This window comes from Pinus tabuliformis, chromosome 4_1 (assembly GCF_031772625.1).
Source record: "Pinus tabuliformis cultivar Carrire ecotype Pingquan chromosome 4_1, CPIR1, whole genome shotgun sequence".
NCBI lineage: Eukaryota > Viridiplantae > Streptophyta > Pinopsida > Pinales > Pinaceae > Pinus > Pinus tabuliformis.
Genome location: NC_142303.1, coordinates 800,194,186 through 800,266,274, shown reverse-complemented (window position 1 = coordinate 800,266,274; position 72,089 = coordinate 800,194,186). Strand labels below are relative to the sequence as shown.

At 35.1% G+C, this 72,089-nt stretch overlaps 2 pseudogenes across 1 annotated transcript; both read right to left on the bottom strand.

Moving 5' to 3' along the window:
- Positions 1-9,947: 9,947 nt before the first annotated feature.
- Positions 9,948-11,101, bottom strand: LOC149178621 (luminal-binding protein 2-like; annotated as a pseudogene). The gene is made up of 4 exons (XR_016258440.1): positions 10,984-11,101; positions 10,724-10,878; positions 10,527-10,609; positions 9,948-10,439 (listed from the first exon to the last, which is right to left on the bottom strand). The product of XR_016258440.1 is annotated as a luminal-binding protein 2-like (transcript).
- A 31,517-nt stretch (positions 11,102-42,618) lies between these two features.
- LOC149178620 (uncharacterized) lies at positions 42,619-43,490 on the bottom strand (annotated as a pseudogene).
- Between the last annotated feature and the right edge of the window lie 28,599 nt (positions 43,491-72,089).

The following is a 72,089-nucleotide window of genomic DNA, read 5'->3' as shown; positions in this document are numbered from 1 at the left end:
TGGCTATTGTTGCATAGCTGAGGAGGAGGAGAAGCCATACCAATAACATTGATATTAGCACACTCCATACTATGAACGAATATTCAGTAACCTCCTTGATGTGTGGCAAAAAATAGAAGAAATAGGGAATGAAAGATAAGCTAGAGTGACCTAAGAAATGATGTATGGTGGAGAACTCAGGGAAAATGTAGATGAACACAGTGAGTCCTAGAGGAGTTAATTTTCCCCATGAATCTTCATAACTGGGATGGGCCATCCTTGGAAACATGTAGGTTATTATCGCAATTAACATTACCCTGCTCCAATGTATCATAAATAAGTTATTCCTAATTACCTCACCACTCAATGGCTATGGATTGTTCAAGATCTCTTTTAGTAAAGTTATGTGTGTTCACCATGTTCATAACTTGGATGGTTAGACCACTAAGGACGAGTGCATTGTCAGGATCCCAATGGGCTCTCTTCTTTCTTTCCTTCATTGTATCCATTCCGAGAAGGACAATGAATACTAACACACTACAACAAAGCCCAAATAACTCTGCAAGTTGCTCGAGAGTGAGAGGGATCTTGTCACACTCTCCTTGAACTTCCATGATTGAGGCGAACACAATAGATGATGAGATGAAGATAGAGGACAATAGATGGCTGCAATACATCAACGAGGCCCTATACTCCAAAACTTCAAAAGGTAAGTGATGCATGCATTTTTGCAATTACATCATTATTTAAGTCCAATACTTTAATTGATAGATCAACTTAATTGTAAATTTCAAATTATTTTATAAATACTATATTATATTATAATATCGAAAATTTAATATTTTATAACTACTAAATTGACACCATTAAATACATAAAATAGTAATTTTTTAAACAACAGTCGGACACTTCGAATTAAATTATTATTATGAAGAAGAAATATATATATATATATATATATATATATATAGATATATATATATATATATATATATATATATATATATATATATATATATATATATATATATATATATATATATATCTATATATATATATCTATATATATATATATATATATATACATTCAAAAAAATACTAACTTTTAATGTACAAAGTTAAACTATGGAAATTTTATCATTTTTTTAGGTCAACCCCAAACTAATTTGGGTTTGACCAAAAACTCAATGCAATATCCTATGCATATAGCAAGGCTAATGGTAATTTTATAAAAGTCAACTGCACACTTTTGTGATTAGCTTGATTTTTCAATTAAACCAAAGGGATTTGTGAACACATATTTCACTGGTGTTTAAGAGTGAAAGAGAAGGCATTTTTAGTTTTTGTGTATTGGGCATCACATTTCCATCGATTTTCTTATTAAAGTGAAGGATTTTTGAAGTGCCAAGGTGCATATGTTCACATTACTGCTCGATCTCTTAGACATTCCACTTGGGCATGAGAATGGCTTGGGTTCCTTTCGAGTATATTATGTGTGGTGCTAATATGGTCAAGGGCTTGTCACTAGCCATACCAACCAGGGTTCAAGTCATCGACAAAGGGCTTCTTGGTTGGTCTACAGTCAGCTCTCCTCTCATTTGCATTTTTGCTAGCAGCATGCCTCTCTCAGGCATAAGTATCAAGTGGTCTTATGCATAATTGGCCATATCAGTCCCAATCCTATATTAATAGTGCCTTGCTTTCCATAGCATTCATGAATGGCTCTATGGAATGACAAGAGTGTTATTGTATTTACTCAATTTTTATCAGAAATGCTAGGCCTGGGAGCCTACAGACCAGTAGCACAAATACAGTTTCTCTGTATTGTTTTTCTAATTTTTTTTTAAGGGTGGTTCACGAGCACTGAGTGGCTGCTACATCCATGGGAAAATCTTGGCAGATCAACCTGAAGGGATCTATCCACCGACCAAACTACAAAGGCCTAACCCCAAGGGCGTCGAGGAGATTTGACCCCATGACCTCCGGATAGGCAAGGTACTTAGCAACATGAACTCGACCAACTAAGCTATCGCTTGAAACTTGTACTGTTTTTCTAATAAAAATCTAACCCTTACACAAAAAAATTCAATTTTACCAATTTATAAATATTATACTTATATATAATTAACTTCTAATAAACTAATTTACATATAAAATTATAATATTTAAACTATATTCTTTTAATAAATTTTATATAAAATTATAATATTTAAACTATATTCTTTTAATAAATTATATATATATATATATATATATATATATATATATATATATATATATATATATATATATTAAACTTAAACTGTTATAATTTCAATCTTTAACCCAAAAAAATGTAATTTATATAAAATTTTTAATAATAAATTATTTGAGTTAAACAATTCAAATTAAATGAACATTTAAATATTTTATTTTTAAATTCCATTTTCTTTTATAAAATATTTTATAATTTTAATAAACTTATAGAATAAAAATTATTGTTGTTTTATTGGGGTGAAAGAATATGAAGAATTGGATTGGAACAACTTCACCACAATCCAAGCCATGAAGTTTTAGTTAATCCACTCATTCTAGGCATTATTGATACTTCCTCATCGGTCTCACTTAACTTATGGTTTTTCTACTTCAATTAGAATTTACCAATATTATAACATAATTTTTTGTATAATGAAATTTGGACTAATAAACTATTTTGTAGACAAAAAAAAAATTAAGCTTCGTAAATACAATTTCTAGCCTCAAAAATCATGGAAAATAAATTTTGATATAATTTCATAAAATAAACTTATTTAAACCAAAAAAGGTATTATTAAAAAAAATATTATTCTTTTAGAAGTATATTTAATTCCATCCCTATAATGTAAATTATTATTTCCTATTTTTTAAAATTTCTCATAAAATAATGATTTATAAACCAATATAAAACATGTTATTTAAAAAATTAATTTACTAATAAACCGTACATCAACCAACATAACATAAACATAAAAAATTATAAACATAAAAAATTATGATGTTAGAGAGACAAATTTGAAATGTTATAGTATATCTATATTTGTAGTCGATCGACATTCTAGCATGAAAATATTAATGATAACTAAATCAGCTTCATATCAAAAAATCAAGTTTTTAATTAAGTAAATTAATATTTGAAATGACTCTTTCCACGATAAATATCAATTACATAATTTTAAATACATATTTTAAATTTAACATTGAAATGGAAAGATGAAGAAATATATTTTATACTTTAATATAATGTGACGATAATATTTATTGAAAAACATAATTAATATATTTGACATTCGATTTTTTTTAAATCTTAATTTTAACAAAATTATTAGAATTTTTTTTCAAACTTATTATATTTTTTATGTTTCAATAATTTATAAAGGACAAGGTTGTAATAAATATTTTGAAATTGAGTTTTAATTTTGGGGGTATTGAAGGTATTTTAAGAAAAAGTAGTTTTTATTCTCAACCTTCTTAGTGTTAAAAAGATTACATATTCTTGCATCTCAATGTTTTGGAAATGTCTAACATTTAATTTCATTATGTAGCTTAAGGGAATTGGTTAGTATTTTAGCAATGTTGGTTTCATTCTTTGTGCTAGTAGAAATTGAAATATACTTTTGATCTTGTAGATTAGGGTTGATCGTGTCCTTATATTATCTTAACTTATTTTTATTTACTAATAATAATTTAATATTATCCCTACATGGTGACATCTTCCTATAATCCCCAAAAACTTAACCCATACATGGCGTCTCAATGTCATTCTCACGTTGAGCCATTGGTGGTTATGCTTAGAGTTGGAAGAAATTTTGGGGATGCTCTTGTCATCCTTGTTGTTTATATTGTTCTTATACATTAAGTACCTAACCATGGCCACCTACTAAATGGGGGATAGGTTCACTTTTGTAAGGAGGATAAGATAGGGTACATTGGTTTTAATATCATGTTTTTAACTTATAACATTCTTTTGGATTTTGTCCTTACTTATCCAAGATTCTCTAGAAATATTGCATCCCGAGAGTTCATATTTGTATAAGATAAAAGGAGTGACAAGAGTATCAAATAGAAATTTTTTCTTATCCCACCACTAAAGTTTTTCTAATTTACACTTTTTTCAAGTTCATATTAAAATTTTCATCCTTCATTTATCCTTTTTTAACACTATAGTTAAAATTGATTTTATGATTAATATAGATTTCAAGATATTTGTATGAGCACACTTCCTCCAAACTATTATTATCATATATATGAAAGTGTCATAAATGATCTGATGACATTTGATTAACATAACCTTTATTTTTTCTATGTCCATAGTTATACCTATACTAGAACAAAAGTCTTTGAGGATTCTTAAATCAATATTAAGGTCAAAGGAACAATATCATTAGTATAAAAAGGAAGGATGATGGCTATACCAACAAGAGTTGGCCCAATACAACTAGCTTCTTTTAACCAACATTCTATCTTATCAATGTAAATGCCAAAAAAATGGAGAACATGAGACAACCTTGTTTGACTAGTATATTACAATTAATTTCTTCCAACCATCTTTGAATGTTCTAAAACATGGTAATGATACTTCGATATAGCCTTACAAAAATAACTCTTAACACATAAGAAACTTTAAATATAAAATTACAAATTAAATTATAATTCCAACAAATTTTAGGGAAGCAAATTTTAGACCTTCAAATACTACGGCTTCATAGTCGACAATTGTAAGTGTGAGATGTCAAACATTATAGCAGATGAGACGACAAAGGATATTAGTTCTATTATAATGCACCCTTATGGAATGTTAATTAAAGTTGAAAGATAATACACAATTGAATGATATTTCTTAAAGTAAACGTGTCATATTTTCTTTTTCCAAAATAATGGCCTAGTGAGGTGGGTTAATTAGCTAATTATAATAATCTTGTAATTAAAAGAAATATCTTAATCATAATAATTTTATAATTTTAAAAAATATTTTTATTCCTAATTTTAAAAATAAGAAATAACTAAATTTTAAGTGTAAAAGTCATAATTAAATAAAGCTCCAAACTCTTCCTCATTAATAGACAAGAGACCCACTTATATACAATATTTTTTTACTATTAAAATTTACTAAAACATACCTATTCCAACTAACTCTTGATTTGAAGCTTTAAACTTTTTAAAAGAAAAACAGACACATTCATTCATTAAAATTGAAAATATTTATAATTGAAATTTTATTTATGATTTAGTCTATGAAAAATAATTACTAACCCCTTCTATCGAATTTGATCCCATATTACTTATATTATTACTTTTATATTTTCTTACTTATAATACTACATTTAATTTAATTTATTTCGTCAAAACATAAAATCGAAATGGTGGAATATCAAACTGCTGCAAAATATGTCATCTGAGCCTAACCAAAAAAATAGGAGTAATACAACCTCTGGTACCAATATTTTGAAATGGTTGTACAAACTTAACTTTGAATATGTGAGAGAAAGGCCGATATGATCGTTTAGCCTGTTCAACTAATAGTAGAAGAGACCATGAATTAAACTGAAACGAACCCGCTCAATACATTACGAACTAAACTGAATATGGTCCATATTATTACACCCACTGTTGGCACATTCACAGATCTATTTATTTGCCTTCCATACCTATTAACCTATTATTCAGACTTACCCTCAACCTCGGCCTTCTCTTTGGTGGGAGCTCCTTCAGCTTTTTCTTCAACGCCCACACCCTCGACGGATGGTTTACCAACAGTCTCTCGTTTTGTAGGTTCGGCTTGTTCGGGCATTTTGGTGGAATTGTTGAGTTTTGACACTTCGTCGAATTCCACCGGAGCCGATTCTGCTTCAAGCTCCGTGGCATGCGACATTACAGTTATTTCCTCTGCAGATTTCTCTACGATGGGGAAGCTTTCATCTACTTTTTTCTCAGCCACAGGAACCTCTTGTGTGGGACTGCAGGCATGAGCTTCTTCTTCAGTAGGCCCTTCAATCATGGGTTCAATCTCAATAACCTTCACAGCTTCCTCTAGGGGTTTCACTTGTTCTTCGCTTGCCATCAATTCAGTTGATGTGGTAACCTGCACAAAGAAACAATGCATCATGGTATGATCAAATACTTGGTAAGAGTTTGATCCATGCAATTTTAAGTGGAAGTTGGGATCCATGAATCTCGCTACGGATCAATCGATCTAAACTAAAAACTATGAAATCAAAATGGGTACGAGGCATAAAATTACAATGTCAACCTGCAGAGCCTCATTGATGTACCTCTACACGGGCCATATTCTACTAATTCGAAATGTTTACACAAGATGATAAATAAATTGAATCTTCTCATTCAAATGGAAATTCAATGGATGGTATCAGAAGTTTTATAGGTGGACTTGTTAATTGGCACCAGAAATCCTACAATATATTCTGCTACCGCACCATGGGAGGTGGAAACTCTCGGCCGATAGTTCTACCACCTATGGTGGATATCCATGGCGTTCTGTTGAAAATTAGAAGGAACTGGGCCTGAGCGAAATGAATGTTTGAATTCAAACCAACTGAAAATTCTACTCGATGCACGGGTAAATTTGAAATTCAAATAAGCGCGGTGATGCAATACAATTGAAATTCAAAATGTCTCGACAAGGAGAAACGTTAATGTTGTCAGCATGTGAGAATATATTGCCAACTTAAATACATTAATTAATTGAGTCAGAGAAATTAGAGGGCATTTTTCATTTCAATTTAAAAAATTTACACGGCACAGCCCACCCTCTCACATTTCATTTCGAGCGGGACTGTGAGTTTGAAATTTTGAGCGGGACTGCGAGTTTGAAAACTTGCGCACAAAGGTTTCGTTGAATGTGTATAGGTGGATAGTGCATTTTCATTAACTACATCCACTTGCATTAAGAGTACATCCAATTGATTAAGTTGGAGCGGAGGAGCCTGTCAGAGCGGGAGCGGTGGTGGAGCCTGCCGCAGTCGGAGCTATGGAAATCGCCGAAAAATAAATCATGATGTATGGGCATGTATGTTACTATGCATGCATGTTGGTGAATCACTAAGGCAATGACTGCCTTAGTGACTTGTTTTTAGGAGTTGCCCTCCAGAAGATGATGTTGCTGCCATCATGAAGAAGTAGTTAATGGTAATAAGAATACATTTCTGCTGAAAAAATCATCATTTTGGTTTGTTTTCTGGAGCCTTTTGTGACCAGATGCCGATTACACAAGTTCGTTGTTGCTCCTATCCAATCACTGCTATTTATGTTTGCTGTTATCTGAAGGCCACAGGTTATCTCTTCAGATTCCAGGTATTCTTAAAACTTGATCATCAAAAAAACAAAGAGGAAAAAGTTGAAGGTAGAGTTCGTTGTTGCTCTTGTCCTTGGATGCTATTCATGTTTACTGCTATCTGGAGGAACAGGTCATATCTTCAGATTCACGGTATTCTTAATACTTTATCATCAAGAAAACAAAGAGGAAAAAATGAAGGTATCGTATATGTTATTTTCATGCTGCTGATTGGAGGAAATCATTGCTGTTTGTATGGTCTATCACATGAATATGGATGGCTACTAGTTGATTGTAGCATTGGAAGATTGTTGGTACGATAAGAGAGTAAATTTATTAAACAGAAAGTGTTGTTTGGTTTGTTGGTCACACATTGAAATCTCTGGTTGACAGGGTGAAACAGTTCATTAAATGTTCCCTTAGTATAACCAACAAAAACTGGGTTTTGGTGTTTGAAGTCAGGACTAGATTCTCTATCCTTGCTTTCCTCCAAAGAGTTGAAACCGACACACAGGGTTGAGGGTTTATTAAAACTAATATGCATCTAGGAAGGAGCAGTTATGGCAGGACTTACACAAGGAAGAATGCTTTTTTACTATCATAAATTACATGGGAAGAATTATGCTGTTAGGGAATAAAGGATGAAGACAATTCATACATACCACAATTTAAGAGAGGCTTTGACGTTTGTCACCCTATCAATTGCAGACGACATATTCCCCATGTCCAAGATGTTGAGGATACCCTTTTAGATTGGGAAAAGCTTTTAATAGTACATGAAACTCTCAAATTATGACGCTTGTTAATTTAAGAAGAAGGTTCAATAACCAATCAGCTGACATGTTAGAGATCAGTAAATTGCAGGTTGACAGAGGATAGAAGAGAGCATTGACCCTAATTATTTTAAGTAGTTTGCCTTGTTCTTTCAAAGATTTTGCAACAACTTTGACAATTATAGTAACAACATTGTCTTTGTCCTTTGAAGAGCTTGAAGAGCTCTCGCTGCAAAATGAGCAACACAATAAACAATTTTGAGGAGGAAAATAACCAAGGAAAACGATAAGGATTTTGTTGCCAAACCAACAGAAAAGGAAAAAGAAAGCAGAAAATATTTCAGAACAATGTAAGAAGGAAAATTTCAGACCAAGAAATGACAGAAAACCTAATCAGAAACAAATAAAGCAGGAGAGAAAATTTTCATTCAAATTATAATAATATTTGATTTGTTTCTATTGTGGTGAGACAGGCTATTTGAAGAAGAATGTAGGAAAAACCTATATGATCTTTCATGTGAAAAGTTTAATAGACAAAATAATTCTGTCGATAATAATGCAGTTGATCGGAAAGAGTCAAAGGACACATGGTACGACTCAGGTGCCACACAACACATAACAAACATAAAAGAATGGTTCACTTATCTTTTATTGACACAAGTGTGACACAAGTGTAGAGAAGAGATTGTAACACACACTTGGAGATGGAAATACACATGAGGTCCATGAGTTGATTATGTTCCTATAAGAATACCCAATAGTGAGATACAAATTTTGTTCCTATTAGAATACCCAATAATGAGATACAAAACAATAGTAAAGTCTAGTTTGTACCTGGTTTAAAGAAGAGTTTTCTTCCTATTAGTCAATTTTCTGAGCAAGCTTTTAAAATTGAAATCAACTCCAACAAGTGTGTCATTAGAGATTAGAAAAACTACTCCAGGGTAGTTGCAATGGGTTTTGAAGAAGCAAGCTTATTCACATTTGCTGATACTGTAGTAAAACAGTGAGAAACAGATGCATTTGGGACAAGCTTTGGCATGAGAGGTATTGGCATTTAAATAATTTTTTATCTTGATTTGTTGAATTTTTATCTAGTATGGACATTTAATAGTTTTTATAGTCTGACTCTGCACTAAGTTAAAGAAGCAGATGGAGTTTGTACATCTTGTCTAGCCAGAAAGAGACAACAATAAAAATTGGAAAAGGAAGCAGTTTGGTAGGTAGATTCCAAAAAGTCAAAAACACAAATTGTTGCATTGAAACCACTACATTCTTTCCATAGATTCCAAAAAACTACTTTCCATAGATTCCAAAAAACTAAAAACACAAATTGTTGCATTCTTTTGAATGGAAATTCAAAAACATAAAATTAGACAATCAAATAGCCAAAATTGCAAAAAACTAAAAACACAGATTGTTGCATTATTTTGAGTAGAAATTCGGAAACATAAAATTAGACAATCAAATGGCCAAAATTGCAATAGCAAATTGAACAAAATATCATTATACCAAAAATGAGTATTCACATAAAGAAGAACTCAAAATAGTTCCTTTCTAGAGAAGAGCTCAAGTGAATTCCTTTCTGCCAAGTGCACCACAACACCAAGTACACCGCATCACTAATATGTGTGAAATTGTTGGCATTATCTTGATGCCAGATTGCTTATCCTTTAATGCCAGATTTCTCATCCTTTAATAGGTGATTTACTAGTTTGAATGTTTAACTATTACATTAGTCCTAACAGATAAAATAAATCAATAATATTTGTTTTCTACAGAAGCAATTTCATCTTACACTTTGCGCTTTTCGCAACCACAAATTTCATCCTACATGCTACAGTGTTTTATATTGCTCAAAACCAAAATCCAACAAGAAAAACATCCATTTAAAGTTCGTCATTGGAATCATCGTCATCAATGTCTCCTTCAGAGGATCCCCCTGATTGTTGATAAAAATTGATCACAAGAGGGTTGCAAACATACTCCACTTCCTTGAGCTTCTCCTCGTAATCTTCCTTCTCAGCTGACTAGTTCTCGTCCAGCCATTCGAGGGCCTCCTTCAATGCTACATCTATTTTCTCCTTATCATCGGAGTCGATTTTCTCAGTAAGCTTGTCCTTGTCGTTAATTGTGTTTTTCATGTTATAACACATGTTTCCAAACCGTTACAGGCATCAATATGTTCCTTGACCTTTTTTTCCTCCTCTGCGAACTCTTCGACGTCTCTCACCATTCTTTCAATTTCCTCTTGGCTCAGTCTTCCTTTGTCATTTGTGATGGTGATTTTCTCAGATTTTCCAGTGCCCTTGTCCTCTGCTTTAACATTCAAGATACCATTGGCATCCACTTCAAATGTAACTTCAATTTGAGGAACTCCCCTACCAACATATTACAGGTTTGATTCTCTGGTCCACCAGACTCGACTCACCAAAAACAGAAACATGAACAAAGGAATAGAAACAAACCTTGGAGCCAGAGGAATTCCAGAGAGCTCAAATCTCCCAAGTTCTCTACAATCTTTTGTTAAACTTCGTTCACCTTCGAAGACCTGCAAAGGAAAATGACTGAGTCAATCATCCTCCCTACGCCCGTGCTATTGTAAAAATTGAAATAAACCATCAAGCAATTTTTAGATGAACGATATAAAAGATTTTAGACCAACCTAAATTGACACGGTTGTTTGTTGGTCCTGATATGTTGTAAACACCTGAGACTTCTTTGTAGGAATAACAATGTTCCTTGGAATTAGCTTTGTCATCACTCCACCAACAGTCTCAATACCCAAGGTTAGAGGAGCCACATCTAGTAAAAGTATTTCTGCACATAAATAAGAGCAACAAGATTTCAAATCGCTGGATAAAAAACCAAAAATTCGTTCAGAACTGAACAATATAAAATGTAGAAACTGTGGACCTACTTTACCTTTAGTTTCTTCTCCACCTTCTCCACTAAGAATGCTACCTTGCACTGCTGCACCAAATGCAACGGCCTCATCAGGGTTTACACCCTTGTTTGGCTCTTTGCCATCAAAACCAACGAGAAAAAATCAGTTACAACACCTTACTTTCATTATTACTCTAACTAATTCATTGTTATTGCAGGTGGCGTCTAGAAAAACTCGGGCAGTGCATGGATACGTGTAGAAAAAAAAATGACATGTCTAAAGTTTAACCATACAACTATTTCACAAAGTGTGTGCCAAGTGTTAAAAGGAAAACAAAAGTGTAGACTATTGAACTGATTTAAAGAAAAGCTTATCGGCCTAATTATATAAGTTATGTTTTTTAATTTTCTAATAATTAAATTATGCGGCATTGGGAAAATCAAATAAATTTATTGAAATAAAATAATACTAAAATGATTTTATAAATATTATTTCAAAACTCTTCTATGTTTAAAACCATTCCATCATTTAAGTTTTTGAATAACACAACATCGTGGCACATTCAAATATATTTAATGTTAAATAAATGAATATTGAATTATAATGATATTAATTTTTTTATTAAAATTAAAATTACTTTAATTATTGTATTGAGAGGTGTATTTTACAATTTAGTATGGGGGAGATGTGGAATTTTTTTTGTGTTCAATTTTAGTATGTGATAAATGTGTATTTCTTTTTGTGCTTAATCTTAAGTTGGCACTCCTGATTTCTAAAATAGAAATAAAATATTCTCGAAATAAAAAAACAATATCAATTATAATAGAAAATAAAAAATGAATAAAATGATTTAGTTAATTTTAATTGAAAGCAATCCTACATGTTGATGTGGTAAAAATATTTTGTACACATTATCAACCATAAATAAATAAACAGATTTCAATATCTTCCTAAGATGACATCTAAATGATATGATGCATAATATTTGTTATTCAATATATAAATTAGTTCATTTTGTTGATTACTAAACATATTCAATATATCAAACATTGTTACATCATTATTATTTGTTACTATTTGTATTCCTAATCACGAAAATTTCAAATTATGAAATTCATCTCAAATATGCATAATAATGGTAATCTCAAATTGTGTCATTGTGATATTGTTTCCAACAATTGGAACCAACTTAGATCAATCTAACTCTAGATCTATCATGCTTTGAGAGGAATCAAATCCCACTAAGTCCAAACCTATTCTCACGTTCTACACTCAAAAAAAAGTTTACACCTTGAGGGATTTGATCATGTCAACCATGATAGATTCAGAGTTAGGTGGATCTAAGCTGATATAAAATTAATTTTCAAAAGTTATATATCAACCCCTAATTTATTAATGCAATAATGAATTAAAAAATATTTTATTAATAAATTTTAGGTCAGTGAAATAAATTCTCAAACTTTATAATCAATTCATATATATATAAAAAAATAATTTTGAATAATAATTTAAAATTTAAAAAATAATAATAAATTTAATGAAACATAATTAAACCTTAAACCTCATAATAAATAGAGTCATTATACATAGTGAACCGTTGAAAAGTTATTATAATAAGTCACTCCAATATCCAACCACTCAATTAAGTTACTAGTTATCGACCAATACTTCTCATTTTTAATCCAATCCTTGTCAGTGATAAATATAGAAAACCTAAAACATAAAACATCATGCTAACTTATTCTATAAGACAATCTAATAGGATTACAAAATGGAAGGTCTTATTGTTAATGATACATTAGATTGAATCTTCCTAGATAAAGCATTATAAAGCACTTACAAAATGGAAGATCTTATTGTTAATCATATATCAGATTGAATCTAACTAGATAAAACAATGTAAAAAACTACCAGGACATATTTGTTTTATTCGGCGGTGTTGATCGGGAAAAATGTCTTGATCAACATTTGGGGAAATCCACGAAGTCAATATTTGTAACTTAGACCTATATCTGTTTAAGTGGTTGTTCCAACTAGTATAGTGGGACTAGTTGTATTGTGCAACTTTGTAAGGGGCTACCTTGTGTCTTTTACTATATTGCCAACGTATTGTGGAAAAAACACAACCCCCTCATTCTTCACTTATTTTTTACTATGGGGACACTTTAATTTCATGGTTGGTCATATTACTATTTGATTTTGAGAATTTGGATTGCTTCAATGAGTTCAATATGTTTCTATTTTCCTACCATATTTTTTGTTGTCTCATTTTGACGTTTGGTCTATGGTGCCTAATTGAAGATTGAATATTTTTCACTGCCTTGGCATGTTAAAATATATAAATTGTACTTTTGTTTCATAAATTTATTTATCTGCAAAAATTTAAATTTCAATTGTAAATATTTTGTAAATAAATTATTTTTATTTTATATATAGCCCCCAAGATCAAGAATCATTCATAGGCTTTAAGCTTGTTGCAGGGAAAATCCAACACCCCCCATTATTTGAAATATTTATTTCAAATAATGGGGACCCTTTCCTTAAATTTTTGGCTAAACCACCTTTTATGATTTTCATTTGATTAAGTATCCTACAATTTTTCCATTTTTTCATTTTCATCAGATTTCTATTTTGATTATTTCATTGAATTCAAATTTTAGCAAGCTTTCCATCAATACTTGTTTCATCTCATTTGGTTATCAAGTTTACAAATGGAACTCCTTTGAAGTTTGATCATTTTGTCGTCTCGGTTAAAAAATGTACAAGGTGTATATTATTTTAATTTTTGTAAATAATTAATTTTCAATTGTAAATATTAATTTATATTTTGTAAATATTTTATTTATATTTTATACATAGCCCCCGAGACCAAGAAGTATTCATAGGATTTTAGCCTTAATCATTAATTAAACAATGTCACATGTATAATAAACCATCAATCGGAGCTTTTGGGCATCAAAACATTGTCATCGACAAAATCATTTTGGAAATATTCGATATCCAAAGTTCGATCCATATAAAGAGGCATATTAAATCATAGAAACCAAAATCTAATTCATATTACTAATGTGACCTTCGGCATATTCAAATAAATTGTTAAATGGTTTAAACCTTACATATACCAAAGTTCGATCAATAATATTAATGTGGCATAATAAAACAATAATCTAAAGTCTCGAACTCTTTTAACAAAGTGGTTGTGTTATTGTTTATAGGTGCCCCAACCAAGGCCTTAATATTTATTATAACTAGTGCCTTTATGTTATAACGTTAAACATATAAAGACTTGAGCGCATAAAGCTTTGGGCCCACTTCTCCAACACGTTGTCTTTCCACGTCACTACTTCATTCCCTATTACAAGGTCTCAACTTATATCGCAACTTATATATGGTACACATCTAAGATTTTCTGATATTAGGATTTCTCCGATAACCCAATCCTCCATTATCCGATATTCATCTCCACCTCTAGACCCGATATGAATATAAAATTGGTTTAATTGTAACATCGTCTCCATCATTTATCATAACTTTTGACGTGGTTACACTATAAAATCTCCGATATCATCTTATTTCTGATATGTTGATACAACATATCTCTCCGATCTTTGATCTATGATAGCGATATAACCCCTTTCTCTGATCTCATCATTTTCCTACTCAAAAGCTAGGCATTCTCAACACCTTAGCCACTCGGGCATTGCGAGTTTCCGATGAAAATCACATTAAAGATGAGAAAACCCACCTCCTAAAAGTTTTTAATAAGAATGGTTATAGTAGGTCTCAAGGTCTTAAGGTTTTTCAAAATGCTGAAAAAGGCCCTAAGAATAAAATTGACCCCAAGGATTGGTCTTTTGGTGTGCATCTTCCTTTTATTCAAGGGACCACGAATAGAATCGCTAGGATCTTGAGGAAGCATAGGATTCATTCTTCCTTTAGACCCCTTAACACTATCCGAAGTTTTCTTTGTTTTGTTAAAGACCCAATTAACCCCAGGGATGGAAAGGGTGTTTACATTATTCCCTGTTCTTGTGGAACTCCCTATATTGGTGAGACTGGTCAATCCATAAACCAAAGGATTTGTGAACATGCTACCGACATCAGGCATCGAAGGTCTCACTCCTCCGCTTTGGCAGAGCATGCTAAAAAAATAAATCATCACATCTAAAGGCTAAGGTTATTGTGAGGATTGACCATTTTCATCATCGTAAATTTAGAGAGGCCTTAGAAATTGAAAAGAGACATGTTAATTTAAATGGAGATGATGGCCGAAGTATCAGCAGAAACTGGATTCCTACGCTTTCTTCCTAAAAAAATTCTTATTTATTTATATATTTGTTTATTTATTTATTTATATATGTATGTGTGTGTGTGTGTGCTTTTGGCTCTCTTAAATTATTTTTATTTTTGGTGATATGAATAGGATTATTATTTAATTTTATATTTATTAATGAGGTTATACAGGGGGTTATTTAATATAATATTATATTCATTAATGAGGTTATATATATATATATATATATATAGTTGAAAATTGGCAACAAGAAATTGCTAAAAATAGAAGTGCTAAAAATAGCACTGCTAAAAATAGCAGTTTGGGCATCAGTGCTAGATTGGGCAACAGGGAATGAAAAATGGAAGTGATAAAAATAGAAGTTCTATTTTTAGCAGTGCAGTGTGGATTCCTATTTTAGTCAGTCCCTGGACTAGAAATAGGAAGTAAAATTCGAATTTGGTCTTACCAACAGTTTGAATATTAATTAATTAATTCAGTTTGAGTTAATTAGTTAAGGAAAATCAAACTTGAAGTCTTTGTGAAAACATGCAATAATTTCTCCATTGATTGGGGAATGTATCCTTGATTTGCTCCACTGATTGAGGAATTAAGGATGAATTCTATATTGAGAGGATCATTTGACTTAGTTTAACTTATTCAAGTCTAGTTAGATTAATTTAACAAGTTGTTAAATTAATGAGATTCAGTTTTTTGATGCTTGCATGCATGTGACAACTGGTATTTTTAGATAACTGAGTATTCACTCATGGATAACTGATGCATGGCAGTTCAGACAAAGACCCAGTTGAGATCAGATGAGGGACAGTGTACTATCAGTTGCTAGGATATTCCTAGTGAATATTCCTTGCATGAAGAATGAATATTATTCCTTCTAGTACTGCGTAGTTGGACCTGAGGTGACAGCAGGTATGATTTGGCCAATTCACACATGTTATGTAATTGGACCCCAATCAAAATTGCGCAAGGAAATAGGGGATTGGAGGACTTGTGGCCTATATATTGAGGCCTAGGTAGTCTATGATCTACATCATCAGAGCACAGAGAGAGCAGGATAGCTTTTGAGTTGATTCTTTTTGTATGTTGTCGAAGATTTCCACTTGCTTGATAATACAGAGATGGGGTTTTAGGCTAGTGCTTTTCTCGGATAAATTCTTCTGTGTTATGTGTGATTGATTCCTTCTTATCAATGATATGTGTTCATGCTTGATGTTGCTCATGGTTGATTAGCTTCCGTAAAGTTTATGGTAGATGTAGATATAGTATTATGCTTTAGTACATTGCATATATTAGTTTGATATGCAGGTGAAATTTCTACATGAGATCAGTGAGCTAGTTGATTTGTAGAGAAAATTTTACATGGTATCATAGCACAGGTGATCAAGGAAGAATAGTATATAAGAAGGAAGAAGTTTGTCGTTTCTAGATATAGATATCGAGTTCTTATCACATTTCAGATTTCATCAATGGCGTTCTATGGTTTGAGGCTTGAGTATGCACTGGATGGCAGCGCAAACTATATATCCTGGAAGGATCGCATGGAGGCAGTATTAGAGGATAACGGGGTGAAGGACTTCATTGATCAGGAAGTCCCCAAGCCCTCGGGATCTAATGCTTAAGAGTTGGCATAATGGAGGAAGTGTGTGGCTAGAGCTAGGAGAATCATTCTGGAGGGAGTTCAAGATCACTTGTCTCGAGCCTCCATGGGAAGGATACTCCATTTTCGATGTGGAAAACATTGAAAGATCTTTATCAGAATAGTAGTGATCAGAGGAAGCTGGCACTGAAGGACAAAATTCGAAAGATCAAGTGTGAAAAGGGCAACACGATCTCTATGTATTTGACCAAGCTCACCTCATGCAGGGATGAGCTTGCAAGTGTAGGGGTCGTGACATCTGATGATGATATGGTGAGTCTAGCACTCCTTGGCCTTCCTAAGAGCTCGCATAGATACTAGGACTCAGTTAACGGAAGGGAGAAACTACCAGATTGGGAATGACTATGGTCGGATTTGATGCAAGAGGAGATCAGACGAAGCACCAGAGATGGTTCTTCATCCATGGAGGATGAGGAGAACTGTGCCTTAGCAAGTAAGGCGAAGAAGGGGAAGGAGAAGGTTTCCCTTCCCGAATCCAGTTCTTCCCATGGTGGTAAGAAGGTTGACAAATTGAAAGTGCGATGCTTTTGTTGTCATGAGGTGGGCCATTTTGTTACAAATTGTCCATCGAGGAAATCTAAGAAGGGATCTTAAGGTGAGGCACTTGCTTCACAGTTCGAGTTGGATTTCACACTCTTCGCATGCATGGTTTCATCCATGGTGGGAAGTGGTTGGGTTCTTGACAGTGGAGCTTCTTTCCACATGACCGCCGACAAGAGTTTATTCAGTACTTTGGAGGAGAAAGATCTCTAGATACTCATAGCAATGAGTAATGATGAAAAGTATAGTGTCTCAGGTGAAGGCACGGTTATTTTTCAGAGGGAGCATGGAGCTCGCCTTACCCTGACCGATGTCAAGTATGTACCAGGACTGAAGAGAAACTTGGTGTTGATTGCGATGCTGGAAGACAGAGGCTATGATGTAGTCTTCAGTAAGAGAAAGGTTTTCCTTAGACACATCATCACTAGACATGTGAAGCAGATTGGTTCACAGGTCAAGAACCTGTATGCTTTTGAGGTTCAAGATGCATGCAAAGCCTTGAGCAACAAGGCAACTGATGGAGACTAGGTGGTTAAGAGGGAAAGTATATTACCTCTCAACATGCAGCGCTAGAAGAAGTCTCAGACGATTGTGGAGGAGCCATGATTGGTGCAGCAGCTTCAGGAGGTTGAGCAGCCACATGCAGAGACCTCCAATAGGGGGAAAATTCGAGCCAGGTGGGCAGAGGGATCACATGCAGCCATACCTCCACGTAGGAGGTGGGGCGATGTAGAGTGATCATCCCAAGGATGAGGGGCAGGATCCTTGAGGTACCCAACCTCTTGGATGAGACCTTGCTACGGGAGCCCCGATGTGGAGTAGCAGGAATTGACTGATTGGGTAGAGACAGATGCGGATGGAGTGGCAGAGAGAGCTACAGTGCAGGGAATCCCAGGACAACGCAGAGCATGCAGGCTACAGCAATGCGAGAGGCACAAGTGTGTTGCACAGTGCAGGGTAGCACAGAGAAGGGTGCAATGGTGCGAGATGCATGGAGATGTTGCAGTAGCGCAGAGGTCAGAGAGGGAGCACTTGTCAGCAGCAGGTAGAGCTTCAACATCAGAGTATGTTTCTAGCCCAATAGAGAGGTCAGTTGGGAGTTTTTTTGTTCTGAGAGTTGCTGGAGCAACCACACTTGGTAGATGTGTTGCATGCAGAACATTCCAGAGGTACATGATCGGGTTCGAGAGGAAGCCTTTCTTGTTGAGAGGGAGTATTGAAAATTGGCAACAAGAATTACTAAAAATAGAGTGCTAAAAATAGCAGTTTGGGCATCAGTGCTAGATTGGGCAACAGGGAATGAAAAATGGAAGTGCTAAAAATAGAAGTTCTATTTTTAGCAGTGTTGTGTGGATTCCTATTTTAGTTAGTCCCTGGACTAGAAATAGGAAGTAAATTTTGAATTTGGTCTTGCCAGCAGTTTGAATATTAATTAATTAATTCAGTTTGAGTTAACTAGTTAAGGAAAATCAAACTTGAAGTCTTTGTGAGAACATGCAATAATTTCTCCACTGATTGGGGAATGTGTCCTTAATTTGCTCCACTGATTGAGGAATTAAGGATGAGTTCTATATTGAGAGGATTAGTTGACTTAGTTTAACTTAGTCAAGTCCAGTTAGATTAATTTAACAAGTTTTTAAATTAATGAGATTCAATTTGTTGATGCTTGCATGCATGTGACAACTGGTATTTTCAGATAACTGATGCATGGTAGTTCAGACAGAGACCCAGTTGAGATCAGATGAGGGACAGTGTACTATCAGTTGCTAGGATATTCCTAGTGAATATTCCTTGCATGAGGAAGGAATATTATTCCTTCTAGTACTGCGTAGTTGGACCTGAGGTGACAGTAGGTATTATTTGGCCAATTCACACATGTTATGTAATTGTACCCCAATCAAAATTGCGCAAGGAAATAGGGGATTGGAGGACTTGTGACCTATATATTGAGGCCTAGGTAGTTTATGATCTACATCATCGGAGTACAGAGAGAGCAGGATAGCTTTTAAGCTGATTCTTTTTGTATGTTGTTGAGGATTTCCACTTGATTGATAATACAGAGATGGGGTTTTAGGCTGGTGCTTTTCCCGAATAAATTCTTTTGTGTTATGTGTGATTGATTCCTTCTTATCAGTTATATGTGTTCATGCTTGATGTTGCTCATGGTTGATTAGCTTCCGTAAATTTTATGGTAGATGTAGATCTAGTATTATGCTTTAGTACATTTCATATATCAGTTTGATCTGCAGGTGAAATTTCTACATGTTATAAGTGAGCTAGCTGATTTGTAGAGAAAATTCTACATATATATATTCAACTTATTTAACCTCTTTTTTTATAGTAATTTATTCTCCTTAATTAGTTTCTCTTAACCTTTTGGTAAAAACCCTTTCTATTTTTTACCCTATTCAGTATGTTTATATAATTTTATACTGTTGTTTGTTAATCCTCCTATTATCTAATTTATGACTCTTAAAATTATTTAATGATTTTTTAGAATATTATATTAATTAATTTAGTTATAAGGGGTTATTATTTTTTCTAAATTATAACTTTTTACATCATTATTTTATCCAATTATTTTTAAATTCTTTTCCCTTAACCTTTTTTGGTCAAAACTTTTTCTAATTCCTACCCTTAGTCAAACTAGTTGTTATCCCTAACAGCTAGTTAGCAGCTCTCTACATCTATTTATCTAAATTCCTGGATCTGATTCCTCATCTTGTCGTAAAGATGAACCACACTCGCTGGTTCGAAATGCGTCGATGAGAATATCTCTTATGTGATTTTTTCCAAAAGATGTTATTAAAATTATTATGGATCACAGAAGTCTTAGTTCAAAAATTTCAACCCTGCACGGGAGGGCCATTGTAATCAAGGTTAATATTTTCGAGAAGGCACGTTTGCAGGTATCAAAGATGAAATCAGATCTGGTGTTCCTCAAGAGATGTAGAGACTCTTCCGTTGTTCCTGCGTTCGCTAATATTAAGCATCACCTTAAGAATTCTAGGAACAATCGTATATTCTTAGCTGCTAGCATGGCCCTAATTCGTTCTGAGATTGCGCGGGTAAGAAAAAAACTTGATCTTGTCTCCAAGAAACTTCTAGCTCTTCATTTGGAGCTCTCCAATATTTTTTCTGCTACTCTTTGGGCAAGAATTGATGTGTGTTCAACATTAAAGGCACTGCGTCTGGAGGATATTTGGAAGAGGAAACGATCTTCTAATTTTCTCAAGATTACCAATTCCTCGAGTCTTTTTAGTCCTCCAATCCCCTCTTCCATCTGAGATGGAAACTCTCCGGTCTCTGCCGAAAAATTGAGTAGAGATCAGATCTCTACTCTGCAAGCGTGGGTTATAAACTTGTCGCCCCCATCAAAACTGAATTTGTCAGCTCAGGCGATCGTTGTTCCAGATTTTCTTGGTTCTTTTCCTGAAGGCTCATCAATCAGGGCTCCTATTTGGTCTTCTCCTTCTATTCTCCGTTGCTACTCGCCCTCGGCCAGATTAGCCTCATGCGATTTGGCGGGTTTTGCAAATTCGTTTTCAGCGTTCCTTCTCTCCCCATCAAGTTCGACCCCATCGTTTGTTTCAAATAGCTATTCATGCAGCATACCTAGGTCTTTCCATGGTCCGTCTTCCTCTCTGTCTATGATTTCTCAATCCTCCTCTTCTCACTAATGCGGTGGAATCATGTCCACTTCTTCATCACCCCCTCCTTGCTCGATTTCTCATTCATATTCCGTTCCACTAACTTCCGCAATGGTTAAAGATGGGCCCTCCTCTCTGAGCGAATCTATGAATTCCCCTGCTTCTTTCCCCTACGTCATTCATGTCCAGCATCCACCTTTCACAAAAGATCCTCCTTACTCTAATCCGCTTCTCCCTTCTATCCAACATCCTCTGGTTTTGACTAGTCTGCCTTCCATTATCACCCATCCCTCCCCCAACCTGCGCCCTTCTCCCTCGGCCTCTCCTATTCCTTCCTCGGCCGATCCCAATCTTCCCTCGCCTCCTTCGAGTGTCAGTTGTTGGTTGACCTGGAGATCCCAGATATTGGGGTTTTGAATGGTCCAATGCCCCTTCAACCTTCTTCATTTGTTAATTCCTTTAACTTCTACCTTAATAATAAATCTAATAATAATAATAGTTATAAAAATATTAATAATAACAATGTAATTAATAATAGTAATAAATATAATAGTAATAACAACTTATTTAATAATAACAATAATATTAATGATTTTGATAATTATAGTAATAATAATAATAATAATAATGAATTTGAACTTATTAATAACCATAATAAACACCGTTATTAACTTGGAACCTAATAATAATTATCTTTCTTCTTTAGATAATAGTACTGGCATTAAAAAGACTTCTTATTCTAGCAATAAGGTTGTTAATCTTTCCAGTTTCTCTTTTGATTCCCATGTTTTTAATCTTTTAGAAAAAGGTCTAAACTTTGCTATGGCTCCTAGAAAAATTCCTGTGAATGATATTATTTGTGACATTGAATTCGGGATTCGAGATTTACCCGATTCCATTAAAGATATTATCAGGCAGGATTGTGCGATAATCCTTAGAAAGGTTAAACCCCCTAGGAGAAACCTGAGCAAGCCGGAGTTTGAAGCTCTCAAATCTTTGAACAATAACAGGGACATCTGACAAAGGGGGTGCAACTATCATTCTTAACAAGGAGGATTACTGGAAGAAGATGTTAGATCACCTTTGTAATAGTGGAAGCTACAGAAAGCTTGCGAAGAACCCCCTAAAAAATATTTCTAAGGCTGTTGCTCTAGCCATAAAATCGAGTAGTTCTGTTAGCTCCCTTAGCAAGAAGCTTATTGAAGGCAACCCTCTTACCCCCAAGATCTATGGTCTCCCCAAGATCCATAAGGAAGGGGTCCCTCTTCGCCCCATTGTCAATACTATTGGTGGGCCCACTTATCTTTTAGTGAAATTTCTTGCTAATAAGCTCAAACCCCTCGTTGGACGGACAAAATCTTTTGTTAAAGATTCATCTTCATTCGTTAACGAGTTAAAGGATTTTAGATTTGACCCTGAGGATCAACTAGTGAGTTTCGATGTGGTCTCCTTATTCACTAATATTCCCATTAATGAGGCCATTGATGTTATCTATCACATCACTGATCCTGATACTGCTTTTTTAGTTAAGATTTGTCTCACCTCTACTTTCTTTAGTTTCGAGGGTGAATTCTACGAGTAGACCTGTGGAGTGGCTATGGGTTCTCCCCTTTCCCCTGTTGTGGCCAATCTCTTCATGGAGCATTTTGAATCCAAAGCCTTGTCTTCGGCCCTTTACCAACCCAAACTTTGGAAAAGGTTTGTGGATGACACTTGTGTCATCTGGTCTCATGGTAAAGAGAAGTTGGAGTTGTTTTACCATCATCTTAATAGTCAATCAAACCATATAAAGTTCACCATGGAATTCAAAGTTGATGGTAGCCTGCCTTTTCTTGATGTTCTTATCTCAAAGAAGGATGATGGTTCTTTTTCCCATCAGGTTTTTCGAAAGAAAACACAGAGCAATATCTCCATGCTAGTTCACATCATTTTCTTGCTCAAAAGCTAGGCGTTCTCAACACCTTAGCCACTCGGGCGTTGCGAGTTTATGATGAAAATCACCTTGAAGATGAGAAATCCCACCTCCTAAAAGTTTTTAATAAGAATGGTTATAGTAGGTCTCAAGGTCTTAAGGCTTTTCAAAATGCTGAAAAAGGCCCTAAGAGTAAAATTGACCCCAAGGATTGGTCTTCTGGTGTGTGTCTTCCTTTTATTCAAGGGACCACGGATAGAATCGCTAGGATCTTGAGGAAGCATAGGATTCATTCTTCCTTTAGACCCCTTAACACTATTCGAAGTTCTCTTCGTTCTGTTAAAGACCCGATTAACCCCAGGGATGGAAAGGGTGTTTACATTATTCCTTGTTCTTGTGGAACTCCTTATATTGGTGAGACCGGTTGATCCATAAACCAAAGGATTTGTGAACATGCTATCGACATCAGGCATCGAAGGTCTCGCTCCTCCGCTTTGGCAGAGCATGCAGAAAAAACAAATCATCACATCTGCATTGAAGAGGCTAAGGTTATTGCGAGGATTGACCATTTTCATCATCGTAAATTCAGGGAGGCCTTAGAAATTGAAAAGAGGCCTGTTAATTTAAATAGAGATGATGGCTGGAGTATCAGCAGAAACTGGATTCCTGTGCTTTCTTCCTAAAAATTTTCTTATTTATTTATAGATTAAGTAATTTAGTTATATATATATATATATATATATATATTTTTGGCTCTCTTAAATTATTTTTTTTTGGTGATATGAATAGGATTAATCGTTAATATTAATTTAATTTTATATTCATTAATGAGGTTATATAGGGGGTTATTTAATATAATATTATATTCATTAATGGGGTTATATAGGGAGTTAATCATTATATATATATATATATATATATATATATATATATATATGTATATATATATATATATATATATATATATATGTATATATATATGTATATATATATATATATATATATCTATATATATGTATATATGTATATATATATGTATATGTATATGTATATGTATATGTATATGTATATATATATGTATATATATATGTATATATATATATATATATATATATATATATATATATATATATTCAACTTATTTAACCTCTTTCTTTATAGTAATTTGTTCTCCTTAATTAGTTTCCCTTAACCTTTTGGTAAAAACCCTTTCTATTTTTTACCCTATTCAATATGATTATATTATATAATTTTATAATGTTGTTTGTTAATCCTCCTATTATCTAATTTATGACTATCTAAGATTATTTAATTGTTATATGAATAAAATTAAAATATTAATGCTTTTTAGAATATCATTTATTAATAGTATCTAATTTATGGCTCTTAAAATTATTTATTGATTTTTTAGAATATTATATTAATTAATTTAGTTATTGTTGAAAATAGCAACAAGAAATGACAAAAATAGAATCCAGAAATTCCAATTTTAATTTGTCCTTGAATTAAAATTGTGAATTAAAATCGAATTTAGTGTCATGAGCTGCTCAGAAATAATTAATTAATTCATTATGGATTAATTAGTTGGAGAAATTCAAGTTAGAAGTCTTTCTGAAGTCATACAACAGTTATCACTTAATTAAGGAGATAAGATTGAGTTATATTTGAGTTGTAATTAGTTAGCTCAGTTTACTGAGTTAAGTCCAGTGAAATTAGTTCCAAACTGTTTGGGGAACTAATTGTGAGTTATCAGTCAGTTGATGCATGCATGCACTCAACTAGTGACAAAGAACTGAAGATTCCTTCATCATAAACTCATGAATGTCTATTATGAGAAAGACCCAGTTGCGCTAAATGTCAAGGAAAGTGTAATATTAGTTTCATGTTTTCTCCTATAAAGGAAACTCATGCATGCAGTTAAGGTAAGGTTCCTTGAGGATTGCACAGTTGTGATAGTGTGTGAGAGCAGTGTTCCATTGGGTGAAGGAGATCATCCCAGAGGAACTACACAAGCAAATAGGAGCTTGGAGGGCAGAGGAGAAGGCTTATGAGAAGCTTTGATTGCCTGTGAGCATCTAGGAGGATTGTACTGAGAGATGGCTAGCTGTGAGAGCTAAGGATTTATATAATTCTTATGTATTTCCACCTTGCATGATAATACATATAGTGGGGTTTTTATTTGAGGCTTTCCCCTGAGTATTTTTTGTGTTTCATGTGCATTGATTCTTCTTCTTATGGTTATATGTGTTCAGCTCGATCTTGCTCAATCTTCAAGCTTCCACAAATTGATAGTAGAAGTAGATTATAGTATTTTGCTTTAGTTATATTACATTATTGGGTTAATCTACAATTAGATTTTCTACATGATCTTGGTGCGAGATTTGTAGAGAATTTGCAGAATTTCTACATGGTATCAAAGCCTAGTTTATTGGAGCTGTGAACAATATATTGAGAAGAGAATTCGAAGTTTGAAGTTTCGGGTTGCAGGTGCAAATCGAATTCTTATCATACTTCCAAGTTGGCCAATGGTGTTCTATGGCTTGAGACTCGAGTATTCCTTGGAAGGAAACTCGAATTACATACCATGGAAAGATTGCATGGAGGCTGTATTAGAAGACAACGGCTTGAAGGAATTCATTGATCAAGAAATCCCAAAGCCAGGCTCAACTAATGCACAAGAGTTGGCTGAGTGGAAGAAGTGTGTGGTGAAGGTGAGACGGATCATCCTTGAGGGAGTTCAAGACCATATTGTCTTGAGTCTCCATGGGAAGGATACTCCATTTTAAATGTGGAATACATTGAAGGACCTTTACCAGAACAGTAGCGATTAGAGGAAATTGGCACTCAAGGATAAGCTTCAAAGAATCAAGATGGAGAACAGTGATACTATTTCCACATATTTGAACAAGCTCACCACTTGCAGAGATGAGCTTAGCAGTGTGGGAATAACTATTGCTGATGATGATATGTTGAGCCTCGCTCTCCTTGGCCTTCCAAAGAGCTAGAATAACTACCAGGACTCTATGAATGGAATGGAGAAACTTCCTGATTGGGAATGACTGTGGTCAGATCTCATGCAGGAGGAGATCAAGAGGAGCATACGAGATGGTTCTTCATCTAAGGATGATGATGGAGAAAATCTGGCCTTAGCAAGTAAGGCAAGGAAAGGGAAGGGGAAGACTTCCCATTCCAAATCAAATTCTTCTCATGGAGGGAAGAAGGGTGGCAAGTCTAAAGTGAGATGCTTTAATTGTCACGAGATGGGACATTATGCAACTAATTGCCCATCGAAGAAGCCCAAGAAGGGATCCTCGGAAGGATCAGAAGGTGAGGCATTAGCCTCTCAGTTTGAAATGGACTTTACCCTCATCGCATGCATGGTGTCATCGATGATGGGTTGTGGTTGGTATCTTGACAGTGGAGCCTCATTCCACATGACCAGTGACAAAATTTTATTCAATACCTTGGAGGAGAAAGACCTCAAGATGCGCATAGATATGGGTGATGACGAAAGGTATGGTGTTTCAGGAGTGCGCATGGTTGCTTTTCAGAGGGAGCATGGAGCTCCTATCACCTTAACATATGTGAAGTATGTGCCTGGACTGAAGAAGAACTTGGTATCGACTGCGATGTTGGAGGATAAAGGCTATGATGTTATCTTCAGTAAAGGAAAGGTGTTCCTTAGACACATCACCACGAGACAAGTGAAACAGATCGGTTCATGAGTTAAGAACCTGTATGCTCTTAAGGTTCAAGATGCATGCAAAGCCTTGAGGAGCAAGGCAAATGTTAGGGACTTGGTGGTTGAGAGGGAGAGTAAATTACCTCTCAACATGTAGTCCCAGAAGAAGTCTTAGACAATTGTGGAGGAGCCACAATTAGACAAGTGGGAAGAGGGATCACATGTAGCCATACCTCCAGGTGTGAGGTGGGGCGATGTGAAGTGATAGTCCCAAGAAGGCTAAAATTGGGCAGGGTCCATTGAGAGGTTCTATCTCATGGATTGTACCTTGCTATGGGAGCCCAAAGTACATAGTAGTGGGAGGAATCAATGGGATTGATGCCGTCAGAGATCAAAGTGACAAAGGCTAGAGCAGTCAGATACTGAAAAACACAGAGAAGGATTGACAATAGTGCAGAAAGGCAGAGTCAGCCGAAGCACAAAGTTTTCAGTTGACAAAGGAAATAGCAGTCAGAGACTTTGTTGACAGATGCATCGTATTGATTCAGGTTGGATGTTTTTTTTTTTTTGGAGTTGCTGGAGCAACAACACTTGGGGAGAAGTGTTGCATGCATAACATTCCAAAGGTTCACGATTGGGATCGATTTGTATTCCTTTCTTGTTGAGAGGGAGTGTTGAAAATAGCAACAAGAAATGATAAAAACAGAATCCAGAAATTCCAATTTTAATTTGTCCTTGAATTAAAATCAAATTTAGTCTCACCAACTACTTGTAAATAATTAATTAATTCATTATGGATTAATTAGTTGGATAAATTCAAGTTATAATTCTTTCTAAAGTCATGCAAAAGTTATCCCTTAAATTAAGGAGATCATCCCTTAATTAAGGAGATAAGATTGAGTTATATTTGAGTTGTAATTAGTTAGCTCAGTTTACTGAGTTAATTCTAGTTAAATTAGTTCCAAACTATTTGAGGAACTAATTGTGAGTTATCAGTCAGTTGCTGCATGCATGCACTCAACTAGTGTACTCCAGATAACTGAAGAGTCTCTCATCAAAAGCTCATGCATGTCTATTTTGAGAAAGACCCAATTGAGCTAAATGTCAAGGACAGTGTACTATCAGTTGCATGTTTTATCCTATAAAGGAAACTCATGCATGTAGTCAAGGTAAGGTTCCTTGAGGATTGTGCAGTTCTGAAAGTGTGTTAGAGCAGTGTTGGAGAGAAGTTTTCCATTGGGTGAAGAAGATCATCCTAGAGGAACTACGCAAGGAAATAAGAGCTTGGATGGCAGAGGAGAAGGCTTGTGAGAAGCTTTGATTGCGTGTGAGCATCCATGAGGATTGTATTGAGAGCTGGCTAGCTGTGAGAGCTAAGGCTTTGTATAATTCTTATGTATTTTCACCTTGTATGATAATAAAAATAGTGGGGTTTTTAGCTGAGGCTTTCTCCTAAGTATTTTTTGTGTTTCATGTGCATTGATTCTTCTTCTTATGGTTATATGTGTTCAGCTCGATCTTGCTCAATCTTTAAGATTCTGCAAATTGATAGTAGAAGTAGATTGTAGCATTTTGCTTTGGTTATATTGCATTATCTGGTTAATCTACAGTCAGATTTTCTACATGATCTTAGTGCGAGATTTGTAGAGAATTTGAAGAATTTCTACATGGTATCAGAGCCAATTGATCTATAGAGAAATTTCTACAGTTATAAACAGTTATTATTTTTTCTAAATTATAACTTTTTACATCATTATTTTATCCAATTATTTTTAATTTCTTTTCCCTACCTTTTTTGGTCAAAATCTTTTCTAATTCCTACTCTTAGTCAAACTGGATGTTATCCCTAATGGCTAGTTAGCAACTCTCTACATCTATTTATCTAAATGCCTGGATTTGATTCCTCATCTTGTCCTGAAGATGAACCACACTAGCTGGTTCAAAACGCGTCGACGATAATATCTCTTATGTGATCTTTTCCGAAAGATGTTATTATAATCTCTTCATCGTCGATATTCCAATGTGCCTCTACCTCTAACTTCTGATATCTGTCAGGCTCTGACATCCGGACTTGATATGCGTATTAACGATGGTTAAATCAGAATATCCCATCCTCCTGTATATCAAAACTTTTAAATGGTAAAATGCGTAAAACTCCCGATAATCCATTCACCTCCAATATTTGGACCCGATACAATTTTTAAAAAACAATTAAATGTGCAATCACATCCACTCCATATCAGAGCCTCCCAATATCGGTGTTTTTTGTTGGGGCATATTATAAAAATTCTTGATGTGCTTACCTCCGATTCCACTCAAATGCTGCCATGTGTCACTATTTGGTATGGCTGTAATGTTTAAATATGAAAAAGATCATTTAACTTATTTTAATTCGGTCTCACGACTCATGTTTTTTATTTTATAGTTTGTTTATACTTTGGCTTGTTTTTCTCCCCAATTTCGACTAATTTTGGCCCTGTATTGGCAGAGAAGCTTTGAGGATGAAATATACTAACAGATCCAATAACTTATCTCTAAAAGAACTCCTCCAGGTGGAAAAGCGGATCTAAAATGGGTAGGAAATTACTATCATTGTTGAAGCAATTGAATGTGGTCTTATCCGAGCATGAGAAAAATTGGGCATCTCCTCAAGTACTAGCCATTCATATTCAGCCAAAATGTGATCTAAAGGAATAATTCAACTCTATTTTACCTTTATTTACTTCATCTGTTGAGAAAATCAAGGGAGATTGTTATTATTCCCAGCATGTACAAATACCATCTCTTGCCTTTGTAATAGGGATTCAAACCATGGAAAAAGGCCTTCTTTACTCTACAATTCAGGATTCTAAAAGCACTATTGTAATAGGGATTTAGGGTTGTAGAGGGGAGGAGATTTTAATCTCATATATGAGGAATAGAGATATTTATCGTTTACATATCTAAATTGTGTATGCTGAGAAGAGCTTACACTATTGAAACTCTTGTTTCTTTAACAAAGTTTATGAGTTGTAGAGGAATCTTGAAGATCAAAGCAAGGGAATTGGAATTAATAAATTGATATTCAAGATACTATTGTTTTAATACTAGTTTCATGTTATTATAGTAGAGACTTGTGATTTTTAGTCATATTTGTGCACTATTGTCTATGTGAGTGATTTATTTCAATTATTGTTGTTTATCTCTGCTCTTATGTGTTGAACTTTGATTTCTGAGTAACTATTTACTCAGAGATCAACCTTTTAATTCTGCCTTAACAAACAGTAATAGTGTGTGCACAATTTCCTTGTATTATTGTTTAATCATTTGAGTCGTTGGATTATTAATCATCATCATTTTTGTGAACTACTTCCTAAATGTTGTTGATTAATAATTCTAGTGAAAGGATCTCTGAACAGGATATGTTTGGTAATCATAATATCAACTGATTAAACTACTTTGTTAACTTGATATTCAATATAAGCCAGAAATATTTAAATATCAATCCATTTAGTTATCTTGCTCTCAGTTGGGTTAGATCTACAACTTCCTAATTGAGATAGCTTTAGGTTTTCTATACTTTTGCTTGTATTATAGTGTTAGTTTATATTTAGATTAATTAATACATTCCTAGAAGTCCTCTTCCTAAAGAGGCAAAATTTATTTGTGGCTTGTCTGAGCTCCAGATTAGCTTAAGGATCACTTCCTTGCCTGATCAGCAAGAGGGTTGATCTTACGTCTCTTGTCTATTGGTAGATGAAAGTCATACTTTAAGCTAGTGGAGATGGAGAGAAGGTAACTGGACCTATTTAACCAATCAGAACCACCATTTCAATGAAAAAGGAGTTTCTCGAAGTTCTTATTGGGTGGTCTCCCTTATATTGTTGTAGGCATATATTTTCAAGCCTTCAACAAAATAATAATATACCATTTTGTAGTTTTAATCTTGAGGATAATAATGATTTTAAATTCAAAATCACTTGTAAAAAGGAAATCTTTGTAAACAAACTTCCTCTATGTTGTAACATAATTTGTAACATAGCTATATATTACAAATTATCTTTCTCTCATTCTTTTCAATTATTTCTTTGCTCAATTCTATTTTTGATTTCGTGCACATACTATGCTGGCATCTTGAGCAACAAAGTTCCACACTCTCATCAAATGCATTAATTGGTACATGCAATAATCAATTTCAAAATTCCAATCATCTATAATTTCTTCTTAGGTTGAGGTTTTATCTTATGATTAAACAATTTATTTCATATTTCCAAATGCATTCTACACAAATGATAACACTCGAGAGTACATCTATACATTTTGACCAACCATGCATTCCTTTCAAAAATCTTCCTCATTGTTATCCACTCGATTTTTTTGGAAAGAAGATTTTTGATTTTTTTTTTTCCTTTACAACAACCTTTCATTTGCAAAGATTAAACATTTAATATTGGTTTGATGTTTCCTCTTTCTTTGAATTCTTTTCAAACATTTGAATCACATACTTATCTTGATGATCATATCAACAAATGTTTGGAATAATTTCAGGGAAGGGATTGTGCAAATAAGTTGCTTCTTGTACATACATTAGCATTAGATGCACATAATATATTCAGTTTTAGTGGCAGAAGTGTCTTCAGACACGCAATTTTATTAATAAAAAAAAACAATTACATTTGGAATTTTGCAAGGGTTTACACCCGAACAACCAAACACTCTTGCAATGAGCAATTTATAAGCTCAATGTCCTAACTACCTCTAATTATGGATCACTTATGCAATAACAAGTGTCCACTTACAATAAAAGCTATTCAAACAATCTTACTAAGAATTCTCCTAAAATAGAGCCTAAGATATGGCACATTTGTAGAGATCTATCTTTTAAAACAATATACTAATTCTAAATGTCTCCATTAAATAATTAAATATTCTAGATTAATATCTTAAATTAATAATTATTTTATTCTAACTTAATAACCTATGATAATATTTATTTTTGGATCATCTAACATTCCCCCCTATGATCCAAAGATACATTACAACAGATACCAAGTTCATCCCTGAACTTAGTAAATTTTATTCTGCCAAGCGGTTTCGTAATGTCGGAGATCTGATCTTCTGAAGGACAATAAATTGGCTTGAGGACATTTTTGGCAATGAGAGATCTGATATGATGATACTTGGTGTCCACATGCTTTGTCTTTGAATGAAAAACTGGGTTCTTGGCAAGTTTGATGGCTGACTGGCTGTCAATGAATAATGATGTAGCTTCTACTTGAGAAATGCCCAAGTCCTGCAAAATTCTACGCAACCAAACAATTTCACATGCTGAAATGTACTCTGCTTTTGCTAAAGAAGTGGCCACTATATCTTGTTTCTTACAACTCCAAGACACTGCTACTGACCCCATGTTCATTAAATAACCTGATGTTTATGCTCAATCATTAATACTTCCAGCAAAGTCAGCATATGAAAATCCAACAAGTACGAAGTTTTTAGTCTTTGTGTAAAGAAGACCAAAATCTTTTGTTCCTTGGATATACCGAAGAACTCTTTTGGCTGCATTCCAGTGGCTGTCTCGTGGTTCCTGAATAAAACGTGAAATAATATTGACTGCATAAGATAGATCAGGGCAAGTGTTTGTTAAATAAATCAAGCTGCCAATCATTTGTCTGTAAGTAGTGCTGTCCACCTTTCCCCCCCTTCAAATTTTGAAAGTTTCAAGTTTTTCTCCATGGGGGTAAGAACAAGCTTGCAATCCTACATACCAAATCGTTGAAGAACCTCTGTCGCGTACTTACTCTGAGAAATGAAAATATGATGTGGACATTGGAAGACTTCAACTCCAAGATAGTAGTGAAGTAATCCCAAATCTGTCATCTTAAAACCTGCATGTAACTCCTTTTTCACCTGGGCAATATGATCATCATTGTCTCCAGTAATGATCAAATCATCTACATACATAACAAGAATCACCAGATATTTTCCCTGTTGTCACACATACAAAGTATCATCAGATTCACTATGTTGAAACCAACTTTCCTTAGGCATTCATCCATTTTTGCATACCAAGCTCAGGGAGCTTGTTTTAACCCATATAAAGCATTGATCAATTTGCAGACTTTATGTTCTTGCCCTTCAATTTCAAAACTTGGTGGTTGTGTCATATACGCTTATTCCTGTAAATCCCCGTTGAGAAAAGCACTTTTCACATCCATTTGATGAACTTTCCATCCTTTCTAAGCGACCAATGCAAGTGTTAATCAGATGGTGTTCCATTTAGCTGTAGGAGAAAAAATTTCCTCATAATTAATGCCTTCCTGCTACGCAAAACCTTTAGTGACAAGTCTTGATTTATACTTTTCAAGTTCGCCCTTTTGGTTGTACTTAATTCTGTAAACCCATTTTCATCCTATGGGTTTAACATTTTGAGGACAATCAACAAGTTTCCAAATGTTGTTATCAATTACTGCTCGATATTCTTCAATCATAGCCTCTTTCTATTCTTTATGTTTTACTATTTCATTGCATGTGGATGTTCAGTAAAATCATGTGCTATTAGTGCAAATTTCCTTCACTTCTGTGTGACTTCCTTGTTCCTATTTTATTCTGCTCATCAAACCTTACATCTTTCAAAAGTTGAACTACCCATTTTGGTAGTTGATGCTCACTTGTTTGAGATTTTGAAAATTCACCATCATTGTAAAGTGGATTAATATAAACTAAGATTCGTCAATCAGTTGAAGACTCTGGAGGTGGAGAATAAATGTCTGAAGAACTGTTGTTGCTTGAAGATGTGGATGAACTGCCAGAAGATCCTGATGGTGTTGTTGAAGTAGATGGACTGGAGGAATCATCTTCAGATGAAGGAAAATCAAGTTCATACCAATTTGGTGAATTTGGTTGACTTTGCATATTTCCTTTTCTTTGACTGCCTTTAATTTATAACTTTTGAAGAAGACTTTCGATTTCTTTAGCACTCTTACTCTTTGTTTCATAAAAAATTACATCCCTACTCACAATAAATTTTCCATTGGTCAAAATATGGTACCCTTTCTTCTCATCAAAATAGCCAATCATTGTGCATTTCAAACTTCTTGAGTCAAGCTTAGTTCGTTTTTCTTTCGAAACTAAGGCATAGCATATTGGTCCAAAAACTTGAAGATGTTTAACTCGAGGTTTGAAACCAAAACAAGCTTTATAAGGTGTGATTCCGTCTAAAGAAGCAATTAGAGATCTGTTTCTTTAGTAGACAGTTGTATGAATTGCTTCTTCCCAATATGTTGGACTTAACCTTTTAAAAGCTAATATAGATCTTGCCATTCCTAACAAGGTGTGATTCATTCTTTCTACTACTCAGTTTTGTTGTGGAGTGTAAACATTTGTAAGATGTATTCTTATGCCATTATCACTGCAATAAGTTTTGAATTCATTTGAAGTGAATTCTCCCCCATTATCTGTCCTGAGAGTACCTATCTTTTCTTTGACTTCATTTTCAACAAGTTGGCGAAAAATTTTAAACTTTTCAAATGCTTCTGACTTTTTCTTTAAGAAATAAACCCAAGTCATTCTACTGAAATCTTCAATGAATAGTAAGAAATATTTGCAACCACCAAATGAAGTTTGTAGTGGTCCACAAACATCACTGTGAACTAGTTGCAGCAGCCTGTTTGTGCGCCATGAACTTGTTGGAAAGCTTTCTCGACTTTGTTTTTCATAAATGCAAACTTCACATTTTGCATTTTCCTTTTTGAAAGTGGGAAGTCCTTTAACCATCCCTTGTTTCTATAATTGAGAAAGACTATCAAAATTTAAATGTCCATATCTTACATGCCATAATATTATTGGTGAAATTCATGTAGTCACTACCCCTGCAAAATCAGAATGCCTTGGAATAAATGTCCCTTTCATCCTTAAAAATTTTCCATCTTCATAGCCTGTCATCATAGTTTTCAAGCTCTGTTTGAATGAATTAATCTTAACTAGGCCATCTTCCATAATTACCTGATGTCCTTCTTGTTGAATCGTGACTAAAGATAATAATTTTTTCTTAAAGGTTGGTACATACCATACATTTGAAATAATTTTTTCTCCAATGCCAGGGAGAAAAAATTTAACTGTTGCTTTTCCATAAGGAGTATGTTTTGTATCATCTACAAGAAAAATGGAATTAAGTTGGCAACCTTGAAAATTCCAAAAAAAATCACGTCAACAAGTCATGTGCTGAGTTTCCCCTGAATCCAAGCTCCAAGCATCTTCATAATCACTTCTAAGATGGGATGAAAGTTGTAATGTCGACGAAGAAGTAAAAACATATTATGAGTTATCATCATCTTGATCATTTGCAAATTGTGCTGAGTGCTCATGAAACTTGGGAATTTTATTAAGAGAAGTTCGACAATCTTCAGCGTAATGTCCAACTTTGTTACATCTTCGACACACAATTTGACTTAAGTCTCTTCCTCTTCCTGGAGATTGTCCTCTACCTCTACTTTCACTTATGTTTTGAGGTTGTCCTCTACCTTGATTATTATTTCCTCTTCCTTGAAAATAGCCTCTTCCTTGATTGTTTCCTCTGCCTTGAAAATTACTCCTTCCTGAACTGTTGCCACTATTAAATTTGTTTCCTCTACTTTGGCTTCTACCTCTACTTTGTACATTATGTGCTGCTTGATTTTGATTGAAATTCCCTTTGCCTATGTTTCCAGAACTATCAGTTGATGATTTACTAGTGCTGGGCTTTGTGAAAAAGAAATCTTGACCAACTTTCTTTTTCTTCCCAAAGGTTTTATCATGTTGGGTCAACATTTCGCAGAGCTCATCAAACTTTAGTTTCTCTAACTTACCAGTTAATTGTAGAGTCTCCAAAAAATGTGTGTAGGAAGAAGGAAGTCCAATTAAAATTGTGACCATAAAACTATCATCTACTGCTTGAAAACTAGCATTAATGAATTCCTGTTTAATATTCTTAAGCCTGGAGATATGTTCAAGAACATCACCTCCCTCAGTCAATTTTTGTTGCAACAATTTTAATTGTAGATCAACTTTCTTTGATTCAGGCTGAGTATCAAAGAATTATTTAAAAGTTCTCAAAGCAAACCATGCATCTATAGCATTTGCTAGATGGACATACATTTCATCATTGATAGAAGATTTAATGAGAGCTAATGCTTTGGCATTCTTAACTTCCCATTTTGCTAGTGCAACTGCATCTGTGGGTTTATTTGGCTTAATATCACCGTCACATATACCATGCCACAGTTCATTATAAATGAGAGTGCTTTCGATGAGGCATTGCCATGTTTTGTAAGATTTTGTGCCTTCAAGTTTTTCGGAATCAGAAAACAAATTAATCAGCTTTGACATTGTAGTTTTGAAGCTTCACACAAAGAATCTAGCTAAAAAAATCAAGATGGACAACACAACATGCAACACACTACGCAAAAACGATCTATCGCAGCTTGGCCTTGACCATCGTATAGTCATTGGAGGAGAAAAATGACTAAGCTTTGCACTTGGCTCTAGTCAATTTCTCAAAAATTTACAAGGTAACTTTCGAAATTTGACTTTTATAATGCTCTTGCAAATCCTGGTAAAAAAATTGTTACACCCCCTCAAAGTAAAAAAGAAAAATTACTTTGGGTTACAATCTCTTTCTTATCTCTCCAAAATAAAAAAAAATACAAATAGAATCTCCTTATTACTCCAAAAATTACAAATGACCTCATTACTCCACAAATATTACAAAATCCTTATTACTCCGATAATAATAAAATGTTACATAAAAATATATACATTATCTCTCCAAATTATAAATTAAAAATCCTTCTCTCCAGCAAAGACTTCAACTTTAAACTTCCAAATAAAGAACTCTTTAAGATGCTGAATTTTTTTTTTTGTTTCAGGTTGTCCTCTACGCTGGCTGCTAGCTAGCTCAAGCTGGCTTCTTGTTGGCTTCATGCTGGCTTCTTTTGTTGGTTTCACGCTGGCTTCTTCTACTGGTTTCACGTTGGCTTTGCTGGCTTCTTTTGCTGGTTTCACACTGACACTGGGCCAATAGATGCTTGGAATGAATTTTTGTTGGAGATGCTCACGCTGGCTGGCTGATGCTAGAATACATATCGCGACCAGTACAGCAATAAGAACCAACAAAAAACTACACGTGATTGATCTCTCGGGATGTAGGTGCACCAGGCACAGGCACTCTATCCATCACCAGAATTCAAACTCATCCTATCAGGTTAGAAAACCAAATCCAAACCGCGCTAATTCATTTATAATGACAAAAAAGATCAAAGAAATGTTGTATGCAATGCTTTGGTATACCGATTGTTGTAGTTTTTTTTACCATTTGAATGATGTTTTCAATCTCAATTAGTATCTAATATGGGTGAGTTGTAATTAATACACTAATGGCATTGACAGATCAAATAGGATCAACAAGGACTCGAGCAAGCGCAGAGGACTTAGTGAATCTACGTATGCCAGCAAATGATGATGCAAGGAAGCGGGGTATTGGTTCCGGTCAAGCTCCCATCCAAACCCCTACCTCCGGCTCAAGCTGTGAGATCTCAAATCTTTACATTCCAGATAAGATCTACATGTTTTAGGCTCAGATTGCCACCAATATAAGGGTGTGAGAGAGTCGAGAAATGGAGTGGGCTGAGGAGGTAGAGGCAGCCGAGGAGGAGACGCAATGAAGATGTGAGCTATAGCAATCGTGGCCTTGGTAGCTACAATGGTGACCGTTTTAATCGAAATGGTTATAATAATGATAATGACAGCAATGAATATTTGGGTGGTGGTTCTGGTGGAGCCCTAAGCGTTGGACAGGCCATGGGCCGCCTCAGTTCCTCAGCGTGTTGGAGCAGAGCAATAACAAAAATTCCAGAAACAGAGGCAATTTTTTTTCGATAATAATAAAAAATGATTTTCAGATTTTAAAAATCTAAAATCAATGATAAAATTTGTTTTCTTTTTTTAAACAAAAATTGGAGAATTTCCATACCAATCATTTGTTGGTCAATTGAATGGAGTTTTCCAGGACTTTGTTGAGCTGGAATATCCTCCTCACATCCACTGCAGCATTACTAGAGCTTTGATACCACAATAATGGCAGAAGTTTCCTCAGACACGTAATTTTATTAATAAAAAAAAAAATCACATTTTGAATTTTGCAAGAGTTTACACCCAAACAACCAAACACTCTTGCAATGAGCTATTTATAAGCTCAATGTCCTAACTACCTCTAATTATGGATCACATATGCAATAACAAGTGTCCACTTACAATAAAAGCTATTCAAACAATCTTACTAACAATTCTCCTAAAATAGAGCTTAAGATACGACACATTTGTAGAGTCATATCTTTTACAACAATATACTAATTCTAAATGTCTCCATTAAATAATTAAATATTCTAGATTAATAATTTTTAATTTAATATCTTAAATAAATAATTTTTTTTTTCTAACTTAATAACCTATGATAATATTTATTTTTGGATCATCTAACATAAATGGTTACATTGGAAGCGCGATTTTACTTAGTCTTAGTCTACATTTTAGATTAGGATTAGGTGTAGTTTAGCAGTTAGTTTAAATTAAATAAGAAGATGGTTTTGAACTTTGATAAATACATGGGAGAATATGAAGATTCATCAGGTAAAGCTATGATCAAATTCTCCCAGGTACACATTTACATGTTCATTTCCATATGTTCTTAGTTTTATAGAATTTATTTTGTCTTTTAATCATTGTTTCTTTCTTATATTTTGTTGTTCTTCTGGCAAGTATTGGCTTGAGTTAGAAGATTGAATTTACCAATAAAGTAGTTGTGACAAATCTTAATGCTAAAAGGAGCAATTTTTAAAACTCATTCAAGGAGATTTCCTTTACTTATGAGTTTTTCTTATCATCCTTCTTATTCTCTTTCGAGATATGTTTATTCAAAGTTACATGTTTTAAAGCGAGATTTGATAATGGCAATAACATTCCTGTTAAATTTTCGTATGCAAACTTTAATCACAACTCTCCTTTTAGTTAGACAATCCATTTAAATAAAAGTCTTGAATAACAAACTCACCAAGCGAGACAACATTTCATATGCTTGACATAATGCAAAGAACATAACAAGATCTTTATTGCTTATATCAAGATATTACTTTTATATTGTTTCACTCGAGTTTTGCTTATTTCATGATTTTGCTTGTAGTAGGTTGGCTTCTATTTTAATTTTCTTTTATTTAGATTTATTTTCTCTTGTCTCTTGGTTGGATTTGTTTCCACAATATTTCTTAGACCCTTTTGCAATCCCCTTGTGTGTATATTTTACCTTTGTTTGGGATTAATCCTGGTGATATTACCAATCTTTAAGTTGGAGGCCCTTTTCCACCCACCTTTGGTTAATACTTGGGAAACTTTTACTCTTATCTAATGGAATCCATTAGTAAAAGGAAGATAATTAAACTATTATTTTTCAGGCTCGTATTGAATTTCTAATATCATTATCTTCTATTAGTATTTGAATGCTCTCTTACCTTAATACACATAAGAAAAATACTTTACAATAAGTCATATCATAAAAAATATACGAAGGTTACAAAAGTAACACACTAGTTTAGTATTCTATAACTCTTCCAAGCCATCCCCATGTCTTAAGGAGAGCAATTGTCTCCCCATCTATTAGCACAAAATATCAGAGTATAAATTAAAAGTTGTGTGAAAAACCTGAAAGATAGGGGGTCTCCGCAATGGTCAGCCTACCATGATCATGGGCTTTGATTGTTATGAAATTACTGTATCTAGTCACCAAGCTAAGATAATGGCTCATAGCACTTCTCTGTAAGACAAGAGGTCTCATCAGGAGTCAACTTGTTCATGACTATAAACACTTGTGAATGGCATTGGTAAAACTGGTCACCAAGTCACGATAATGGTTTCGGATTTATTAATGAAATATGTCTTTTCTAAAATACTAAATAATAGATGGGATACCGACATTCCTTAGGGTTAAAAAGGTAACCTTGTCGAGGCTATGAACACTTGATCACAATAGTGTCTCTACCTATGATAATGAGAGTTCACCTTTCTTACCAAACACAATGCTAAACTTTTGTCCTTTAGTTTATGTTGTCATTAATTAATGGTTATTGTAAACATGATCTTCAAAATGTTCAAAATGAATAAAATTTGTTTTAAGGGATTTCATAGAGTCTGAATCTTTGCATTTTGATTTTATTCAACCTTGCTCCTTTTCCTTTGAGGATTTCATTAATAATAAACCAGAGATAACTGGTTCTTCCCAGTGTGTCATCATTGTTGTGGTAAAAAAAGAACCCCCCCATTATTCACTTAATTATCACTATGGGGGCCCTTTAATTGAATAGTTTGCCATATTACTATTTGATTTTGAGAGTTTGGATTGCTTCAATGAGTTCAATATGTTCCTATCTTCTTATCATAACTTTGTTATCTCATTTGGTTGTTTGGTTTGCAAATGGTGCTTAAACAAAGATTGAACTTTTTCACTGCCTTGTTCTACTAAATGTATAAAATGTATATTACTTTTGATTTATAAACTTATTCGTTTCTAAATAATAATTTTTATTTGTAAACACTAGTTTTTTTTATTTGTTTTTAATCAATTTAATTAATGATGAAAATAGCCCCCGAGACCAATATCTATTGTAAAGGGGCTATAGGCCATAACCCTTTATCATAAATCAATGGAGATATTTTATTAAAAATATATATCATATATCATAGTTTCTAGATTTTGGATATTAGAGGAATTCCTTTCAAAATCCTCGATATCATAAGTCTTGGGCCCATTCAACAATGGTTGTAGTTTATTGGAGGGAGGACCCACATTCCACGTCATTGTTTCCGCTCCCACATATAGGAGATTTCCTTTCGAGACACATTTAAAAAACTCCGATAACACCATTCTTCGATACTCTGATATGGTGTTCCCATTGATATTTTGATACGCCAATCCCACCGATATGTTGATACAACATATCCCTATGATCTCTGATACAACAGTCTCTCAGATCTCTAATCTCCGATAGTGATATAACCTCCGACCTCCAACATCCAATAATCATATCCCTTCGATCTATGATTGCCGGTATCCCAATGCACCTCTGATCTCTGACCTCTAATATGTCATTTCTTTTTGATCTTCAATATATATTCGCCCTTCGATATGTGGATCCGATATGGCCTATAAACAGAGTTCAAATATGATATCGTGTCAGCTTCATATCGCAGCCTCCCAATATCGACCTTTTTTTTTGTTTATGCACAATAAAATGTTTCAATATCTATTCCTCTGAGACCCTCTGTTGTTGCCGCATTTCACTCTCCTATGTGGCCATTGTTACAATAATTAAAAGTTTCTATATCTGATGGTTTTGTGGGAATTAGTTTTTGTTTGGTTTCCTATTATGTTTTTCTCCTATTTTAATATTATCTCTATTACTTGTGATACAGGGAAGAGCCCAATGTTGATTAGGAAGGATATATGCGATCAATCAGCTTTTGAAAACCATTGTTTCAATCAACTTCTAAAAACCATTCACCTTCCCTTCACCTATCTTGGCAACACTTTCGTTTCTAGGCTTTAAGCTAGATTTTTTTTCATCCTTTAGACTGGTAGAGCTCAAGATTGCTTTTGGCCTCTAGAAGCAGGCTCTCCAATCAATATCATGAATGAGAGAAACCTACTTAGATGCCCTTTGACCAACATGTAAAGCAAAGTAACAGAGAATAATCAATGTAGGAATTGAAGCCATCCTTCTCCAAAGAACACAATTTGGACCAAGAGTGGAGGAAAAAATGACTCAATGATGGCCTTGGAATGCTCCATATCTAGATAACTTCCCATGTAGGAAAAAATTCCGAGTGCAATGGCTGCCTCTCCAGCCATAGATAAGTCTCTATGATCTAGATGTTTCACAAGGGGATGGATTTAATCAATTTAATTAATTATGAAAATAGCCCCTAAGACCAAGATCTATTGTAAAATGGCTATAGGCCATAGCCCTTTATCATAAATCAATGGAGATATTTTATTAACAAAATATATGATATATCATAGTTTCTGGATTTACGATATCGGAGGAATCCCTTTCAAAATCCTCAATATCATAAGTCGTGGGCCCACTCAACAGTGGTTGTATTTTATTGGAGGGAGGACCCACATTCCACATCATTGCTTCCACTCCCACATATTGGAGATTTCCTTTCGAGACACATTTTAAAAACTCTGATAACACCATTCTCCAATACTCTGATATGGTGTTCCCGTCGATATTCTGATATGTGAATCCTGCGTGTATGTCGATACAACATATCCCCTCCGATCTCCAATCTCCGATCACCGATACAACATTCTCTCTAATCTTCGATGTCCGATAGTGATATAACCTCTGATGTTCGACTTCCGATAATCATATCCCTCCGATGTTTGATCGCTAATATCCCAATGCACCTCCGATATGTCATTTCATTCCGATCTCCTATATATGTTTCCCCTTCGATATGCGGATATGATATGGTCTATAAACGGAATTTAAATATGATATCGCATCCGCTCCATATCGTAACCTCCCAATATCGATGTTTTTTTGTTTGTGCGCATTATAAAAAGTTCTGACATCCATTCCTCTGATACGCTCTATTGTTGCCACTTTTCACCCTCCTATGAGGCCATTGTTATAGTAATTAAAAGTCGCTATATCTGATGGTTTTATGGGCATTAGTTTTTGTTTCGTTTCTGATTATGTTTTTCTCCTATTTTAATATGATATATGATACATGTGATAGAGGGAAGAGTCCAATGTCGATTAGGAAGGATCTATGTGATCAATCAACTTAAATCAACTTCTGAAAACCATTCACCTTCCCTTCCCCTGTCTTGACAACAATTTCATTTTTAGCCTTTAAGCTAAAATCTATTTTGTTCCTCTGGACTAGTAGAGTTCGAGATGGCTTTTGGCCTCTAGAAGCAGGCTCTCCAAATCAATATTTTGGACGAGGGATACCTCCTTAGATGCTCTTTCACCAACATGTAAAGTGAAGTAACAAAGAAGAATCAATGTAGGAACCTGAGCCATCCTTCTCCAAGGCACACAATTTAGACCAAGAGTGGAGGAAAAGATGTCAACTCAATGATGGCCTTGGAATGCTCTATATGTAGATAGTTTTCCCCGTAGGAAAAATTTCCGAGTGCAGTGGTTACCTCTCTACTCATAGATAAGTCCCTATGATCTAGATGTTTCACAAGGGAATGGATGAGCCTGGTTTCTCTAGCAGGAAAGGTCTGAGCAAGGCATCCAATCGATTTTATGTAGGGAATCAAAAGTCGAGATTCAAAATCATCTTCTTGTATAATTATGAGAAGTTGATCAACCAATGCCTCAGCAGTAGGAGAGTTGGTCTTAAATGTAGATCTTCTGAAATTAGGATACTCCTTTGGTATAGCTATAATCGCCATCAATACCATGGATGAATTACACTGCACTTCAACCTTATCATCTGTGCACCTCAATAAAACACATTGTTGAATCCTCTGGTGCAAGTAGGGTAAACTCTAACCACCATCGCCCAGGTACATCTCCACTCTTTGTTTATAAATTACAAGTTAAAAAGAAGTCTCAATGACCCTCTTGTCTTGCTCTGTAGGAAAAAAACGGTGCCTCTGTAGGACAATGGGATGTAGGCAGGAGGCACATGAACAAACCCATTACGCAGTGAAAGAGCATGCTCTGTCGTACGCAGTGAAAGAACTAGGTACACAACTTACACAACTACCTGTGTCTTTCATTATCGTAGTGCAACTATGAAAAGCATATTCTTCTAAGCCGACGAATCTGCGACAATGTCATGAAGATGAATCTCATAATTACCTATAAAAATTAATATGCCAAATTCGTCTTCCCTATTTTACAAAATTATAATTTTTATGTCATTCTTGAAATGCTGAAAACCCTTTGCTTTAACGACTATAGAGTGGGAAAAATTATAATTATATAACTTAAATTTATATTAAAAATATAAAATTATGGAAAATATGTTATTATATATTTAAAAATATATATTTATAATAACAATAATTGTATACTTTAGTGATATCATTTTTAAATTATCACTAAATTTCAAGTTGACTTTGACTCTGAATTTTAAGGTTGGCATGATAAGGCAAGCGAAGATCTCTCGCATAGTTAAACTTTTCATTAAAACAATAATATAGCGAAAGAAGAAATATATTGTTATTATTATATTTACATAATTAGAAAAATTTAGAAAAAAATTGATGATTTAGTGGTTAATTGGGTAGTGGAATAATTATTAATAACTGTTATTTCTTAATGTAGATTAACTGATCATTATTATACCAGAAAACCATACTAAATGGAGATGAAAGAAAATTTCCACATCAACCAAATAAAGAGGACAAATTCAAAGAGGAATAAATAAATAAATAAAAACACAGGGGGTCAAAAATATTTAATAAAATCTGTTTAGTCATGAAAGCGATCATTTTCAGCTAATGTCAAAAACAGACAACTAGTGCGATTTGTTGAGGTGTGAAGTAAATGAAGGGTCCAGAGACTGTTGGAAGATGCTGAAAGATAAAAAGGATGAAACAAAACTATATTTATATTAATGAAACAGATTTTTTCATATAAAAAGTAACATTACAATTCATATATTGTATGGTAAAACATTGAAAATGTTATCAGCATTCATTGAAAAGCCCAGAAATATTCCTTTCCACATTCTCATTTTCCCAAAATAATTTTTGCCACCACTCAGTCTCTGCAATAATTTGCTGTAACATGGAGAGTTTCTCCATTCCTCTGGGCAATCTTCTCAATAATGGACACCTCCTTATCTTCAAGGATTGGGATTGAAGTTTAGGCATTGTTTTGTCATCCCACACATCATGGAGTCCCACAATATTCTCTAGCTTCTCACACAATTGCAGCTCCAGTCTCTCTAACATGGGAAGGCCACCACTCCCAACCTGTGACTCCCTAAGCTCACGGCACCGCCATATTGAAATGTACCTCAGATTCGGTAACTTCTCTAATACCAATCTTCTCAACAGTGGACAATCATTTATCAAAACTTGAAGTTTGGGCATTACTCCGTCATTGATTACACCAGAGGGCCCCACTATAGTCTGAAACTTGTACAGCTCGCGAAGGCTCAAGTCCTCTAACAGCGGAAGACCACCAGTCTCAATTTCTAGTGCTTCAAATTCTCGGCAATCGGATATGTCTAACTTCTTTAATCTACGTAATTTCTTTATTCCCAATCTCTTCAACGATCTACAATATCTTATCTCTATATCTTCGAGCTCTGGCATTGTTTCTTCACTTGACACAACAGACATCCGAAGATTCAATCTTTTCAACATTGGAAAGCCTCCGCCCAGAATTCCATTCCAAATTTTGCACGCAGGAAGCTCCCTACGTTGGGGACACACTGACAAATATATAGTTCTCAGATTTTGAAACTGAGAAATGCAACTGGGTAAACTTACCCCCTCATAACTGTGCAGGGAAAAATGTTCCAACTTCTTCACATTCTCCATGTTGAAGGGAAAAATATCTTCCGCTACATCCGTAACTGCATCGTGGACGCACCTTACATCCAACCTCGTTAGGTCCGTCCATGTAGTCATTGTACGCACCTTACATCCAACCTCGTTAGGTCCGTCCATGTAGTCATTGTACTATCTTTAATTTCTGGTTTTACTCTTACTCTTGCCCTCAGCTCCATCAGATTCAAGAAATTTGCAAAATCCCCCACATTTATAGCACATCTCTTGCTCGATGGCAAGAACAGCTTGTTCAATGAATTGAGGTGACACAAACCATCTGGAATACCCATTAAACTATTACATTCTTCTAACTTTAGATGCTTTAGATCTCTGAGCTTTACGATGTTGTCCTCATCATATATATTTTACATCATTTTATTTATTTATTGATCACTTGACCTCTTGAGATAATGGCACTTCAAAATCTGGAACACTCGAAATATGTGCAAAAATATATTTTACATCATTTTCCACAGAAGAAAAATAATTGAAGTGTCATCAGTCTTCATTGTTTAAATTTAATAATCTAATGTCATGAATGAAATTTTGATTGTCTGCCCTGCTTCAGACAAACGTCACATGAACGTTTGTCAAAAATAAGCACGAGAGTGATTCATAAGATTTAAGTGTTGCCACAGTGGGAGGGATTTCACGACGATTAAACGCGTTTTTCCTGAATGGGACAAGGATACCAATATTGTAGTGCTGTGTACTTTTTCAAAAAAGTTAATCCCGTAATCTAAACCAGCTGTAATTGCGCTTAGAAAATAATAGAAATTTTGGTATGAATTTTAAAGAAACTTTAAAAAATCTTAGTTGTAGTTAAATTTTAAGTTTTTGATGGTACGAAAGTTTTTGACAGTACCCAATTCTTTTTGTAGCATAAAAACAATTTAAACATTCTTATAATTATTTTTTTTCAAAAAAATATCACCAAATTCCAGCTTCCACCCAGAAATTCACCTGCCCTTCAAAATTGATTTTATCATCTGCCATTGACTGCTATTAAATTATTGTTCTGCTGACAATTTGATTGTTAGTTTACTATTGTTGTGTTTTTAGCCTTTAATTACTGTAGTATTTAATTATATTGTTGTGTTTTTAACCTGTAATTACTGCAGTATTAAATAATTGAGTGTATGTTCAGATAGCACGTTTTGCGTTGCCCTGGCCATCAGGTTATGTAAGCGTCAAGCATCGGTCCATTGTCGATTTCTTGAACCTGGGCTTTAGGTTTGGAATTTGGCAGGTATGGGATAGTCGTAGATTTCTTGAACCTGGAGCTTAGTTGGGTTTTGGCAGGTATAGGAGTCTCGTGGCGTGAAGTGAAACAAATTGAATGGGACCTCAAATTTCTAGAGTAGATAATCTCACAAATTTCACTGGAAAGCAAAAACAATTTTAAAAAATCAAAAGGTTGGTTTTTGAATATTTTTATGATAGATATGAGATTCAACTTCATAAAAAATTTTCAAGAATTTTTAGACACTCAAAATCATGAAGTTTGACAACTGTAATCTATATTTTCAAAAATCTCTATCCGATTTTATCATAATCTTACCAGAATTTCTATTATTTTCTAAACTAATTTATAAGTTCTTTAAACTACGCTAAAACTCACCGCTTAGGTTTGGATTTGGCCAGGAGTAAACCTCCCAACATAATGGATTGTGTTGGAAAGGCAGAAAAGACAAAGCATGAATTATTCACACATAAAACATGAGCTGCTCCTCTTCTATTGATCACACAAAACATGAGACTTTATTGATCACACAAAACATGATACTTACAATGGTGAAGGGTATTTAACCTTTTCCAACTAGCGACTTGCCTAAAATATTTTAACATGCACACACACTTAACTTAGTTAACTCACACTCTAAATATGAACTGCTCTTCATCCATCACTAGACTTGACTCAACGTTCAACACTCAACACTCAGTTAACTGACTCTTTAATTTTATCTAACTCCACATGCGTGAGTAATTACAATTTCTAACACTCCCCCTTAATTACGACCGTATAACTCAACATGACTTAACTATCACACAAACATGTCTTCTGGTCTATGTCTCAGCTAGGCTTACAATGACTCAAAACTTTTACAATTTTGCATTTTCTTTTTCTCTTCTTCCAGATTTTGTATCCTCGAAATTGCTTCATTCTTTGTTGAACTTTCTTGAAGTAGGCTTTATTGACTTGTTGTCGCTGCAATTTTTCTTTGACTTGTCTTGAGCTTCTTCTGAAAATCAATTGGATCATGTCTTCTACAACTTCCTCTTCAAATATTTGTTCAACCACAGGCTGCTGCCAAAACATTGCATCTTCAAATTGTCTTCTTTGCTTTGCTTCTTGTGCTTTATATTCATGACTTTGACTCACTTCAATTTGTTCTATTGGTTTCTGAATCCATTCTTCAATGAGCTTCAAATTTGCATCAAATTTATTAACAACCTTGCTTTCAACTTCTTTGCCCATGCTATTCTGAACACCTGCATATTCAAAGACAATGTTAAAAACATGTTTATTATGATCTTCAGTGAGAGCTTCCTGTTCTACATTTGCCTTCTTTTCAACTGCATGGAGATTGTCTTCCACTGTTATGTTGTTAGTGGATATTCTCATAAAAAACTCTTCAATCACTTTATCTTGTTCTTGATCATCAACTCCTGCTAGATGACACACTACTTCATGAGCAGTTCCAACTGCTTCATATCTTGCTGCTACATTGGCAACTTCAACCTTCAATGTTTCATCAAACATTGCGCTTACCATATTGTCACAATCAATCCCCATTTCAAAAAAGAAACCACACATATCATTAACATAATGTTCATCCACACTATGGTGGGATATTTGAGCATGCATGTGCTCATTATCAATTTCAACTTCACCAAATCCATCAGCTGCGGCTGGATTCACCAATTTACATATCACTTTATAGTCATCATACACATGTGTCTCATCACAGTGGGATTCACAATCATTTGCATCATCCACCTTACAGTGGAGTCCTTAAGCATTTATTTGCTCTTGCTCTATTTCACACACAAAAGCTTCAACTTCTCTCTTTGCAATCTTTGTCGTGTCTTCTTCATCCATATGCATGCTTGCATAATGGGTTTCAATTTTATGGGTTCTCCAAGCACACAAAGGCTTCAACTTCTCTCTCTGCAATATTTGTCGTGTCTTCTTCATCCATATGCATGCTTGCATAATGGGTTTCAATTTTATGGGTTCTCCAAGCTCTGTTTTCTTCTCAAAGTCTTGCTCATCTACTCTCATATCTGCGGCTTTTGCTTGTGACATAATCTGTTGTTGCATGTCACTCTCCTTTGTGCCAAACTCTGCTTCCAAGATCTTCCATGCTTCCAAGGAAGTTATAGCTTTTGCTACCTTGCACAAACACTTCTCATCCAATGCATATTTTATAAAATTCAATCCTAAAACATCACATACTGCATCATATGGGTTATTAGATTCATACTCAATTAACTCTTTAGCTCTAAGAAAAGTTAACATCTTGATAACTCAATGATCAAAATATTCACCTGTAAACATAAGAGGTGGTAGCAGATCAAAGCTACACCAATCACCCTCGATTTCTTCTTTGTCTTCTGCTAGACTTTTCAGTTCCTCGGCTATGGCCTGAACCTCTCTAACCATGGCAACAATCTCTGCCTCTTCTTTTTTATTCATTTTCTTAGTCTTCTTCAGTTGCACTTCCTGACCCATGATTGTTGTCATTCCTTTTCCTATAGTTACTTTGCTGATTGCATGAGGTTGTCTTCCATATCACCCCTAAAAAAATATATAATTTTCAATGTGCGTCCCCTAGAGAACAATCTTCACCAAAAAAATTGTCATACTTGACAACAAAAACAAAATATTTTATAAAAAGATAAACTTTGCAAAGCCCTAAACTCTCTTGCCAATAAAATCTTTTTCCTTATACCATGAAACTTTGTTTTTTCTTTTTAATAAAAAAAACTGAATTTTTTTTAACCAAAATCCACTTTATAATATTCAACCATAAAACAAGCCTTCGACCCTTAAAAAAAAACCCTCTTTTCAAATCTCCTTCATAAAAAAAGGTACTTCACTAGCTCATAAAAAAAACTTATATCATTACCTTTTCTTTAAACCTTGCATTAAATCCCTTTTAGAATAAAGCACTTTCAATATCTCCATTTAAAAAGGACTTTCGAATGAATAAACCACTTTGAACTTGCTTACCAAAGAAAAAAATTCCCTTTTAGAATAAAGCACTTTCAATATTTCCACTTAAAAAGGACTTTCGAATGAATAAATCACTTTGAACTTGCTTACCAAAGAAAAAAATTATCTCGTGCTCTCCAAAAAGGTTTAAGGTCTTTACTTCTAATGGGTTGCACGTTAATTCCTTGCCAACGTGGCTTATCAGCCGACAGCGTAACTCAGACTTTGACTTTTCAATAGACGGATCTCTAACTCGAGGAAGCGTGATAGTTCTTCACCACAGCGACGACGAGAACTGGTCCTGGTGTATGACCTTACAGCAGACAAACTTTCGAGTAACTTTCGGCTCACACGCGAAGCCCTTGTGCAAGCGGCTGTTGCAGGCTCTTTTATTCCCGAAATCTTCTCGCTATAACACCTTAAAAAGATTGACTCTCTTCGCACAGTGTGACTGTGAACTTTGAAGACCGCCGCTGCACACTCTTTCTCTACTATTTCCAATTTAATTATTCAAACTTCGCTCTGATATCAATTTGTTGTTGAAAAAGTGTAAGGAAGAGGGTGGCGTAGAGAGAGGTAGGGCGGTTTTCGAATTAATTTGGTGTACGGCCTGGTGTGAATGAACAGCTGATAATATAGAAAGTTAATAATAAAATACAAATTTCAAAAAATAATTTTTAAAAGATTATTGATAATAATATTATATTTTATTATATTAAATTAGATTATTAAATTAAAATATAATTATGTTTAGAATAGTATTTCTATATTTTAATTTAATTATTGATATCATTAAATAGATGGTAAGGATTTAATGAAATATTTGAGAATATTTTTAATAATTATAAATTAAAAATTTTAATTTATGTTAAAATAGTTATGTTATTTTTGTTATTTTAATTGAAATGATTAATTTTTTAAAAATAGTATATTAATATAAATTATAATTTTTTAGATATTTCGTATTAGTAAACCATTATATTAATCCATAATATTATAACAATATATTTATATATTAAAAATCTCCATAATTAAAAATTATATTGATTCTTTTTAACATTAATAATAATAACAATTTACTCACAATCATACTAATTAAAAAAAACACTCTCTCCAAGAACAAAAATTGTACATTCAATGGTTGAAGAGTGGGGAACGAAACATTTCCTTGTTATAAACAAAGATAGTTTGTTGTTTTACACGAAGTCGAGGAAAGTAACGAAGAGGGTGACCTAGAGAGAGGTAATTGGTGGTTTTCAAATTAATTTGATGTTCCACTTGTTGTGGTTTTTTGAGCGAAGCAATTGGTGGTTTTCGAACTACTTCAATGTTTAATTTGTTGTTGTGGTGTTGGCAGTCATTGCGACTATCATTATAAGGTTAAATTATTTATAGAAATTTAATAATTTTAGTAATTGTTTTAAAAAGTGTAAATTAGAAATTTTCAGAGGACTATTAAATTGAAAAAATTGTACTTTTTATTTTTTTTTAATATGTATAAATATTTAATATATGTATAATTTTTTTTTACGACTAATAATAATTTGAAATAAATTTATAATTTAGTTATTTTTTGTGATTTTTATAATTTTAATAACATAATATGTATCATAATTTTTTGTCAAATTTAATAGAAATAATTGTATTTATATTCTTATTTTTCCAAATCAAAAAATAATTTTATTACAAAAACATTTTACTTAAAATACTTATGTTACCTACTACATCCTGGACCAAAATACAATATTTTGTTCAAAATTCAACATCCTTAACCAAGGTAATCCCATTTGAAGAAACTCACTCGAATTTGTGAAAGGCACATCACTCTTTATATTATTATCAATGGGGACGTGCATTTGAAACGCTAATCAAACAACCAAACCTCAATTAATGAACAACTTTAACATTCAACTTTATTTTAACGCTTTTAAAAAAAATCTCTATAATAATCATAAGTGATGCAGAGTTGTACATTGTTATTTATATGTGTTTAGTTTTAACTAGAAATTTAATATGTGTTTAGTTTTAATTAGAATATTTATTACATGTTGCAAAAGAAACGTCAGAAGGCGTAGAATATTGAAGAATATTATAGACGAAAAGATTTGATATGTTATATAATCTAGATTTTGGCTACTCTAAAAGTGTTTACTTTTGCAACATAAATTACTTCCTCTAACAAAAAGTAATAAATAAATTTAGCTCTATCATTTATTTGTATTATTACTCTGAACTAAAACTTATTCAAACTTCTAGAGTTGTTCTTCCAAATGCTTTTTCAAGATTATCATCATTAGTGAATCTACTTGAAAGTAATCTATGTTGAAAAACACTAGTTTGGATTAGGAATTCAAGAAAGATGAGGGGAATAACGATGGGTAGCTTGGAAAATAATGCTTTTCTTGGTGAATAGACGAATAAGTCTGCAGTTCCAAAAAACCCTCGACGAATGTTAGAAAAGAAAAACGCTAGTCTGGACCAAGAATACAAGAAAGATGAGGGGAATAACACTAGTCTGGATCAAGAATTCTATCAGCATTATGGGTTGTTGGATGGATGTAACATGAATAAATTCCTTATGTGGTTATCAAGAAGGCACCCTCCCATTTAAGAAATAAGAAATATATGTCAAAGCTGGAGTTTTCCATGAAACGGTGAGAATTTCTAAACGAAAAAACAACATAATGTTTGTTGGCGATGGCAATGTAAAATTTGTTGTTGTCTCCACCAAAACTGTGAATTATTCACAAGCATGCATTAATTTTTATTTTCAGTGAAATTTGTGACCACACCAGGGTGAAAACGTGAAGCTGGGTTACACTTTTGTGAGAAACGCCTCCGAAAATTTCACATTTGCCATTTTTCGGCTAACAAAATTTTCTTTCAGCCGAACTTTTTGCCGTTTATAATAACGTGAGCTGTTAAATGGAATTTTTGCTCGAGTTGAAAAATTCGGTAAAAAAATAGTTCGGCCGAACTATTTATTCGACCGAACTATTTGTTCCGCTGAACTCTTAGTTCGGTCGAATTATTTATTCGCCCAAAAACACGTTTTATATATACGACGGGCGAGACCCTGCTACGGAGTTTATGACACTATTGATTTGTCATTGTGTTGTCGAGCGCTGTTGATTTTTAATTGTGTTGTCTAGCGCTGTGAGGTCTATTGATTTGAGCTGAAGCCTTGTTGAGCAATGTGAGCTTGGTTTGAGTCGAAGCCCTGCCGAGCACTGTGAGGTAAGTTAATTCAAGTTTTTTGTAATTTAAATTTTATATTTACAGGTTTTATTGGAATTTTTAATGACATTTTTAGTTTTTTTGTAGCTTGGCACCAGAGGAATTGGTTGGTTGCACTCATCGCTGACAACTTTCTCAGCCTCCTCGTCCAACCTCCTCCTTGTCCGGACTGGGTAAGTCTCTCGGACTAGTTTAGACTGTTCTCTGTTTAACATGTAACCAATTTAGACTCTTCTTTGTTTTTTGAAAAACATTAGACCCCCTTGGGGAATTCCATTGAGTTTTTTTATTGTTCTTGGCCTAATGTCTCTGGCCCAAATGGCGTCTCTGCCATGATTGTCGTTATTTTTTGTTATGTTTATATTAACTATTTTACTAAATGGATATTACTAAAATATTTCTGGTGCATGGAGCTTACTAAGGCTAATAATAGTTCATTGGTCCAGTCATCGACCGAAAATTGGTCTGTCATGACTTGAAACTGATCCTGAGCTCCCGACGCTGGTAGGTCCCCTTCCTATTCTCTCTAAGTATGGAAGAAAGCTTCTCATACCTTATTCTCTTTATAATGTCAACTTGATGAAGAGAATTGAACTGTTGCTCTGCCTTGCCTGCCTGATATTTGAATTTGATATTTGAATGCAATGAAAATCAAGAAAGAGTAACTTCCATTTTTTCCATCTAGTACATGAAAAGACAGTTTGGATAAGGGACTGGCCTGGCCCTTTGGCACCATGGAGCGAAAATAATTAGTGCATAGCCAACACAAATCCAAACAGATTACTACCAAACATATTACTATTTTTTTCTTTTTTTTTTCACAATGTAATACTTTTCCCCCATGATTTCTTTCTTTTGGCTTTCAAATTGAATTCATTCTAAGATTTCTCTCCAATTTGTGTCTCCATGAGAGCCATGCGATTATAAGTTTTAGGGGAATTCCAATGAGTTTTTTTTACTGTTCTTGGCCCAGTGTCTCTGGCCCAAATGACGTCTCTGCCATGATTTTCGTTATTTCTGGTTATGTTTATATTAACTATTTTACTAAATGGATATTAATATAATTTCAGTGTTTTGTTTTTTCCCCTTTCCAATTCAACGAATTTTTATTTTTTAATTTAAAAAAGGATATATATATATATATATATATATATATATATATATATATATATATATTCAGACACCTAAAAAGCTAGGACTGTGAAGTGATTTCAAGAAATTTGATTCCAGAGAAAAATATGCTGAAAAACTTTCCAAAACTTATAATGGATAGACTATCAGTAATTGTGTTGATGTGTATTAAGAGTCTTAGTAATAAATTTCCACTTAGTTTGAAAAACATTAAACCCCCCTCGGTTGAGGCACCACCCGAATTTGGGTTGGTAACCATAGAAGGTAAACCCAGTAAAGACTTGCATAGACCACCATAAAGTGCCATGTTGAGCCAGAGGAAAAGAGAACCTAGCCAAAAGTGGTACCTGGTTATTAGTCTCAAGAATCGAACTCGTAATTGATCTCACTAAATGAAATTGAAATTGAAACTGATAAATGAATAAATGAAATTGAAACTGATAAATTTCTTGCATATCTAAATCAAGTATTTAAACCCTGTTTAAATTATTTTTTTACCAAATTGTGATTAAAAATTTGCTACACCTATTGTTGGGTGCATGAGATTGAAGCTAATTAGAGTGTTGGCATTGCTTTGTCATCTATTTTTGGTGTTTTAATTTTAATGTTATTGGGTTGACTTGTTCTACATTGATTTATCTCATAGAAAAACCTTGATGCTTCTTGGTAACATACTTTCCTTTATTTTGTTGTTATATGTTCATTTATGTTTCCTTTTTCATTATGTGTAATTCACTTCAAGATTCCCTATTTGCTTGGAACATGGGTCTTATTAGATTTCTAAGATGAGGCAGAATACACTTAATTGAAGGTTCTTGTACTTGCTCTTTTCAAGTAGTAGTTTCTTTTTTAGATACATCTTTTTCATTTTTATTTTGTTGGGTGCATGAGATTGAAGATTATTATAGTGTTGGCATTGCTTTGTCATCTATTTTTGGTGTTTTAATTTTAATTTTATTTGGTTGCTAATTACAGTGTTGCCATTGTTTTGTCATCTATTTTTTGTGTTTTAATTTTAATGTTATTGGGTTGACTTGTTCTACATTGATTTATCTCGTAGAACAACCTTGATGCTTCTTGGTAACATACTTCCTTGCTTTTGTTGTTATATGTTCATTTATGTTTCCTTTTTCATTATGTGTAATTCACTTCAAGCTTCCCTATTTGCTTCGAACATGGGTCTTATTGTTACAAAATGAGCTCACAAAAAGATAGAAAATATAGATCAACGACTTCAAAATGAGCCTCTTCGAGGGGGCAACCTCTTTTACATTACACAAATGAATAATTCTTGGATGATACAAATGACAAGACCTCCTTTCTATATATAGGAGTCTAAGGGGTCATAATATAATCAGAGCTGGCATAACAATAATAATGTAAGGGCACAACAATAATAATAGTGGGCTTCTATGGGGCACAATAATAACAATATGGGGACTACATGGACACAACAATATAATAAGGGGGTTGCACTAATAACAATAAATGGTTACACTAGTAGTATAATGTTAGGTCCCTATACTACTAGTGTAACCCCTTATTCAAGAAGTGAAAGATCACATCGAGCATCAACAACAAGTTCTCCAACTTTTAAAGGATAACGCCACTTTGGTGTAGAATCGAATGAAACAATAGGCATGTCAACATCACAGTGAAAGAAGTTTTGATGTAGGTGATTGAGTATTTTTACTGCTACATCTCAAGCAAGCTATTTATGAGAAGGAAATATTGGCAATACTACATGCACTTAAGAAACGACGACCTTACCTAATGGGAAGACACTTCAAGGTAAAAATGGATCATGATAGTCTTAAATAATTTTTAGAACAAAGATTATCTTTAGAAGAACAGAAAAAATGGGTCACAAATATGTTGGGTTATGACTTTGAAATCATCTACAAAAAAGGGAAGCAAAATGTTGTTGTAGATGCACTCTCAAGAAAGGATGAGGATGTGGAAGCAAGGGATGAATGGAAGAAGGACAAAGAAGTGTGGCCACTCATTCAAAAGTTGCAGAAGATCCTTGTTCAAACAATATTGCCAGAACTTGACAAGGAAGGAAAAATCATATTGGAACCTGGAGTAGTCACAGAAACAAGAACCCGACAACTACGAAATCGATCAATTTCAGAGTATCTCATCAAGTGGAAGAACTTACCCGCTAAAGATTCCACATGGGAGGACAAGAATTTTATACATAAGCATCAAGAACTACTCAAGCGTTGAGGACAACACTTTTTGAAGGAGAGGGGCATGTTAGGTCCCTATACTGCTAGTGTAACCCCTTATTGTTATTAGTACAACCGCCTTATTATATTGTCGTGCCCATGTAGTCCCCATATTGTTATTATTGTGCCCCATAGAAACCCACTATTGTTATTATTGTGCCCTTACATTATTATTGTTATGTCGGCTTTGATTATATTATGACCCCTTAGACTCCTATATATAGAAAGGAGGTCTTGTCATTTGTAACATCCAAGAATTGTTCATTTGCGTAATGTAAAGGAGGTTGCCCCCTCGAAGAGGCTTATTTCTAAGGCGTTTATCTATCTTTTCTATCTTTTTGTGAGCTGGCTTCATAACATTTGGTATTAGAGCTTTGGATTCTAGGGTTTCGCTGCTCCAACATGTCATTGTGGAATTTTCGCTATAACGTTTTTGCTATGAAGTTTCAGAAGCTAAAAAAAACATCCATTTGAGAAGAGATTGGTTTGAACCTCAGGTCTGAATTTCAAATGTTTTATCGCTATATTTTCAGAGATATGATATGAGAAAGTTAGGGTTTTTGCAAATCTCCAGAATTTCATCTCAAATAGTTCATCGTGGAACTTTAGCTATGATATTGTTTCTACAAAGTTTCAGACTTTGAAATTAAAACCCATTTGATCTGAAATCTTGGTGAAGCTCGGGTCTGAATCTCAGATATTTTCTCGCTATATTTTCGGAGATATAATATGAGGAAGTTAGGATTTTTTCAGACTCATGAATTACATTCTAAACAGGTGACCTTGGGAAAATCGTCATGACTTTCTCTTTGAGCAACAAATTGAAATTTTATAAGAAGTTATAGAAAGAGGACAGATTGTAATTTTTCTGTGTATATGTTTCAGATCCGAAGGTCGAAACAGTGACATGTGGCACATCGTACAAGTTTGCTCTATGGAAACATTATATAATCAGGTCACCTTAGGAGATTGGGCATAACTCTTTCTTGGAGAATCAAATTCTGATCAGAATTGAGGGGTTAGGAAGAGGACTCAGAGGGCTACAACAGGACGCAATTTTAGAACTTGGAGATCTGAAAGTACAGAGTTATAGTCGTTTCAAGATCGAGCCCATAAAATCAAGAAAAGGTGATATGAGGAAGTTTGATGGCAAGGATTCGTTAAATTGGATACTGCAGATGGAGAAATATTTTGATATACATGAGGTGAAACTATTACAAAAGGTACGTATTGCATCTTCATATTTAGAACTAGATCAATTTTTATGGTATAAAGGGCTTTGTTCTCGTAAACCACTTGTTACGTGGTCAATTTTCATGGAGGAAATGATAGCACATTATGAGGATACAAAGAGAAACACCTTCTTTAGCCAATTGATAAATCTCAAACAAAAGGGTTCAATGGCAGAGCACACTATGGACTTTCAAAATTTGAATATAAGGGTAAATGATATTCTAGAGAAGCAAAAGATAAATAGTTTTATCTATGCCATGGAGGCTGATATCGATGGTATGAAAGCATATTGGAAGAGAGGCATGGAATATTTGAAGAAAGGCATGGAAGGTTTGAAGGAAGGTGGGACAAAGCTGCTACAAGAAAGGCCTCCTAATGACGAAAAGGATCAAGAAATGTCAAAAGAAGAGGATATACACTGAGAACCAACCCTAGAGAAAGAACAAATGAATCCGACCATATCTTGTATTGCAATGGCAGGAATTACCACTCCTCAAACTCTCAAGATAGAAGGACATATCAAGAAGAAGAAGGTTCAAGCTATTACGGCCTAGATCTACCTCAGGCTGAAGGAAGGCAGGTCTAGGGTAACATCAAACCACTCTTAACCTGGTAGCTAGCCCTACCAGGTCGGGAGAGGGCTCTCTTCTTATCAATCTCAATTAGAATATGGCAACTAGGGCTTGAGATGACTGAAATGAATGCTGATTTTAGGCTACGTATATTAGGTTAGAGGATTTTGTTTGATTTTTGATGGTTGGTTGCTGGATCAATTGGAGAAGGTAGCTTGGATCCGGGAAATCAACTCAGGAATACAGTCATGTCTTGTGGGGCAGGGTAGACAAGATCTTATGTACTAGCAAAGGATTGAGATGGTAGAGTAAGATAGCTGAGGAGTTAAGGAGGGCATAAGAAGCTATGAATCCTCTTTAAACAGTGAAAACATTGAAAACTAAATGCAATCCCAAGACAAAGCACTATAAATCTAGTGTATTTTGTCTATTCACCTTGATTCATTTAGTTTAGAAGAAAGAGAGAGATGTGGATACATATAAAACATCAGAAAAACTCATTACAAAGAAGAAACAATACATAAAACTCACTGTCACAAGAATCCCACAAAAATAGCTGTGAAACCTGGTTTTATTCCTTGCCAACTGCTGATACAAAATGTTCAGTGAGTCCAACACTTCTACCAAAGGCCAACCTTTACAAATGAATCGAAAAGTACATGATATAGGCAAGGAAACTACTCAAGCTAGCTATCAGGGTTGAATCCATGAGAAAATGGGTGGTTTCAACCATATCTAAACTAGGAACAAGAATATAGGCAGTGGAACAACTTGCCTCTAAAACCATGGAAACTGATTCATTCAGTTCAAAACCACCTTTGACTTGATGTATCTACTCTATTAAGTTTTTTACATCCATAATTACATCAAGTTACATCATTTACCATGATAATTTCACCAAGAGAGAAAGAAAAAGTCAAATGCAGAGAAAACTAGGCGAAATCTGGAAAAACAGGCAAAACAGGCAAAATTCCTCCTATGAGCAGCGCCACTGATCCTATGGGAAACACTTTTTCTAAGACAATTTTGGAAGGCTTCCCAAAGTCCAAATTAGGTGCAGGATAGATCGTTGGAAATCTTGGTGAGTCTACTTACTGGAACAACTTGAATTTCTGAATTTGGAGTCCATTTACCCCTCCAAAAATTGAATCTCCCAAGACTGCTTCCTGTGTGGCAAAAAAAGTGGCAGAGATGGTACTTTTTGGGTGTTTTTTGCCTTTTTGGAGACCTAGAACTTGTCCAAAATTCTCAGACATTTCTAAGCATGCATATTTTTCCATGCTGATTCCAAAAATATAAACTTTTTTTCAAATGGATGCCCCCAACAAAAGCGCAGCGCCGGTGGCACTGCACACCTGTTGAAAAAACCTGTTTTTTACTTTAAAAATTTCAAAAATGACAAAAAATGCTCCAAATTTCTTGAAATTTGGCATGAGTGATCCTTGTTAGGTGCTTTGCTGGGCCAATGATGCTTTAGCCAAGATCTTGAGCTTATCTTGCTCTTTTTTTCTCCTCAAAGCTCTTTTTAGCTTAGCCTTTAACCTCTTCACCCTTGTTTTGCAAATTTTGTTCCGGGTTAGGTAGTGATAAGCCATATGGCGCAACATTTTCTTCTCTTTGTTGGCTTTCTCAAGCATCTTTTCCAGGTGAATGTTTTCCCTCTCCAACCATGATTCTCGGTCATCCTCAATTTCTTGCTCAAGGGAGGTCATCTTGATCTTTCTCTTCTTTGCCATTTGTCTATTTTCCCTAATCATTTGCAGCTCCATAATAGTTTGTTTATCTGTCAGTTGCTTGTTCTCCTGCTCAAGAAAGTTGATGATCCATTTGGCTCTCTCAAGATCAAGAGATAAGGCTTGTATTTCAGCCTCCTTCTCTTTGATAATCATGTCTTTGAGTTTTGAGCTTTGAGAGCCCAAATCAGTGACATCCTCCTCAATCAAAACAAAATCCCTGTCTTGCCCTTCAGTAGGGCCCTCCTCATGCATCCTTTGCTTCCCTTTGTCTTTGCTCTTTGACTGCTGGCCAACCTGTATAGCTGGAGAAGAAGGCAAAGCCCCTTTCACCCTTGGTGAAGATAACATTTTCCTGTGGTCTGGTGAAGAAAACGAGACCCCTTCCACCCCTGGTGGAGATAGTACTCGCCTGGCAGCAGCAAAAAGCCTCCTAGTGCCTCTCTCATAGGTGACAAACACTGGCACACCTGTAGTTTCAGTCTCATGAACACCTGGCTGTCCTGATGGCCCTCCTTCCTCTTGAGGCACTGATGGAATCACTTGAGGGCCTTTGAAAATCTCATGGGCAATGAAGGTATCCCATGGTATGTTCAACAAGCTTAGCTGATGCAAGACAACAATTTTAATTAGTGAGAAATGGTAAATGTTGTTGAATTGCTGAGGAAAAGGTTTCCTTTGCACATAGAGAGCCATCTTCTCAATATTCCTGCATATAAAGTATGGGAGGTTCATCATCCTCACTCTTGTGAAATGCATCAACAATCTGACATGATATGTATATAGGCGGGAAAACCTTCCTTCACAGGTGAAATACTTGATGATGAGTTTCATGAGAGGAGCATAAATATTCTGCAAGTATTTGAAAGGAAAAACCCCGCTGACTTGCCTATGATATCTAGCCTTAATGTAAGGCTCATAATGTTCTCTTCCCACATGTTTCCCCTTATTCCACTGTTCACCTACATTAGGGATGCCTGTTGCTACTACAATGGTTTCAGGTGTCAAGGTGAAAGAGACACCAGCAAGGTTCACCGGCCATTGTGGAGATGAAGAACAAACAACCTAGAAAGCTTATGATGATATTTCACCCTCTCTACCATTTCACAAAACTGATAACAAGATTGGTGTTTAAAGCAAGCTACAGCAACAGGGAAAGCAAGTAATTCTGTGAGAGTGGTGGGCTCCTCCTGGATGATTTTTCCCCCTTTATGTGGCTTTCTTGGTAGATGAGCTTCTCTGGAAGAATCACTGAGAGTTTCCTCTTCTCTCTCGTAGTCTGAATTTGTCTCCATGCTTATGAATTTGGAGTGAAAGCAGATGAGTATGAAGAGATTTTGAAATATGAAGTGAAAGCAGATGAGTATGAAGAGATTTTGAAATATGAAGTGAAAGGGTTTCTTTTGGGAAATGAGGGGAGTGGATGGTATTATAAATGTGGAATGAGGGGTTTGATAATGAAGTGAATGTAATGAAGGAATAAGATGTGGGAATTAGGGTTGGGGAATATGGAATAGGGTTAGGGTTTGGTAAATGGGAGTGGTGTTTAGGGAGTGAATGTTGGTGATTTTGGGAGAGGGAATGGGATCTAGGGAAAATTATATTAAGGGAATAGAAACAACAGAAAACAAGTACCCTTTGCAAATCTATGAAACAGTTTGGAGGATAACTAGGGTTTGATTTTTTGAGATATGAAAATCACCACAATTGATTAAAAAAACCCTTGCCAAACTAGGTGGGAAGCTTTACTTACTTGATGAGAGGCTAATTAAGAAATTTGAAGTGAATTAGGGTGACTTGAGACATTTTGAAGCTCAGTGGACAGGTGCGCAGTGATGCCTCTCAGGTGCGCAGCGCACTTTGTATGCGCAGCACCAGACCAATTTTGTATGGGAAATCTGCAACAGGTGCACAGCGCCAGCAAAATGACTGTAGTTTTCCTCCGTTTTTGCCCTCTTTCTTCAAAAACATTATTTTTCTCCCCTTGACTTATTCAATTGCAACAATGAAGACTTGAACAAATGGATTGGCTTTTATATCCCCTCTTTTAATTTTTCATTAACCAAACCCACTTTTCTAAGGTTTTGCTAGTTTTTTCAAAAATGCTCTGTTTCACTTACATTCTGACTTTTGCCTTTTTGCAGGTGGAATTTTACATTGACTTTTTATAATGGTAGGAGTGGACCTTTTCACCAAGTCACTAGGAATAACTATTGAATACATATTACATATAGAAACATTGAAATTACATGAAATTTTTACAATAATGGAAAAAATCCCGTTTTCACCTCAAAACAGAATTTTGAGGTAAAAAAGATTTATTGAGCATAACAGGAGTAAAATTTATGATTTTATGAACTTATTTATCCTCTTCATGTGCATGCTGACCTTTTTATTCAAATAGGATGATCATGATGACAAACCCTTAGACCTAGTGAGACTAAACCTTAAAACTGATTTTTATAAATGAAATGAAACAGGATGACAGTAAATGACTAAAAAAAATGTATGAACAAGTCAATAGGTGAATGTCATGAGGGAAATTGACATGAAACCACTACCATCAGTTGATCCATGACCTAATGGAATGCAACTGATCGGATGGGACACCTAATATGCATGCAAAGAGAGCAATTTGATCACTGATGGAAGCATGAAGACATTGACACTAACACAACCAGTGAAATATTAGGAATAAAAGTATCAAGAAACATCAAAAGAAAAGGATACTCACCAGGAACCAACCCTAGAGAAAAAGAAATGAATTCGACCATATCTTGTAATGCATTGGTCGGAATTACCACTACTCAAACTATAGAGATAGAAGGACATATCAAGAAGAAAAAGGTAATAGTGTTGATTGATTTGGGTAGTACCCATAATTTTATTCATTGTAAGATAGCCAAGGAATTGAATTGCTTCCTATATCCAGCACCAGAGTGTCAAGTGACGGTTGTAAGTGGAGGAACCATAAATTGCTCTGGAAAGTGCCATAATATCAAGTTATCCATGGGAGAATATGTATTGAATAGCCCATTGATTTCCTTTCCAATGGTTGGTGTTGATGTTGTACTAGGATTCCAATGGCTACAATCCTTGGGTACAATAGCTTTTAATTTTCAAGAAATTTTCATGAAATTTTCTTCAGAAGGAAAGGAAGTTGAATTAAGGGGTATCACAACCAGGAAAGATAATCAGCTCTAACGGAATGACAAAGCTTCTAAATAAAGAACAACGAGACGTAATTGCAGAATTATGTTCGCTAATGGTTCCCACATTGAAATCATTTATTTCTCCAGATCTCCAAAAAGTCTTGGACAATCATTCTAAGGTATTTGAGACTCCCAAATGTCTCCCACATATTCATGATCATGATCATGCTATTCATTTGATTCCAGGAAGTGTTCCTCGAAACATCAGGCCTTATAGATATCCATATGCCCAAAGGAGTGAAATTGAACATATGGTTGCAGAAATGGTAGAGGTTGGTATAATTATCCAACCAAATTTGATAAACAAAGCAAGGGATGAATGGAAGAATGACGAAGTAGGGTGGTACGTCATTCAAAAGTTGTCGAAGATCCCAGTTCCAACAATATTGCCAGAACTTGACAAGGAAGGAAAAATCATATTGGAACTTGAAGCAATCATAGAACCAAGAATTCAACAGCTATGAAATTGATCAATTTCAGAGTATCTCATCAAGTGGAAGAACTTACCCACTAAAGATTCCATATGGAAGGATGATAATTTTATACAGAAGCATCCCGAACTACTCAAGTGTTGAGGACAATACTTTTTGAAGGAGAGGGGCATGTTAGGTCCCTATACTACTAGTGTAACCACTTATTATTATTAGTGCAACCCCCTTATTATATTGTTGTGCCCATGTAGTGCCCATATTGTTATTATTGTGCCCCATAGAAGCCCACTATTGTTATTGTTGTGCCCTTACATTATTATTGTTATGCCGGCTCTAATTATATTATGACCCCTTAGACTCCTATATATAAAAAGGAGGTCTTGTCATTTGTAACATCCAAGAATTGTTCATTTGTGTAATGTAAAGGAGGTTTCCCCCTCGAAGAGGCTGATTTCTAAGGCATTTATCTATCTTTTCTATCCTTTTTTGAGTTGGTTTCATAACATATAGGGACCTAACATTCCCCTCTCCTTCAAAGAGTGTTTTCCTCAATGCTTGAGTAGTTCTAGATGCTTCTGTATAAAATTCTCGTCCACCCATGTGGAATCTTCAACGGGTAAGTTCTTCCACTTGATGAAATACTTTGAAATTGATCAATTTCATAGCTGTTGGGTTCTTGTTTCCATGATTTCTTTAGGTTCCAATATTATTTTTCCTTCCTCGTCAAGTTCCAACAATATTGTTTGAACTCAGAGCTTGTTACCTATAACCTTCTTTAAACATGAAACATGGAAGGGGACAATCGGGAAGATGCATGAAGCTCCAATTTGTATGCCATCGTACCAATATTTTGCAGCACCTTGTAAGGACCATAGTACTTTGATAATAATTTATTATCCTTCTTAGCTTTCTTGAGGGACATTTTTTTGTATGGTTGTATTCGTAAAAATACCCAGTCTCCTATATCAAAACTTTTTTCGCTGTGATGTTGATTTGTGTGTCGTTTCATTCGATTCTATGTGAAAGTGAGGTTATCCTTTTTCTTCTTGATATGTACTTCTATCTTGAGAGTTTGAGGAGTGGTAATCGTTGCCAATGCATTACAAGATATGGTTGGATTGATTTCTTCTTTATCTAGCGTTGGTTCCTGGTGTATATCCTCTTCTTTTCACATTTCTTAATTCTTTTGTTCCTCCTCTTCACAATCAATGTAAAATAATTTCTTCTCGGCACACTTATGACCTTTAGTGTATTTTTTATCACAACTATAACAAAGGTTATTTTCTCCTTTTTCTTCCAATTGTTATGGTATTAACCCTGTAGGTTGTGGAAGGCTAGAAGCAACAACACTTCCATCTTTATAATTGTGAGTGGTAGAATTTCTTGTTGCCATAATTTTGCTTTCAATTTTTCTTTCCAACCTGAATGCCTTTCTCCAATGAATCAGGTTCACAAAGATGAACCTCATGTTGAATGCTATCCTTTAAAGTCCCTATGCAGAAATCAATCCTCTGCTTCTCTAGAATATCATTTACCCTTATATTCAATTTTTGGAAGTCTTCAATGTGCTCTACAATTGAACCTTTTTGTTTGAGATTTATCAATTGGCTAAAGAAGGTGTTGCTCTTTGTATCCTCATAATGTGCTATCATTTCCTCCGTGAAAATTGAGCAAGTGACAAGTGGTTTATGAGAAAAAATCCCTTTATACCATAAAAATTGATTCGGTTCTAAATATAAAGATTCAATATGTACCTTTTGTAACAGTTTCACATCATGTAGATGAAAATATTTCTCCATCTGTAGTATCCATGTTATGGGATCCTTTGTTGAAAATAGCAACAAGAAATGCTAAAAATAGCATTGCTATAGATAGCATTTCGGGATACATTCCAATTTTAATTAGTCCATAAATTAAAATTGAAAATTAAAATTCGAATTTGATCTCAACAGTTGTTTGTAAAATAATTAATTAATTCATCTTGAGTTAATTAGTTGGAGAAAATCAAACATGAAGTCTATGTGAAGACATGCAACAATTATCCCTTTGATTGAGGAAGTTATCCCTCAATTAAGGAGTTCAGGATGAGTTGTACTTTAAGTTGTAATTAGTTAGCTCAGTTAATTGAGTTAAGTCCAGTTAGATTAGTTCCAACAGTGTGTGGAACTGATTGTGAGTTCAGTTAGTCAAGGCATGCATGCATGCAACTAGTGTACTTCAGATAACTAAATATTCGCTCATAAATAACTCATGCATGTTAGTTCAGACAGAGACCCAATTGAGATCAAAGGATGGGACAATGTACTATCAGTTGCAGGAATATTCCCATGAGGATATCTCTTGCATGTAGAAGGAATTCTTTCCTTGAGGATTGTGTAGTTATTTAAGAGGTTAGTGAGCAGTGTGTGAGGTAATTACACACAGGTGGCAGCTTGAGGACCCAGGAGAAACTACACAAGGAAATAGGAGGCGTGGAGGGTAGAGGAAAGGCATATGTGTTGTCTATTCTATCTATGAGCAACAGTGAGGGATTGTACTGAGAGCTAGATAGCTTGTGAGCTAAATATTTATGTAATCCTGAGATATTTCCACTTGTATGATAATACATATAGTAGGGTTTTTAGCTGAGGCTTTCCCCAGAGTATTCTTTTGTGTTCATGTGTGATTGATTTCTTCTTCATCCGTTATATGTGTTCTATTTGATCTTGCTCAAAATCTATTAAGCTTTCACAAGTTTGTTTGTAGAAGTAGATCAAGTATTTTTCTTTAGTTACATTGCCTTATTAGGTGATCTATAGTGAAATTTCTACATGGTATCGGAGCAAAGGTGATCAAAGTAGAGAAAAGTATCCAAAGAAGGAGAAGTTCAAAGTTTGAAGTTCTTGATTGTAGAAATCGAATTCTGATCACATCTCAAAGTTCACCAATGGCGTTCAATGGTTTGAGACTCGAGTATGCCCTAGATGGCAGCTCGAATTATATAGCATGGAAGGATCACATGGAAGTGGTATTAGTGGACAATGGTTTGAAGGTATTCATTGATCAAGAAGTCCCCAAGCCAGCAGCAGCTAATGCCCAAGAATTGGCGGAATGGAAGAAATGTGTGGCTAGAGCGAGGAGGATTCTTCTAGAGGGAGTTCAAGACCATATTGTCTCAAGTCTCCATGGGAAGGAGACACCGTTTTCAATGTGGAAGACATTGAAGGATCTATATTAGAACAACAACGATCAGAGGAAGCTGGCGCTGAAAGACAAGCTTAAGAAAATCAAGTATGAAAAGGGTGACATGATCTCTACATATCTGAACAAGCTCACCACCTGCAGAGATGAGCTTGGAGGTGTAGGAATCACGACAGTCGATGATGACATGGTGAGTCTTGCTCTCCTCGGTCTTCCTAAGAGCTGGCATAGCTACCAAGACTCAATGAATGGAAGAGAGAAACTGCCAGATTGGGAATGACTGTGGTTGGATCTGATGCAGGAGGAGATCAGGATAAGCACTAGAGATGGTTCTTCATTAAAGCATGATGATTAAGAAAATCTAGCCTTAGTAAGTAAGGCGAGGAAAGGGAAAGGGAAGGATTCCCATTCCAAATCGATTTCTTTCTATGGTGGGAAGAAAATTGACAAATCTAAAATGTGATGCTTTAATTGTCATGAGGTGGGCCATTATGCAACAAATTGTCCACAGACGAAATCCAAGAAGGGATCCTCGAAAGGATCATATGGTGAGGCACTAGCCTCACAGTTCAAATTGGATTTTACCCTCATCACATGCATGGTTTCATCAATGGTGGGTTGTGTTTGGTACCTGGACAGTGGAGCCTCATTCCACATGACTAGCAACAAGAGTTTATTCAGTACCTTGGAGGAGAAGGACCTCCAGATGCGCATAGAGATGGGCGATGATGGAAAGTACCGTGTTTTAGGTGAAGGCACAATTGTGTTTTAGAGGGAGCATGGAGCTCCTCTCACCCTGACTGATGTAAAGTATGTGCCTGGACTGAAGAAGAACCTAGTATCCATCGCAATGTTGGAAGACAAAGGCTATGATGTAGTCTTCAGTAAAGGAAAGGTGTTCCTAAGACACATCACCATGGGTCAGACCAAGAGGATTGGGATTCGAGTGAAGAATATCTACAAGCTGGAGGTAGATGAATGTGCTGCATTGAGTTCCAAAGTAGAGTTGGTGCAAAGCCAAGATATTGGCGAGTTATGGCATAGAAGATTGGGCCACTTGCATCATGGGGCCTTGAAGATCATGCAACTGATTTCTACCGGACTTCCCAAGGGTAAACTTGAGCAAGTGGACACATGCAAAGGTTGTACCTTAGGTAAGTATGCAAAATCTTCCTTTCAGGATCGAGAAGTCAAGCTGAAGAAATCTTGGAGCGAGTTCATATAGATGCATGTGGACCATTTTCGACAGCCTCCACCGCATAATAATAACAATAGTGGGCTTCTATGGGGCACAATAATAACAATATGGGGACTACATGGGCACAACAATATAATAAGGGGGTTGCAATAATAACAATAAAGGGTTACACTAGTAGTATAGGGACCTAACACTTATTAGCTTTCTAAGATGAGGCAAAATACACTTAATTGAATGTTCTTGTAATTGCTCTTTTCAAGTAGTAGTTTCTTTTTGAGATGGATATTTTTCATTTCTATTTTGTTGGGTTCATGAGATTGAAGCTAATTAGAGTGTTGGCATTACTTTGTCATCTAATTTTTGTGTTTTCATCTTAATTTTATTGGGTTTCTAATTAGAGTGTTCGCATTGCTAAGTACCTTTAGTAATTCTTGATAGAGAGAAAAAAGATGGGATGATACACCCCAATTACACAAAAAACTTGTTTCTTTAGGTTCCATTCCATTGCATATAAAGTATTGTGATTATTAATTTTTAAACATGCAAATGCCAAATAGTCCTACTACTTGAAGTTGGTTTAAAGAAAAGGTATCTTGCATTCACTCTAATTCATTTTTATGTGTTCATGGAGAACCCAAAGAGAAAAGTTATTTTGTAGGGGCTGCAACACCCTCCAAAATTTTGGCATGTACACAAATTTTGGAGCCTGCTGTGGATCTTGTGATTAATCGTTCCTTAGTCACTTATTGGTAAGCTGATGATCTCAAGCTCCCCTCTTTGATCTTGAGAGTCATTCATGCTTTATCTTATACAAAATGTGTCATCTTTGAGCATGAGGATTATCGTTTGTCATGAAAATGGAAGTTTTTTTGCGTCAAGGGGAAATATTTGTGTGTAGGACTTGTTCTCATCACATAGATGTGTCTTGCACTCACTTAACACACTCTTGTCATAAAGGTTGTTGCGTAAGAGAAGTATGTTTTTCTATATTCTAGATGGTCTATGTTGTGTCACTAAGTATTCAAGCATGTGATTGTAGTAAAGTTATATCATTGTTCACATTAGTTCCACTGATCCCACACTTAGCCAAATTCTGGAGTTTCCCTAGCAACTTAGCTTCATCCATCTTTCCAAAACTTCACACTTCTTATCTGCAACCTGTTATCACCCCAAGAAACTCACCTAGGTTGTAAATCAGTGATGCTCAGGAACATTAAAAGTTCAACAGTTTGTTGGATAAAATGATGGATAAATGGAAGATGTGCAGCACCTTTAAGCCAGATAACCACTCCTACTATGAATTACCCCAGACATGGGTGAAGACCCCCAAACTACAAGGCTTTCAACCACCAACTACTCACAGCTTAAGTTTGAAGTGATGATGGAGAAGACTGATTGCACCAGCAGATGCACAGAGCTCTGCGATGGCTAGCTGCAATCAGTTAGAGGACCAACACGACTATTATTCAATAGGCAATGAGGATGACAGCTCTCCGCTATTTGAACAATAGCAACCTGCAAACAAGTTTCAATAAACTACTAAATTTTAACATAGAGGTGGGATGACAACCCCTCCGATGCCAAAAATTTACAGCACATCAAATAAATGCAAGCAGGCGCAGCCTAGAACAAGAAGAAGAAGTGGAAAGTGAGCAGGTGATAGCAAAAGAAGCTTGTATTAATGAAAGTCAAGACCAGAAGCTGCAGGTCTCATAGTATTTACAGTCTCCAGAAGTTAAAAGGCTACAATAAGCTCTCATTCATCAAACACTCATCAATCCTTTACATCTCTGTTCTGAGTATATATACTGCTACAATACAAAATATCTCTGCTGAACAATACGTGGAGGAGCCTATAAATGCCCACCAACCATATTTACATTCAAGAATGGGCCTCTGGTACAAATTTGGTCGTGCTTTAAATAAATTCGTCCCTCTCTGTTGCTCTGCGATCCTTCTAGGGCAGGTGAGATGAAGTATGGGCGAATCCCATAACCATTGAATGCTCTGACTGTAACTGTGGCGTCCTATTTCCTCCTCGGCCATATTGCTGATTAAATGCTGTTGTTGAATCATTGAACGGCTCCAATATGACTGCCTGGCTTGGCGACACTGAAACACTGCTACACTGTTCATTCCCGCCCACAATGCTTCATCTGAACTTGAAAGCCCCAACCACGGGTCAATCATGACTGATAAATGTTGATCTATCTGAGGCACATCTTCTTTCCCGCTAGGCCATACTGTCGATTGAAGACAACTGCCTACTGCACTGTACTGCTGCATGCTTGCATTAATTATTTCCGCGCCACTTATAAATACCACCCACCTTACAGATATATCTTTTCTATCGGGTCTTCCCCTTGTACTTTCTTTATATTTCATTAAACACAACAAATGCGCCCAAAATCATTGAAAATGGCTTAAGCGCGAATTTGAAATTTATAAAATGGAACTCTGTACATCCATCGGATCCGGCCCATCGCATCAGCGCATAACTGAAGGTAAAGACCTTGTCCACTTTGGCAGCCCCGACGGCGGAAAGCCGATGCGATATCAGAGAACACTGCGGACCCAAAAACACTATAGAGGACAATGTTGTATGGTCGCCGGGTCTGGCCCATCGGCGGTCACTCATATACGCACAAGCCATGCTCCATTGAAATGCCGATAGCGATATGCCGATGCGATATCGGCGATCGCTCATCGGTGATACCACATCACTGCCGCTGCCGTCCCCCGATGCAATATGACCCGCCGATCTGCCTCCTACGATTACGATCCGCCGATGCGATATGGACCGATGATCGGCCGGATCAAACGGCTGTCGCTCATTTGAACTGCTAGGCCTGCGATTTTAAATTTTTGCTTGTCTCGGAGTGTTTCAGGCCTCCCGATAGATCATTTTGGCCCAACAATGAGGATTTTGACAGCATCAATGGTTCCTTCGGGATGATTATGAAGGTATTTGCAGCCTCCGAGAGTGTTTAAATTTATTTTTTATGCCTTTGCATAGCAGTGCTAACACTGGCTCCTTCTGGGGATGAGATCCTCCCTGTGAGGTCTCAAGAACCTGCAGATCAATGCCTTTCCAGCAACAAACAAATTAGCCAAAATTCCTAGTGTTCCATTGGGCATGGAGTCTATTACAGCTACACTAAAAACTGATAAAAGCAGAATATTTACATCTTTCAAGGCCAAAAGACCTTAAATCACATAGTTCTTCAGAAATCGCCTATTAACTGGGCCATCAAAGACTGTTTCTCCTTCCATACTTTTCAGTATGAAGGTATTGTTCCCTTGAATCCGTGAAATGATGAAAGGACCTGTCCAGAGAGCATCAAACTTTCCATGATTGCCTTTCTTTTCTTTAAAAGCATCCCATTTCATGACCAAATCTCCAGTCTGAAAATTGTTACTTTTTGACTTCTTGTCAAAGGCTTTCTTGACCTTTTGTTGATGTGCTGTAGCCTTTTCAATCAGCTGCTCTCTGATCTGATATAATTCTGTTAAGTTAGTAATTTTGTTGGCCATATCATCTTCTTCATTCTGCGCTGTTTGGAGCAGCTTTGCCACAGGGAGGGTAAGTTGAATGGGAAAAACAGCATCGGTACCATACACCAGCTTGAAGGGAGAGCAACCTGTGGATCTTTTGATAGTCACTCTGTCTGCCCAAAGTGCATATTTGAGCTTGGCATCCCAATTCTTCTTATTTTCCTCTAACAGCTTCTTTATGATCCTGATCAGACTTTTATTAGAGGATTCTGCTAGACCATTCCCTTGGGGGTAATAGGGGGTGGAATGAACAAGTTTAACGCCCATTGAATCACACATTTCCACCAACTCTTTTGCCTTGAAGGCTGCTGCATTATCTGTTATAAGCTTATGTGGGCAACCAAATCTGCTGAAAATGTTTTCTGATAAAAATTTCATTACCACATTATGATCAGCCTTCCTTGTTGGGATTGCTTCAATCCATTTTGTAAAATAATCAGTGGCGACTAATATCCACCTGTGCTGGCCACTGGAATGTGGGTTGATTTCACCAATGAAATCCAAGCCCCACTGCTGAAAAGGTCCTTTTGCAATGATTGGCTTTAGGGGCAGGGATTTCAACTGCTGCTTACCTTCAAACCTCTGGCACCTGTCACAAGATTTAACAAAAACAGATACATCAGCAAATAGAGAGGGCCAGTAGTACCCGGCTCTGAGAATCTTTTGGGCTGTTGTCCTCCAATAATGATGTCCTCCACACATGCTGTCATGGAACTGCTGCATAGCTTCTATTGACTGTTGTTTATCCAGGCATCTTAAAAGCACTCCAGATGGATCCCTCCAATAAAGCAAGCTACCATTGATGCAATATTTCGTTGCCTTGAGCTTTAACGTTCTTGCTTGACTTTGAGAAAATTCTGAAGGAACTTCTAACTTTAGCAG